At 42.6% G+C, this 63,208-nt stretch overlaps 1 long non-coding RNA gene across 1 annotated transcript; it reads right to left on the reverse strand.

Moving 5' to 3' along the window:
• Positions 1-15,813: 15,813 nt before the first annotated feature.
• Positions 15,814-24,110, reverse strand: LOC115296735. Its single transcript, XR_003911022.1, has 3 exons — positions 23,967-24,110; positions 16,183-16,274; positions 15,814-15,917 (listed from the first exon to the last, which is right to left on the reverse strand). It is a non-coding gene; the product is annotated as an uncharacterized LOC115296735 (long non-coding RNA).
• Positions 24,111-63,208: the final 39,098 nt, after the last annotated feature.

The following is a 63,208-nucleotide window of genomic DNA, read 5'->3' on the forward strand; positions in this document are numbered from 1 at the left end:
CGGCGCCCCGGGGGGCGGCCCTCGAGGCCTTCGCGGGGTCCCAGTCGGGCCTCGGGGAGACGCGGCCGCGCGGGGCGCAGCCCGTCTACGGTCGCCGGGAGCCCGGAGATCGGTCCCAGACCTAAACCGTTTCTGGAAAAGTCTTACTCTCCGGGCTTTCGCGGAGCAGTCATTACTTGGAGTCTAAATCCGGAGGGAGACGTGTATCCATTTCAGGGGAGAAAGACAAATGTGAAAAGTAGACCGGTTCTGGGAAGTCTGGGTGATGGGTTGGACCTGTGCCTGTCGCTGGTCCCTTCCCCTGAGCACACCCGAGACATTAGTTCATTAGGATAATGAAGCGCGGTGGGTGCTGTGGGCTAAGTCGTGCGGCACGTTTGGCCCGGACCACAAGGCGAACTTGAAAATGGATCCCATCCCTCAGGATCTTGAGTAATTTCTTTAAGGAAAACATGCATCAAATGAAAGTGACCCACTGTCGGCCCAGGCCCGGTTATTCCGGTGGCGCGTGGCACCTACCTGCGTTTCAGTACCCACCGCCCTGGATTGAAAGTACGTGTTCACTTGCCTGTCTCCCCAGAGGGTGAAGATTCCAGAGCCTGGAGACCAAGCCTGGTGCTTTGTGTCTGTCCTGACACTTCAGAGACAGTAGTGTTTGAATAAATGTTTGTCTGAAAAAGAGCATACTGGAGACAATAGCAAAATGCTGCGCGACACAGAGGAAAGACACTTAATTTTGGCGAAGGGGTCCAGAGAAGGTTTCTGGAAGAGCAGACATTTGGGCTAGACTCTGAAGACCAACCAAGGATGACAGGCCGTTCCAGATTGGGACAACTTGAGTGAAGGAGAGAATGTGCAGTGGGTGAAAATGTGGTGGGTGTGAGCAGGGGGGAGGTGGGGCCATAGAAAAGGAAGCAAGAGCGGCGTCGGGTGGCTCAGTTGGTTGAGGTCCGACTCTTGATTTGGGCTCAGGTCATGATCCCAGGGTTGTGGGATGGAGTTTTGTGTTGGGCTCCAGGCTGAGCATGGAGCCTACTTAAGATGCTCGCTCTCTCTCTCTCTCTCTCTCTCTCTCTCTCTCTCTCTCTCCCCCCCCTCCCCCCTTCCCCCTTCTGCCTGCCCCTTTCCTCCTACCCCCTGCTCACTCTCTTTCTAAAATTGAAACAAAGAGGGGAGCCTGAGTGGCTCAGTTGGTTGAGCCTCCGACTACGGCTCAGGTCAGGATCTCACTGCTTGTGAGTTCGAGCCCCACATCAGGCTCTGTACTGACAAATCAGAGCCTGGAGCCTGCTTTGAATTCTGTGTCCCTTCCTTGCTCATGCTCTCTCTCTGTCTCTCTCTCTCAAGAATAGATAAAACATTTAAAAAATTAATAATAAAATTTTTTTTAAAAAACAAAGAAAAAAGAAAAGGAATCAAGGAGGTTGAAGCTGAAAGGCAGTGAATGTCTTGCCCGGAAAATCACAAAAGATCTCACTTAATGCTTCTAGGATATGGACATTCAAATATAAAATACAATAAAGATATACTTTTTATAAAAGAAGAAAAGAATGAGAAAAGTCAAAAGAAGAAAATAAGAACATTTTATAGGGAGATTTCAGAAAAATTATATGAAACCAAAAAGAAATGCCTTGGAAAATCCTCACTTGAGACTCTGGGAAATAAAACAATAGCAGTTAAGGGATGGTCTGCATGGAAGAGGGAGGGAAGAAAGGTAATAATGGACCATTACGTTGTCTCTTACTGGCAAAGGCATGTATTGTTTAGAAAAAAGAAGAAGAAGGTATTAGACATCACTATTTAAGAAAGAAATGGAACTCGAAAAAAGAGAACAGCAATACATTGAAAACAAGATAAATGTTCATCATTAAGGAATTCTAACTAAATTGTGGCACAGTCAATAGACTATTATACAGTCATTAAAAATGAAATGTATTTTGGGGCACCTGAGTGGCTCAGTAGGTTAAGTATCCAACTTCAATTCAGGTCATGATCTCACAGTTTGTGAGTCAGATCCCTGCATCAGGCTCTGTGCTGACAGCTCAGAGCCTGGAACTTGCTCCAGATTCTGTGTCTTCTTCTCTCTCTGCCCCATCCCTGCTCACACTCTGTCTCTCTCTCAAAAATAAATAAAAACATTAAAAAAAAATTTTAATGAAAAGAGATTTTTTTTAATATTGGAGAGAGATTCACAATATATTCTTATGTGAAGACGCAAAGTTACAAGTTAGAATGTGTGGAAAGACCTATGATACTAGCAGTGGCTCTCTCTAAATGTTTTCATTATTAGTCATTTTTCACTTTCTCCTTCAAACCTATATTGTCTGAATTTTAACAATGAGAAGTTGTTACCTTTTAATTAGAAAATAAGCACATGGGGCACCTGGGTGACTCCTTCAGTTAGGCATCTGACTCTTGATTTCGGCACAGGTCATGATATCCTGGTTTGTGGGGTCGAGCCCTGCATGGGGCTCCTTGCAGAGCCTACTTGGGATTCTCTTTTCCTCTCTGTCTGCCCCTCCCCTGCTAATGTGCTCTTTCTCTCTCTCTCAAGATAAATAAATAATCATTAAGAAATTTTTAATAAGAGGAAAATAAAATAAACACATGAGTAAACAAAGTTTTCATTTTTTTCAGCTGTATGTAGTTCTTTCTTATGGAACTGAAGTGATGTGTGTGGCATTGGAAATCCATGTCAAGTGGAAAAAAGACAAATACGGGGTCAGGCTGACCTGAGAGCTGTACGGGGTGCCGTTTTGTTCATCCCTGTGCTGTGTGGCTGCAGGTACTTCAAGGCCTGTCCGGATGCAGCAACTTCGCCTGTGAAATGAAGATAGTAATAGTACTTTCCTAACAGGTTGTTGTGAGCGCCGGATATAATATCTGTAAAAGGCTTAGCATTGTGTGCGCCTGACTCCTGAGAGGTGGTCTGCAAGTGGACACTTCCATGGACGAGAAAGAGCACAGGTGTTAGAAAACACCTTTTTATCAGATCCTGCCTCTGCTGCTGCGGCAGCCATCAGAGCTGCCTGCAAATGTACCCTCTCCACCTCTCAGGTGGTGCAATGGTGCTTCCTCGCCTACCTGAAGTTAGCAGTGGCCACGTGACAGGCCCTGGCCAACAAAATGAACAGAAGGAACCTGTGTTGCCAGTAAGCATTTTGCCGTGTTCTCTTTACCCATCTGCCATGACAACCAGCAATTTCCAGGCAGTGGCTCCTCTCTTCCCAAACCCCACACTGAGGAGAAGCAGAAAGTGGTGCCTCTCTGAAACATGTGGCATGAATGAGGAATAGACCTCTTCTGTTGTAAGCAGCGATGATTTGGGGGCTGCTTGTCACAAAGCCTGATGTAACTCATGCTGACTGACAGAGCCGCTTCCTCCTTTTGTGGCCTTGGCAAACTCTCCAAGTTTCCATTGCTTGCCCTGTGAAATGTAGATGTGACTAGTCCCATTCCATGGGTTGGGGGAAGAAACAAATTAGTGTCTAAAGTGCTCAGCCTTGCACGTGGTGCCTGGTGGGTACGTGTGAGACAATAGGAACTATTATAGTCTCACCATAGGGGCTTTTCCTATGTCAGATGGGAGCGGGCGTCTGCACTGATGGGGTCGGCCGATGCTGGCAACCTGGCTTCCTACCATTGGATATGCTTTTATAGCAACCAGATGAAGATACTTACACATGAAAAAGAGATGGCGGAGTCAACGTAGGTAAGAAAACTCCCTCAACTATTATTGATCATCTCCTTTTCGTCCTTGAAGAAATGCCAAATGACTAGTAGAGTCAGCAGTCTTATGGCCAGTAGGTCACATCTCTACCATGACAGCCAAGGTGCGGGGAGGGGCTTAGAATACAGGCAAATTCCAGTGATCCTCGGGGTCGAGACAGAGTCATTCGCGTGAGTGTGATTTAGAGAGTTGGCTATAAGGACAGTGACCACCAATTTCTTCTAGTATAAAACCAGTGTTTTGTCATCTCAGACTCTTACATATAAACACAGTGGTCTGTAACAAAAGAGAGAGAAAGAGTTGCGTGTCCAGCTTGTTCTGATGTTCTGTGTGCTTCCCTCCTTAGACTGTGGAGTGAAGAGATCACGTGGCCATTAAAAAAATCTGATTTTCGGGGCATAGAAAGGCTTTGTTTCTGTTGCTACACAATCAGGAAGTCTCACGGTTCTGACAGAAAATGAGCAGTCCTCTGAGGACGTTTGGGCATGAGGCCAGACACCTCAAAGGATCCAGAAGGAGTGTGAAAAGTGGCTCTTCTCCCCAGTGGGGCTCAGCAGGAGGTATCACAGCACCCTCCCAATTTGAGAAGGGAGGTAAACCCAACAAAATTCTCAGGCGACACACAGTGCAGCCTCTATTACCTGGGTTTCAGTTACTCAAGTCTAATGTTAAATGAGGCACTCAGCAAAACCTCTTCACGAGCTCTAAGAAAGAGTAGCACGCGACAATAAGCATAACGAGCAATGAGGAGTCATATCTTTACATCTGCGGGGCGCTTTGCAGTTAGCCAAGTGTTTTCCCATACATTTAGCCATTTCATCCTTACAATGAAAGGATCAGCCAAGCAATAGAAAGATGTTGCTCCTATTGTGCCTCTACTTGACTGAAAAGGATAGTCGTTCAAGACCAAGTATTCCGCCAATACAGAAAGCAGCCGCAGAAGTGGAGGAAAGGCAGAAAGTTAGTTCTGGAACTTGACAGCCCACCTGAAATAAATATCATCAAGCAGCCGTCCCACAAGTTAACCATAATATAGGCAAGCGATTTCTATTTCCATCACAGCCAACAAGAAGCCACCTCTCCATTTCCAACGCCACTCCACTGAGCCGCGCCCTAATGACCACATCCTTGGATGGCTTCCTACCTCCTGACTCTGCATGCGCCCTCCCATCTTCCATATTGACACCAACTAATCTTCCTAAGCGTCACTTTCATGTCACTTGTTCATGCAAAAATCTCGTGTGCCTACATACACGTTCCAAGGCCCATGGAGCAGGTCCACTGTGGGCTGGCTGGTCTACCGCCTCTTCGTCAGTTGTCCATTACCAAGTTGTTTCCACCTTGGCTGGAAGGCCCCTCCTTCCCTTTGCCACAAATCAAAATTCCACATCCGAGGCCAACAGATGTCAGAGCCTCCGTAAAGATGTCACGACACCTCCAGGTGACAAAACGTTTCCACATCCCTGGATTACAGTAGGTTTTCTACCCTTTAGGACAATCTTCTTCAAATCAGATACACCTGCTCCTCTAGGGATTACTAACTCTTTCCAGAAGGATACACTGTCAAGGATATTTGGAGGGATAGCAACATACAGATCTTCAAATTTGGTACCTGCCTTTTATTGCACACTCCTTGGCCCCTTCCCCACAGCTCTTCCCTCACTTTACAAAAGAAAGGTGTCCCTCCCTATTCCCAAGCCTACTGGGGTGCATTGCTCTGGGGTTTCAGAAACCCTCCTGGGCACCAAGTCAAGGAAAAATGGAAAATATCGGTGTAGGTGGTGAGGACGTGAATGGCTGTAAGGACTGTGTGTTAGTTTGCTAAGGCTACAAGTATGAAGGACCATGAACACATAGCTTCAAAAAAGTGATTTATTGCTTCACAGTTGTTTCCAAGTTGTTTCTACTCCAAGGTCAAAGTAGGAACAGAGTTGGTTCCTCCTCAGAGGAACAACATCCTTGGCTTGTAGATGGCCATCACCTTGCTGTGTCTTTACATCCTCTTCTCTCTGTGCCTATCTATCTGTGTGTCTAAATTTTCCCTTTTTATAAAGACACAAGTCATAGTGAACTAGAGCCCACCCTAATGACTCATTGTAACTAATTATATCTGCAACAACACTGTCAACTAAGATCACATCTGGAGGCATTAAGGGGTAGGACTTCAACATATAAATTTGGGAGGGACACAGCTGGACCCATCACGGACTGGGTAAAACCAAGCCTTTGCAAGCCAAGTGGTTTTCTTTCACACCTTGCTTTCAACAAAATGGAAGGAGAAAATAGCGAGATTGTCAGCTGGCAGATCATTGAAACTAATATTTGACCGTGGGTTACCATGTGATTTGGGACAAATAAGTCAGAAGGCATTCCAAACATTTAAGGATGTTTTTGTAAAACAAAATTCTTTCAACTCCCACCTCCTTATTTATAAGAACAAGGGTTTTTCATCTGTAAAAAATGAAAACTAGACATAGAATGAATGCTAAACACTGTCATTCTAGCAATAAAGTAAGACATATCCAGAATACATATAATATTTGAAAACATTATATTCTATCTTATTAGGAAATGCAAATTTCCAATAAAACTTTGCTTCCAGTGTTAACATTTATCAAAATGTTCTACTCATTTAGGCTGTTTTGATCAATTGTGTAATACTAATAATTATAATGATAACTCAATCCAGAAAATACTTAGAGCCTATGGTCACAGGAATTTAAAGGCATATAAATTTTAATTTTTATACATATGTTTGATAGATAGCAATATGATGGAGACTCAGTAAAAGATGTTCAATCATAAATATATTAGTATAAAATTCTGAAGAGAAAGTAAAATGTAAATAAAATTTCAAAGAGAAACAATATGCAATATTTACTTGCTAAAGATGAGCTTCTTTGTGTACTTCTTAAAAGCATGATGACCAGTAACAAATATTTATAATATTCTAGAAATGATATTCTTTACAACTACTTAAATTTAAAATAAAATTATGAGTATCAGTTAAACATTTTTAAATGTTTATTTATTTTTGAGAGAGAGAGAGAGACAGAGCATGAGCAGGGGAGGGGCAGAGAGAGAGGGAGACACAGAATCTGAAGCAGGCTCCAGGCTCTGAGCTGTCAGCACAGACCCCAATGCAGCGCTCAAATTTACGGACCACAGGATCATGACCTGAGCCTAAGTCAGACACTGAACTGACTGAGCCGCCCAGGTATCCCTATAAATACCTATTTGCAAATGTGCAAAGAAAAGCCTAGTTTTCTAAACTGTTTTAGGGTCCTTGAGCAAAGTCTTTGAAGATTGATTCCATTTACAGTGCCAAATTTTGAATTGCCTTTTAGGTGTCTGAGTGTCTTAGGGAATATACAGAGTATGGTCTTTGGTAGCTCATTGTCAATCCAAGGAGATTAGCTGAACTTAGGTCTTGACCTGGCGTTGTCATAATTTCCACCCACAAATGGAAAGGCAGAATCGGATGCATGCTGCCAATCTTTGTTTCCTTTCTGAAAGACAGCATGGTGGCATGAAAAGTAAGTGGTCTTAAACCGCAATGAGATACCACATCACATCCATTAGGATGGCCATTATCGGAAAGAGAAGGAAGGAGAAAGAGAAAGACAAGAAGAGGAGTAGGACACAAGGAAGAAAGCAAAGTGTTGGTGAGGATGTGGAGCCTTTGTGTGCTGCTGGTGGGAACGTAAATTGCTGCAGACACTGGAAAACAGTATGGCGTTCCTCAAAAAATTAAACATAGAATTACTGTATGATCCAGCAATTCTACTTCTGGGTATATACGCAAAAGAACTGAAAGCAGGGATTCAAACAGATATTTGTACGGCAGCGTTCATCGCATTATTCACAAGAGCCAAAGGGGAGAAGCAAGCCATACACGCATCAACAGAAGAACAAACAAAACAGAGCACATACACAAAATGGAGTTTTATTCAGCCTTTACAAAGAAGGAAACTCCGTGACCTATTACAACATGGATGAAACTCGAGGACACTATGCTAAGTAAAATAAGTCAGGCACAAAAAGACAATATTGTATGATTCCACTTATATAAGGTACCTAGAGTTATCAAATTCATAGAGACAGAAAGTAAAAGGATTGTTTCTAGGGCCTGGAGGGAGAGAGGGCTGGGGAGTTAGTGTTTAATATTAATATTATTGTTATATTATTGTTTACTGGCTACAGAGTTTCAGTTTTGAAGATCAAAGAAGCCTAGAGATGGATGGTGGTGATGGATGGCCAACAGTGTGAATGGACTTGATGTTGGTAAGTTACAATGATGAACTGTGCGGTGTGCATCTTTCATCAGTTTTTTTCAATACCTGATCTTTCAACTCAGAGAGACTAAGTTCAAATCCAGTACCTGTGAAACACATGACCTTCAACACACTGTTCTCTGAGTCTTAGAAAGGAAATAAGAATATTTAAGATAGGGGAGCCTGGGTGGTTCAGTTGGTTGGGCGTCCAGGTCATGATCTCACACAGTTTGTGAGTTTGAGCCCCACGTGGGGCTCTGTGCTAACATCTCAGAGACCGGAGCCTGCTTCCAATTCTATGTCTCCCTCTTACTCTGCCCCTTTCCTGCTCACACTGTGTGTGTGTGTGTCTCCGTCTCAAAAATAAACATTAAAAAAAAAAGAGGGGTGCCTGGGTGGCTCAGTGGGTTTAGCATCTGACTTCGGCTCAGGTCTTGATCTCACGGCTCGTGGGATGGAGCCCCCGGGTAGGGCTCTGTGCTGACAGCTCAGAACCTGGAGCTTGTTTCGGATTCTGGGTCTCCCTCTTTCTCTGCCCTTCCCCCACTTGTGCTCTGTATGTCTCTCTCTCAAAAATAAATAAACGTTAAAAAAATTTTTTTAAATGCTTAGCTTGGAGGCATGTTGAGAGAATTAAAACATGACAGATCCATAGAGGGTACTGGGGGTATGCCACCCAGATATGCTCTTGGGGACTGAGGTGCCCTTGCTCCAGCATCTGGGGTGTCGGCTGATGGTAGCCCCTAGCGGCAAACCTCTTGGGTGTCAGCCCCCAGGGGGAGCTGCCTTGTCCAGATTTGTAACCCCTGTCAGGAAACATCGACTGGTTGAGGCCAGCGTACAAGGTCCAGCCCTTTGCCTCAGTTTGGGAAAACTCTGACGGGCCATCCCAACCTTAGGGCCTCCGGCAGGTCAGCTGAGATCCTTACAGTCTCACCAGTCCTGCTTCTCCCACATGCTCACAGCCAGGACAGACTGCGTCCTGTGTCGGGTCCGTATCTCAGAGTCCATTTCCAGAGAACTCTCCCCTGTTCCCAGTTTACGGAGAGTTTCCCATTGTCCTCAGAATGAAACCTGAAATGCTGATCATGTCCCTCGAGGCCCTACGGGGCTTACACTCGCCCGTGTCTCCTGTTGTTTCTGTCCCCTCCTCCCCCGCCCTCCCCAACCAGGCCGGGCCTTGAGCACCCCACACTCATCTCACCCTTGCCATTCTCCCTGCCTGGGGGACACTCATCCACTGGGTGTGCATACCTGGCTCCTCGCTCCATCCTTCTAGAGGGGCCTGCTCTGAGATGTCCCCTACTGGGGCCTCCGGCTGGCTCAGTCGGTAGGGCATGTGACTCTTCATCTTGGGCTTATAAGTTTGAGACCCACGTTTACGGTAGAGACTATTTAGAAATAAAATTTTGGGGCGCCTGGGGGGCTCAGTCGGTTAGGCCTCTGACTTTGGCTCAGGTCAGATCTCACGTTCGTGGGTTCCAGCCCTGCGTCAGGCTCTGTGCTGACAGCTAGCTCAGAGCCTGGAGCCTGCTTCTGGTTCTGTGTCTCCTTCTCTCTCTGCACCTTCCCCTCTCATGCTCTGTCCCTCTCTGTATCAAAAATAAATTAAAAAACATTAAAAAGAAAAAAAGAAATAAAATTTTAAGGAGGAAACTGGGTGGCTCAGTTGACTGTCTGACTTAGGCTCCAGTCTTGATCTTAAGGGTCAAGCCCCGCCTCAGGCTCTCTGCTGTCAGCCCAGAGCCTGCTTCAGATCCTCTGTCTCCCTCTCTCTCCGCCCCTCCTTACCCCTCTCTTTCAAAAATAAATATAACTTTTTAAAAAATATTTAAAAAAATAAGATGTCCCCCAGAATCCTGCTCTTTACCCTGCTCTGCTTTTCTTCCTAACACTTACCATTACCTGAAATGATATTATGTACGCACCAACTTATAACCACTAGAATGTAGTTCCCCAAAGACGGAGACTTCCTCTCCCTGGTGACCTGTGGTATTGCCAGCATCTAGAAAGCCTGGCATGCAGTAGGCACTCAAGAAACACGTGTGGAAAGAATCCATGAGTTAGAGATAATGTATACTGAGGGTATAACTCCGTGCATAGCACAAGTCAGAAGCTCAACAGATGGTAGCTGTTGTTTTTTTAATCATATTTCATATCTGTCCAGTTCAGACAGTGAATGTCATATGCCTTTTTATAGTACAAGGCTCCAAATCACTCAATAAATAAATACTTTTTAACTGGACTTGATTCGTTCTAAAGCCCATGGCGAGGGAGAACTGAGACGATTTTTGTCCAAGCTCTACTTCATTTGAATGGGCAAGGTTCTATTGCGTCATGATAGGTCTCTATTAAAATTAATTATGATCAGACTCCATCTATCACTTCCCTGGGAGAGAAGACAGAAGCTTCCGGCAAAAAGTCATCATGGCCCCTCTTGGAGACAGGGCTTCTCGGAGGCCCTATGTGACATTTCCTCACTGTAATCACCAAATATTGCTAATATTATTCAATAATCTTTTAGAACCTATAAAAAGGGAGGTAATAGATGTGAACTCTGCCCCCAAATCATTTAAAATCCCAACTTGTCAGAGCAGAAGAGAGAGGAGAGGTCCCATGATTATTTTTCTCCTGTTCCTCCACCTCCGGCAAACCCTTCTTTCTCCTGAGCTCTGTTCCCTCAGGGTCTGACGGGAGCGCACCGCTGGGCATCCCTATCTGACATCCCACTTTCTTGGCTGCACAGTGACAGTGCATTTTATGAATTATGTGGCACACAGTATTTCCTGCTTTGCCATATTCAGGGGGTTGCGAATACATATGTGCGATTTAAATGTTGTTTCCTACTCTACAGTCACCGTGAAATCAGCCTTCAGAATGCGGTGTAGAACTTGCTAGTAATTCTTACCTCTTCTCTTCTTTTGCAGATTCAAGGAGCCCTAAGAAAGGAAGTCCTGTCCTCACTGTGAGGAACACACACTAAGGCAGAGGCAAGGGCCACAGCCAGGCACCGGTCCCGCGCTCAGGAAATTCATGTGCATTTTGTCATTCCATCCCTACCACAGCACTATGAGGTGGGGATTCTGATCCTCAGTTTACAGGTGCAGTAAGAGGTAAGAATGATTAAGTAATATATGTTGGGTCACCCCAATGGCAAGTAATAAGTTGAGTTTTGAATTAAGCTTTCTCTGATCTCAAAGCCTCTTCTAAGACTTTGCTACATTGCCATGCACTCTAAGGCTGATGCCTTACTTTGGTTTCCTCCCAAACTTGGGTTTCCTCCTTAAGAGCACCTACTCTAGGGGCACCTGGGTGGCTCAGTTGGTTAAGCGTCAGACTCTTGGTTTCGGCCCAGGTCATGATCTCACAGTTCATGGGTTCAAGCTCTGCATCAGTGCAGAGCCTGGTTGGGATCCTCTCTCTCCCTCTCTCTGCCCTTCCCCTCCTCTCTCTCTCTCTCTCTCTCTCTCTCAAAATAAATAATGAATAAACTATAAGAAGAAAAAAGCTCCCACTCTACACTGGATCCTATTTGAAAAACCAACAAACCTATAAAAAAAAAAAGTTGTACTACCAGATTAAAAATTTTGCAAAGCCACAATAATTAAAACAGCGTGGCAAGCAGTATAACAGTAGAGTTCAGAAATACTCAGGTATATGATAAATAGGGAGCATTTCAAATCATTTCAAAAGGAAGAAAAAAAGGATTTATTCTAAAATGGTCCTGAGAAATTGGTTAGGAAAACAATCATTAAGGGCCTGATTAAGCGTCGGTAACAACCAATGTACATTGTACAATTAGATGCGACATGTGACATGTGCTGTCCAGCCCTCTCAGGGACTGCTGAGAAAAGAGATTCAGAATAACTTCTTGAGGTCTGGGCTTTTAAAATCTCTGGTCTACACAGCACTCTGTTCTTAATTCCTCACACAATCTCCAACAACACTTTGAATTTACAAAGTGTTTTCGCTACCCTGTTAGTACAGGACAGGTGTTATCATTCCCACTTTCTATATAAGGACTCTGAGAGGCCAAGTTCACAGCTGGCACCGTGTGTAAAACGCAAGCACCCGGCTTCCTGATTCCTGTGTAGCGGGCTGGCTGTCCCACTCTGTTCAAGTCTCTCCCCAGGCTGCCCTCGCTTCCACACTCACAGGAGTTAAACAGTGGAAAACAAATAGCATCACGACATTAACATTAACACAATAACTATGTTAATTTCTCGGCATTCCTGTTCAGTCTTTGTCCATAGCACACATATTTTTACATAATTGCAACCATAGTTTAATTATAACTTAGTGGCCCCTTTTTCCACTTAACATTGTACCCGAAGTCCCCAGTGCTATTTACAGTTTTGCAGCGAATGACTGAAGTTCATCTTCACTGTCTCTTATTTGCTCCTCTTCTTTAAAGTCATCCATGTAAATCCCCATCTCTAATCCAATTGCTCTTAAATGAATTTCTTTCACATGAGTGAGTGCAGGCCATTGTGTTCCTCTTTTCAGGCATCCATTTATCTCCTTTCCCTCAATGAGAAGTCCTGTTTCTTTTCCCAAGCTATGGGTAACTTCACATATTGTGCTTGGAATCGCCTGCTTTCACCGTGGGTGAGCACCATGGAGCTCTTGCGGGGGTGGGGGGAGCAGAAGGGGGCGTCTGTTGCCTTCTGGGAGTTTATGACCATTGCATTCCTGTTAAGGATTCACTCCACACTCCTTTTTTTAACCTGTGGCTTCTCAATTTAGCTTCCTTAGGACAGTCATCACTAAAAGTATGATTCACCCCTATGGTTTCCTCCCTGGCCAGGGAGAAATTTCAAACTGAACATTTTCATCACCGTTATGCATACAGTATGATTCATGGAGAACAGACTCTGCTTAGAGTATTAAATAAGTCATTGTTTTCAATCATCTACACCGTGTGTTAAAAAAGAGAGACATTTTGCATATGTAATGTTCTATTTCCCTCCATTTCAGCAGATAAAAATGGCCTCATGGAAACATTCCCTGACTTGACTGGGCTCTGTTTGGAAACAAGCAGACACAGGAAAGACATGGAAATACAAAGAGAGACATGGAAAAGATACATTTTGGGTCAGTGTCTGTCCTAAGTGCTTCATAAGGTCAAGTTCAATCTACTTAAAATAAAAGTATTATGAGACCTTAAGAAGGCAGTGCCCTTGTTGGGATGAGTACTGGGTGTTGTATGTAAGCAAATTTGACAATAAATTATGTTAAAAAAAAAAAAGAAGAAGAAGAAGAAGGCATTGGCCAAGAAGCTTGTCAATAAACACCTACCGGGAGCACCTGGGTGGCTCAGTTGGTTAAGCGTCTGACTCTTAGTTTCAGTTCAGGCTTGATCTCACAGTTCGAGAGTTCGAGCCCCAAGTTGGGCTCCATGCTGACAGTGTAGAGCCTGTTTAGGATTCTTTCTCTCCCTCTCTCTCTGCCCCACCCCTGCTTGTGCTCTTAGTCTCTCTCTTTCAAAATAAATAAACTTAAGTTTTTTTTAAATAAAAAAATAAAGAAACACCTTCTGAACGTCTACATCTCTATTAGCTCTCTGAAGGAAGTTCACCGTCCCCGCTCTTAAGAAATTGATTCTCTACACTGAGTTGTCTGGATATTAAACACACTGGCAAACTCTGCCCAAAGAGAGTGATATAATAAGAGGACTGTAATGTTTTCTCAGAAGGTTGGTTTTGATCAGGCTTCTAACTGAGAAGTACTTTTACTTAATTAAAATGGAGATAATAAAGCTACAGAACAATAGTAACGTCAATGATAATACCAGAGAGATGTTCTGATGGTTCGGTTTTGCTTTCAGACATCTAATTGTAAATTTGTGCAAGGGGAAGAATGGGAATGAGTTTGTTTCTAGGAACAATCGCAACTGTTTTCCTTTGGGGCCATTAAGGAGTCTTTCCTAGGGAAAGAGGTCCTAATTCCATTTGGGGAGGGAAAAGGGGAATTTATGATTTAGTACATCCCAGATTGACTGTAACTTTTCCTGCCTGGGCTAAGATGGGCTGGGAATGGCCAAACAGGTTTGGCTGTTATGCCTTAGTGAGGCCTGGGCATTGCCAATAGCTGATAGTTATGGGAGCTGTGATTCAGTAGGAGAATGGCAGCCGCGACCTGAGAAAAATGTAGTACTGTAGTAACAAGCCAAATTGCTGGCATTGTCAGGAGCTGTGATTTCACTTTATTGATTGTCTCCTGTGAAACATGAGGCTCTTTATTTGAATCATTTGTATAGGTGTCATATTGGGTTAATTGCAAAGCAATTGGATTTAATAATAATATAACAGTGTACCCATGTACATCGATTCCTAGAACTGTGAGATGTGAATTGCACTTGATCATGAGGGTGTGCTTCCCAGTGCTACGATGAGCAAGTCCCAGGCTAATCGTGTGAATTTTAGCTGCCCAGGGTGAGCTTTAACATATATGCCAGTCGAGATTGTAATTGCAAATACTTTCCAGGGCCAGAACATGATTGGATGCCCTTGAACCTGACTTGTTTTAAAAGGCACAGCTTTATGTTGAGTTAACAGCGTGCCGTTAAGATCAGTACCAATGTAAACACAGAGAATGAAGGCTTTCTGTTGGCTGCGCTTTCCTGCAGATTTTCATAGTTGCTGAAATTATTTTGCTCTTAGCTAAGCTGTTTTGTCTTTGTTGGCCCTTTCAGTAAGGAATGCAAGAAAGACGGTTCTCAAAGAAATTCCAAAAAAAAAGCAAGGACACATACAAAATAAAGCAACAACCAAGTCCATTATTTCCTAACAACTAAGGAAACAACATAGTCATATATTTGCATAATTGTTTTTACATTTAAAATTCGTGGATATTTTTCAATGCTCCAGTTGAAGAATGTTCCTTTCCCAGAGGGAGGAAGCAGGGGGAAAATAGATTTTCTGGGAAAATTTCACAGCCATAGGATGAAGAGAAACTGAAGAAAAAATAATTCAAGTCCAATCTGAGTAGGAAAACTTCAGAGGTGTCAGGGAAAGGAGGAAAAGGAGGAAGAGGAAGTGTTATCAAATGAGAAAGCTAACTCAGAACATGGAGTCCGGCATACCATAGGCACTCAATAAACGTCTCTGAATCAATAACTCGATTAGCCAAACTTTAGAAGTTGAGCAGTTAGTAATGAATCAAAATGTATTGCCCAGATTGCAGTCTTTCATGCAGCTAAAAAGGAATAACCTTCTTTATTAAGCCTTTCACTTGACTACGTGAATGCACACGAACTTGTTGTCTTCCTCAGTTAGATTTACGTTGTGCACCATGTTCACTAGCACCGTTGCTACAACACCTTCTTAGTATCATTTGACGCCATGGTCAAAGTGGAGAGGTCACTGGCAGAATCGCTGACTTCTGCTGTTCATCCAAACCCGGCATGTAAAATCACTCACCTACACGCAAATTCTTCCCATTTCCCTTCCATCTGAAGAAGCTGACTGTCTCACCAATTCAAAGACAATTTCGGAGGGTGTGGAATCAGAAACAAAACTAGATACATTTAATAAGCGTATTTCTCTATGAAGATATTGGCTATGTTTATGGGTCCCCTACAGGGTGGTCTTTTGATGAACACAGAGCAAGGCTACAAGGTGGTTTTTGACTGTTTCAGAAATGTGTTTGAATGATGCGCTAACGGCTGAGACTGAGGCGCTGTCTAAACGCTGAGGAATCACATGACCGCGTGTGGAGCTGCTCTGGGGCGCAGTTGACAACTGAATCAACGGAAAGGAGCCGCGGGAAAAGGAGACAAGAAGAGAAGCTGTCTTCATCTTGCACAGATCTTTATTTTATTTGAGTGTGGATGTAGGAGAATATTGCAGACTTAGAAGGCATACAGGAACCCAGGAAATCCTAAGTGAGATGAGACACTACCACGAAGAAAACTTCATTGGTTTTTTATTAAGGTTTATTTTTATTTTTGAAAGAGAGCAGGAACTGGGGAGGGACAGAGAGAGAGGGGGACGGAGGATCTGGCAGACTCCAGGCTGACAGCAGAGACCCCAATGCGGGGCTCAGATTTACGAACTGTGAGATCATTACCTGAGCTGAAGTCGGGTGCTCAACCGACTGAGCCACTCAGGCGCCCCGAAAACTCCCTGTTTCTGACAAGAGTTAAGTACACGGCATTTCCCAGTATGAAAAGGTAACAGGAAACAGTCTCCCTGCTGGGCCTACAGTCCCGTCTCCTGGGACTTCTGGTTTCACCACGTAGATGTCAGATTTTCTTAATTACAAGACTCCTATTAAGTAAAAAGAAAAGAATGAAGAGACTTGAGTAAGAATCAGCCAAAGAAGGAAAACAGCATTAAAGCAATGAATCATTGGGCTCCTGAGTGGCTCAGTCGGCTGAGCATCCAACTTCAGCTCAGGTCATGATCTTGCCTCATAAGTTTGAGCCCAGCATCGGGCTCTGTGCTGACAGCTCAGAGCTTTGAGCCTGCTTTGGATTCTGTGTCTCCCTCTCTCTCTCTCTCTCTCTCTCTCTCTCTCTCTCTCTCTCTCTCTGCCCCACCCTCACTAGCGCTCTCTCGCTCTCTCTCAAAAACAAACATTAAAAATTTTTTTGAAAAAAACAATGAATCTTGCCTCACTATTCCATTTTTATGGATTTTCTCAATACTCCGCTTTTATAAAAAGTACAGCAGTTTTTCACTCTTAGGATGCAACATGGACCAAAGCCCAAGAAAAGTTAAAAAACGATGAAGTGCTCTTGTTCTATGAGATTCTTCCTCTGAATGAACCAATTTTATTTACACTTTATGTATTCTATGGGCACTTTTTTCTTTGTTCATAAGCGTTTTACTCATAGCCTGGAAAACACAAAAATTAAAAATCCGATTTGCTTTCAGCTCTATCTACTCTGAGTCCCAACCTCCCTTTTCTACCTTATTTCTAAGGCTTCTCCATTATATTAGCAAAGAGAAACCAGAAGCCTACCGTATTTGAGCAAACTCCCACCAAAATGCTCCACCCTCCAACCCCTGTGCCCTGTGCCCCAAGGACAAATACCTACTGAAAAATAGACCTGGGGAGGGGAGGGAGCGGGGGAGGGAAGGAAACGGGGGGGGGGGGGCAGTAGGGTTGCAAAATGTAACCTGGTGGTACACTGCGGGAAACACGCGCTCAGGATCTCTCTTCAGCTTGAGTTTCTATCTTATGAAAGATTTGCAGTCTTTATCCTGACACAGAACAAACAGAACCGTAACTATTGTTTCACAATCTATGCAGCCAATTGCAGGGACTGGTTGCCTGTGTCTTATTCTATCACATTTCCAACATTGCAAATATTTCTCCCGTGGGATAGTCAGGATGTCACCTTGGTTTATTATGGGGGGCGGGCATTAGAACTGGAGAGACCCAGTGATTGGATCTTGAGAGACGAGCAGACCCGATGCTCCACCCACCCTCCTCCCTGCTCTGACTGAGCAGTGATCACCTGACTCATTGCTTCACCAACTCCCACTTCTCTTCCACGCGCTGGTTCGTGTCCACACTGACCATATCACGATCCCCAAAGCAGGGCCTCCGCTCTAGCATTTGTGACCATACTTGCGGGACTATCATTATATTTGAAATCAAACTGTCTCAGAAGATCTAGAATACGAGGTGGTCATATTCACTGTATTTTTTCCTGTCCATCCATCTATACCAATCTATCCCATTTTTGTAGGAACTTCTCTAAATGCTCCCCCTTCAAGAAAACTCTTTTAACTATTCCACCATGCGAGTCTCTTTCTGAATTAATAGTTTAAAAAATGTTGTCAACATTTAGTATGTTGATTTACATCTATTGAACATATTATTACAATGTTATATTACAATCTCATCCATACTATTGTCTTTTACGGTGTGAAATAAGCCCTGCGCCTGTTACTTTCATAAAATATAGGGGCGTCTAAGTGGCTCAGTCAGTTAAGTGTCTGACTTCAGCTTAGGTCATGATTTCACAGTTCATGAGTTCAAGCCCTGCATCAGGCTCTGAGCTGTTGGCCTGCTTCAGATACTAGGCTTTCATTCTGCCCCTCTCCGGCTCATGCTCTTTCTCTCTCTCTCTCTCTCTCTCTCTCTCTCAAAAATTCATAAATGTTTAAAAAATGTTTTTAAATGCCGAAGAGGGGAGTTTTTTCTTGTCAAGTGTACTACATGTATATTTTGGAGTCCTTTCACTGCATATATGTGTTAGAGATTTTCGTTTTCTTTTTTTTTTTAATGTTTTATTTATTTTTGATACAGAGAGAGACAGAGCATGAGAGGGGGAGGGGCAAAGAGAGAAGGAGACACAGAACTAGAAGCAGGCTCCAGGCTCTGAGCTGGCTGTCAGCACAGAGCCTGATGCGGGGCTCGAACCCACGAATGTGAGATCTGACCTGAGCCGAAGTCGGAGGCTTCACCAACTGAGCCCCCCGGGCGCCCCAGAGATTTCCGTTTTCTAAGGCTGTGTATGTTTAAAAACTATTCTGCCAGCTCCCTCGATCTTCTAAAAGAGCCACATATATAACCAATTTATTTAAGCAACTATAGATGAGGGCACAGACTGGGGATGATCTACCCAAAGATCCTTCGTGACAAGCCTTAAAAGTCTCCAGCCAAGATAGGAACAGCCATGTGGCACCTGTGCCTTTCGGTGGTGCCAGTCTAGAAACCAGTGATGTCACCTCATGGTTATGCCTTGTATTTTCTTGTTTCCTTGTTTACTATCTCTGTTTTTAAATAGAATGTTAGACAGAACTATTGGAGTTTGAAGGGCTCACATATATGCCCCTCCTCCACCACCGCTCCTACTTAGAATGTCTAGTGACACTTTCTATACCTGGTCATCCACTCTTTGCTTGAACAAATATAACAAACATAACATTTCTTCTTTTTTGCTTAATGTTTATTTTTTAAATATATATTTTATTATCCACAGGAGAATCAAGGGCATCAGCCAACTAATGTTTATTTATTTTTAAGAAACAGAGAGAGGCAGAGTGTGAGAGGGGGAGAGGCAGAGAGAGAAGGTGACACAGAATCCCAAGCAGGCTCCAGGGTCTGAGCTGTCAGCACAGAGCACCATGCGGGGCTTGAACCCATGAAGCACAAGATCATGACCTGAGCTGAAGTTGGATGCTCAACTGACTGAGCCACCCAGGCGCCTCTGAACATAACATTTCTAATATTGATGTTCACATTATCAAGAAGTTGATTCTTACAGTGAACTGCAATTTGATTCATTACCTATAATTTCTAAACTTTGGTCCTAGATATGCTCTCTGAAGGAATAAAGATAAATCTACCCACTTTTCCTAAGGAGCCTTCTTTTTGTGTATAATGTTGGAGCTTATTCCACATGAGGATTCTCTTCTCTAAACCAAGTCTACTCCATTCTTCCCATGGTCCTTCTAGGCATTCACCTTCCTTCTTCTTCATTCACTCATTCACTTTGACTGAAGATCTACTAAGTTTAAAGTGTTATGCTGCAGGGGTGCCTGGGTGGCTCAGTCAGTTAAGCGTCCAGCTTCAGCTCAGGTCATGATCTCATGGTTTGTGGGTTTGAGCCCTGCTCAGTTCATGGGTTTGAGCCCTGCGTCAGGCTCTGTGCTGACAGCTAGCTCAGAGCCTGGAGCCTGCTTCAGATTCTGTGTCTCCCTCTCCCTCTGATCCTCCCCTGCTCACACTGTCTCTCTCTGCCTCTCAAAAATAAGTAAAAAGCATTAAAGAAAATTTAAAAAAATAAAGTGTTGTGTTGCCTACTGTCTACAGGATGATGAGCAAAAGCAGACGTTGTTCTTGTCCTCATGGAACTCAGAGTCAAGGCAGAGAAGACAGACATTCATCACCCAGTCATACTAATGGATTGATAAGTAGAAGCTCCGATGCATGCAAAGCTTCCATGCAAGCACGTGACAACACAACCTGTTCTAGTCAGGGGATCCAGGGAAGGTGTCTTTGAGAAAGTGGTGGTTGAGCTGAGATGTCACAAAATAGTGGGAGAAAGGGTAGAGAGAAGGACAGACAAAATGATAGATGGAGGGACCAGCATGTTCGGGGATCCTGAAGGAGAGAGTACATGGTCAAAGAAGGAAAGAAGAGCATGGGTGAGTACAGAGAACGAGGGATAAAGAGGTGACTGTTAAAACTAGGAGTCCCAGGACAGAGAACACCACCAGGAGCCTTGCAGGCCTGGTAAAGGTCTGGGACTTCATCCTCAAAACAACAGGAAGTCACTGAAGAGTGTGGTGAATTGTGGTAACTTACTGGTTGCTAAATATTCTGGCTTTACTGCCTCCCGTGTTCCACGCTGTGGGAAGACTACGCATCCCTTCCTACTGAACTAAGAGGAGACTTTGCATTCTGCTTTGGCCAGTGAAGTGTGAGCAGAAGTGGTGCGTGTCCCTTCTACAAGGAAGCGTTAAGAGCCAGCATATGGATCATACTTTTCCTTCAGTTGTGTCATTGCTACCATGACCAGCAGTGTTCCATATAGAGGCTGCTCCATGAGTGTGGATTCCAAAGTGAAATGTTCATGGAGCAAATTCACAGATGTGCTGTGAACAAGCAGTAACCTGCTGCTGTTGAAAGCTAATGAGATTTCCGGGGCTGTTTGTTACGAAAGTATGCCCTAACTTATTCTGACAGATACAAAGGATTTTATGGGGCATGACCAAATTTGTGTTTTGAAAAGATGAGTAACTCCTATTAAGAAAGTAGACTGGAGGGAAACCCAAGTAGATTCTGGAAAACAAGTTATGCCATTATTACCTTGATCCAAGTAAAGGATGACAATAAAGTACACAATGGTAAACACAGAAATACAAAGATGTAGGTATAGCCAACGCTATTTAGGAGATTAAATTTTCAGAGCTTACTGATAGAGACTTAGATCTTTGGTGGGAGACAGGGATGTAGAAAGAGAGGTATCAGAGATGATGTCTCAATTTCTGGCTAGGTTTCAGAAAGACACTGATGGCTTGTAAAGAAATGGGTTAAAGTTGAGGAGAACAATGCCTAAAAGATCTTGAGCTTAGTTTAGAACACACTGAGCCTGAAGTACCTTTGAGGTAGCCAAGTGATGTTCAGTGGGCTGCTGGTCACTGGTCTAGAGTCCAAGGTCAGGTTAGAGAGACAAACTTAGGATTCTCTGGTATATAGATGGTAACCATGAGCTGCAGTGAGTCTGCTAGGTATAGAGTAAATAGTAAAAAATATTTTTATATATACACACATTGATTTTAGGATTTTTTAAAGTTTATTTGTTTATTTTGAGAGAGAGAGAAAGTAGGGAAAGGGCAGAGAGAGAAGGAGAGACTCCCAAGCAGGTTCTGCACTGTCAGCACAGAGCCTTAATCAGAGCATGATTTCACAAACCATGAGATCATGCCCTGAGCTGAAATCAAGAGCTGGAGGCTCAACCAACTGAGCTACCCAGGTGTACCTAACTTGATTTTATTGTGTTTTATTTAAGTAGGCTCTACACCCAGCAAGGAGCCCAATTGGGGGTTGAACTCATGACCCTGAGATCAAGACCTGAGCTGAGATCAAGAGTCAGATGCTTAACTTAGTAAGCCACCCCAGGGGCCCCTGGGGTTAAATGTTTAGAAGCTGCAAAATTTAACCTCTGGGGACAAACGGACTGGTATTAAGAAGAATTGGCCAGAGAGGAGGAGGGAGAAGCAGGAGAAGATGATGTCTCCAAAGCCATAAGAAAAGCCTTTTCCAAAAAGGATAAGTGAGCAAGTGTCAAGGCTGCTCAGAACTCAAGAAAATCACCATTGGATTGGGGCGCCCGGGTGGCTCAGTCGGCTGAGCATCTGACTTCGGCTCAGGTCATGATCTCATGTCTCATGGGTTCGAGTGCCACACTGGGCTCTGTGCTGACAGCTGGGAGCCTGGAGTCTGATTCGGATTCTGTGTCTCCCTCTCTCTCTCTGCCCTTCCCCTGCTTGTGCTCTCTCTCTCTCTTTCTCTCTCTCTCTCTTTCTCTGTCAAAAATAAACATTAAAACAAATTTAAAAAAAAGAAAAGAAAATCACCATTGGGTTTAGCAACATGAAGGTCACCAGAGGCCTTTGCCAAAGCCAGTCATTACCAGAATGATGAGCCGGAAGTCTGGCCGGTGTGGGGCCACACACAGCTCTCCGTGTCCTTGTAAGCTGTAGCACAAGGACAAGAGTGACACGAGGTCTGGGTGCTCCATGCAAGACACGCACCCAGAGGATCAATCTCTTATATGCAATCCTTTGGCCAGGAGCTCAGCGACACCCATGAACACGCTCCCTGTGTCCACACAGTAGCACGTGCTCCCACCTCCTCCACCCTTTGCAGAGGTTAAGCAAAAAATTATAGCTCTGAACCCTAATAAAACCATTATTTAACATCACTTTGTGGGTATTTAGGAAAACAGAATTAACTACAGATGCCTCAATATTCAGTTATAAAACTAAACAGACTCTCAAAAAAAGTTTATGCACATTAATTTAATCTAATTAAGAGAAAGTACGGAAAACCAGTCAAAACATACACACACACACACACACACACACACACACACAACTTTCTATGAGTATTATATATTTCTATATTTATGTATATTCTTTTAAATTAGAGTGGGTTTTGGGGGTGAGGGGAAGGTAGGAATGAAGAAGACTCTCTCTTATTTTTCTTCATTTCTGGTTCAGATTTCTCTTACAAATACTTTGACTATGTATTTCTAGCTTATTCACTTCTAAAATAATCTGATTCTTCTGTCTTTTCACAAAATTCTTTGCCGAAATGAATCCCTCTTTTGAACTATCCCACAACTGACTGGCCTTTTCTTACCCACCCACTTCTTTGCCCCTCTCCGATTTCTTTTGCATAAGCACCTGCCTGACAGAATCTTATTTCTAACTTTCTGTTTTAATCATTTCTTTGCCCTTTCAAGAACTTGCAATGGCTCCCTACTTCCCATCACATGAAATGTAGAGTTCTCTCCTTAGAACACAACACTTGCCATGATCCAGCCCTATTTGACTTACCCAGGTGTTTTCACTACTGCCCAAAGTACAGCTTCTGCTTCCCTTCGGCTAAGTCAGCACCAGCTCCCACACCCCGTTTTGCATTGTCTCTATGCTTTGGTGGTACCCGCCTCTCTGACATGCTCTCTGGTCACATAACCAAACTCACATAACCATGGTTCACCCATCTTTGAAGGGCCTGTAGGAAAAATCTACGTGCGGAAATTGCTTACCTTCTATAACAAATATGCCAATAAAAAGCTAATTCCCTGGGGTGCCTGGGTGGCTTAGTTGGTTGAGTATCTGACTCTTGATTTCAGCTCAAGTCATGATCCCAGGGGCATGGGATGGGGCCCTGTGTCTGTGTGGAGCCTGCTTGAGATTCTCTCTCCCCTTCTCCCCTGCTTGCATGCACTCTCTCTTTAAAAAAAAATACTGATTCTCTGGAGATTTTACTATGTCACCCTCTTTTTTTAATTAAAAATTTTTTAACTTTGCCTATTTATTTTGGGAGAGATAAAGACAGCACAAGTGGGGGAGGGGCAGAGGGAGGGAGACAAAGAATCCCAAGCGGGCTCTGCACCATCGAGGCAGAGGAGCCTGACTCAGGGCTCGAACCGAGAAAACTGTGAGGTCATGACCTGAGCCAAAACTAGGAGTCCCACGCTTCATAACCGACTGAGCCACCCAGGTGCCCCTAACCCACACTCTTTACATGAATTATCTCATCAAATACTCAGAATAGCCCTTGGAGGTAGGCAACATCTTGAAGATGATCAAAGGAAGGATTAAGTCCACCTGTGGAAAGCACCTAGCTTCCCCGTAATTAAGGATTCGATAAACATTGACTATAAGTATGTCAAGTACAGAGATGTAGTAACTCCCCCAGGTCACACAGCTGGCAAGGGAAAAGGGCTCAAATAAAACTTCGGCTTCGGAGCCCCCCCCACCCCTTACCTTGCCAAGAGCAGCAACGCTGTGACCTTGCCAAGCTTTCTCAACGATGACAGTCAGCTATCTGTGATTTCTGCGATCTGAACTCGTTAGCAGCCGAAGGGTCTGTACTACTCTGTTTTACACTTGATGGCTATCCTAGTTAGACTCCCTTTCTCTTCAGTATATATGTCTTATCTCAAGCTGCCCAAGAGTAAAGACTACTGGGGTGCTGGGCAATGTTTAACAGCGAGCTCCCAAGGAGGAGAGGGGACTGGTTCACAGTGTTCATCCACAGCGTTTGCTGACTTCCGTTGTATAAATACTCCTCCCATGATCTCTTTCAAGATACCAAAGCAGAGTCACCAACCCATAAAATTCCTAAAATTTTTACAGTCGCTCTTGCGAGTCCATGCAAGCTGGCGGCAGTCCAGCCTGGGGCTGAGAATTAGATGTCACACCGCACTCTCTCGTCTTTGGTAGTGCCAAGCTTACTGAGCAAATAGGATACATGACCACGTATCTGGAACTTCTGGTTCAAGGTTGCAAGTTACATAAAAACATTTACTTAGCCTCCTTCCCAAAATCCCATTGAAATGATGATACACAAAAACTAATGCTCCCATAATAAATGCTTAAACAAGAAAAGGTGCCAACAGCCAATTAGAAAACTTTAAAAATTCATTAAAGACAAGAAAGCAGATGGACTCCTATTGATGGATAAGCCAAAGGAAACCACAAATTGAAACCAGCACTGGTGACTCTAAGTCTTCCCAAGCAGACTCTAAGCGCAGCAGGTATGGAGAGCTTACGCGGACAGTGGAGCAAATAATCAGGGTAATTAATTAAAGGCCAAAAATTAGCTGAGCCAGTTTGCCTCCTCCCTCTCCTATGTGTTTTGAGCATCGTGTCCCCGGCTACAGGCCTCAGAATTGCTTTCCAGACCAAGTACAACATTCCTCTGGGAAGGAACCCCAGTGTATATTTGAGGCTGGAGAAACAGAGCAGAGTCTAGGCTATCTGAACTTCACATGGACTTGGAGGGGAAAAGCAGGTAGAACGTTGGTAGCGCCACTAAAGTCAAATCTCTTCCCCAACTCGGGCACTCAGTATCTGTTCGGTGGATGGATGGATGAATGCATCTTCTAGCTGTAGACAGATGACTGACTCCTTAGGCCACACAACAGCCTAAGTAAATGCATACACATTCTGCATTTAAAACCAATAAAAATGTGTTTTAGCAGCCACGTTGGAGAAGAGGGGGAACAGAATCTCTAAGGAACACAAATGGAGAGAAACATCGAAGGCATTTTATGTATAAGCTGCACAGTCCACCTCCCCGCCCTCTGGGAGACCACGTGATACAGTTCTCACCAACAGGATGTAAGCAGGAGCGGGCTAGGGATTTCTGGGAAAGTTTGTATTTCCTGATCTGCAGATCATCCCGTTCTCATTGCTTCTTCTCCGTTGTCCTACCTGGATCATGGCTGCGGGGCTGGGAATGGAGTAGCCAACTTGCCACCAAGAAATAAGCAGAAGTAGAAAGCAACCTCTCGAGGATGGTGGGACCTGAAGATACAGAGAGCTTGAGGGAAAAACACGGCTGAAAGTATTTCTTCCACAGCTTCGCTAACTACTTCCAACCGTCCTACTAGTTAGAAAAATAAAACTCCCCCCAGTTAGGCAGCTATAGCAAGGTTTGGTTGCATCCATAAATGACATATTGTATGTCTGGAAACTTGAATGGATAAAAAAACAGCTTTGAAAAATGGAAATTCTGGGCCTAAGATAAATGTGTGTAGGGGGTCTCAATGTATATTCCTTCCTTGGCCCAGGAATCATAAATTGGGAAATTAAATTAAATAAAAATTAAAATTAGGGTGGGGCACCTGGGTGGCTCAATCAGTTAAGCGTCTGACTTTAGCTCAGGTCATGATCTCACAAGCCCCGCATCATGCTCTGTGTCTCCCTCTCTCTTTGCTCCTCCCCCACTCACACTCTGTCTCTCTCTCTCTCTCTCTCTCTCTCTCTCTCTCTCTCTCTAAAATGAATAAACATTAAAAGTATTTAAAAAGAAAAAAAGAAGACAGATTTGAGGAAACTTCTCAGAATGTAGTACAGAGAGACTATTAAGTTGTAGCTAAGAGCCATTGAAAACAGATCAAGAAGTTGCAAATAGAAATGCCAGACAGAACAAAGGGCAGAAGAAAGAGAAAAGATGATATTTAAGAATATAACACCTGAGAGTTTGCCAGAATTAAGTAAAACATAAATGAGTCTTCAAATTTCAGAAGCATACAAACACCTTACCACTACAATTTTTTAAATTCACAATTTAATATGCCATGGTGAGGCTTCAGAATGTCAATGATAAGAAAGAAAATCATTAGAAGGCTAACGCTCTAATTATTCAATTAGACCATCATGATTTTTGTCATTGGTCACCACAGATCTGTGGGAACTGAACTGCAACCTGCTGCTGCACAGGGTCAATAATTCTAATACTAAAATTCTATACCCAGCTAAACTTTTATTCCAGGCTGAGAATAAAATAGACATTTAAAACCAACAAAGTTTGAGACTTTACCACGCAATTACCATAAATGAAAGACTCTTTTTTAAAACTATCTATTATAGGGTGGGGCGCCTGGGTGGCTCAATTGGTTAAGCACCTGACTTCGGCTCAGGTCATGATCTCATGATTTGCGGGTTCGACCCCGCTTCGGGCTCTGTGCTGACAGTTCAGAGCCTGGAGCCTGCTTCAGATTCTGTGTTTCCCACTCTCTGCTCCTCCCCTATTCATGCTCTGTCTCTCTCTGTCTCTCAAAAATAAATAAAAACATTTTAAAACAGTAAAAAAAAAATTTTAACTATCTACTATAGGGTTTACTTCAGTAACAAAAACAATTGAATCTGGAAGGAAGACATTGAGGACCAAACATAAGGGTGAACTTAAAAAATTGGTAAACATATTGTCAAAATTAAATACTGACTTACTGTAAATAAAAAATACTGATGATTAATTTGATAGGACTTTAAAAATATACTGGTGGGGCACCTGGGTAGTTCAGTTGGTTAAGCATCAAATGCTTGGTTTCACTTCAGGTCATGATCCCACAGTTTGTGAGATCGAGTCCCACATCAGGCTCTGTCTGCCCTGACAGCATGGAGCCTGCTTTGGATTCTCTCTCTGGGTCCCTTCTTTGCTCACACATATGAGTACATTCTCTCTCTCTAAAAATAAATAAACATTAAAAAAAGAGAGAGAAGTTGACAATCCAATAAAAAGCAGGAAAGGAGGGAGAGGATGGGGGTGAAAAACCCCAGAAATAAAAATGTAAATAAATTCTAAACAGAAAATGTAAAAATGTAATGTTGAGTAAACATATATACATTATATTAGTATAAATATATTTTTAAAACATGAATCAATATAAAATATTAATGGACAGATATATGAACAAAAATATGAAAACAAGCATAGGAAAGATAGTTACCAATTTCAGAATAATGGTTATCTCCAGAGGGGATGGAGATTGGAACTGAAAACAGGTATTAAGGGACTTCAACATATCTTCATGTGGCATTTTTTTCCCTATCCTGTGAAAGGAACCAAAAAAGAAAGAAACAAAAGAAGGAAAAAAGGAAGGAAGGAAGGAAGAAAAATGAAGCTATTCGATGTAAGAATAATTGTACACAAACAAGCAGCACAAGAAAGTGCCCCCTTGGGGCGCCCAGCGGGCTCAGTCAGAAGAGCATGTGACTCTTGATATTGGGGTCTTGAGTTTGAGCCCCACATTGGGTGTAGAGATTACTTAAATAAATACAAAAATTTAAAAAAATTGCCTCCTCAAGAAATTAACAAGCGGCGTGGAACAGACACGGCACAACTAAGCAGGAAATAGGCGTGTGGATAACACGTCTGTATTGGATAACAGTGTGTGCTCTGTGACTACCATTGGTGTTAGCATTCCACCTGCAGAAATCTGCGGGGAGACAAAACGGGCTTAGCTTGTGCTGGAAAAGACTGATAGGAGGTGAAGGAGGGTGAATCTAAGGATTTTTTAAATATTTGATGGAGGTTAATATGCAGATTTTAGAAGATCCTGTTTCCTCCCAACATTTACAAATAAGGATAATCTGACCAATGAAATCTCTTTCCGAAGGCAAAACGGTCCACTATACCACGAGTTCTCCAACATGTTGGTTGCAAACATCCAGGTGAAAAACTGCAAATAGTACAAAGCCCCTTGGCATGGTTCCAGTTCAGAAAATCTCAAGTTCAGAAGGCTCCTCCACTCACTGCTCTTTGCTTTAACTCTGGGGGCTGGGGGGTCAGAGAAAGAAGAAGGGGGAGATGAGATGTAAGCCTGTGCAAACCACCTGTTTACTTGACCTCCATATTCCGTTCCTCGGGAAGGTGATGAATCGGATGCAAAGAGAACTGGAATGTTTCAGATGTGAGAGCATTTTACGTTTCCTCTCCCCACAATTTTCCGGATAGATGGCCACCCTCACCCGGGCCAGCCAACAAGGGAAAGTGGAATATAATGATCTCTGTCTCAATGCAAGCTGACCCCGGGGACAGTATCAGCAGGAAAAGTTGCTCATAGGTTGTGTTGTTAGGTTTATGGCAGCTAAAAACACAGCCCTTGTCCTTTTTCAAAGAGATGACAAAGATTTTCACCCAGACACCAAGGCCACGGGACATGCCGTCTTGGGCCAGTCCAGCACTTACCCCATGAAGATCACATGAACTTCAAGGACTACCAGACACTAGGATCTCTGCCAGTCCAGTCACAAGAGGGATTCTGAAATGCCACTTCCCCCCAATTCTCTTTTGTTATTGAGGTGTATTTTACACATTATTTAAAAAAAGCGTGCTTTGCATATACGATTCTAAATATACAATTATAACAATACAAATGTTAATATACAACTTTAGATACACAAAATACACAAATCATTCTGGTGGAACTATACATCCATCCCAATCATGGTACAATATAAAGTGGTCCTTTAAGGAAATTTATTGTCTGAATAGATCCAATAGCAATGAAACATGATAGCTTTTGTTTCCAAATATCTTGCATTTGCAATCTTAGAACTAGCATCCGAGACGTGAAGATAATGAGATGCGGGGTAGTAAATAGTAAATTTTACCCCATCTATAAGAATAGTTCCACTTTCCATAGTCATTTAGATAAGAAACAGAAAATGCTATAAATCACTGTAAAGTGATTTGTACTTTAAAGCACAAACCTTAACAATTTGTGTGGTGAAAAGTGATTAATCATACTTTATTTTCTTATCAAATCTTCTTATACTGCCTCATGAATAAGCCAATACACCTTATCTTGTGTCCTATCCGAAAACTCCAGATGAACAGCCATGGCCAAACTCCACTGTGCCAACAGGGGTACGAGAGCCACAAATAAGTCTCTTGAAGTCAAAGGAGAATAACACCTTACTCTGAAGTTCCTTTATTTTGGTTTAAACCTCTCTTAACAGGCTCTTTTCAAGCCTTTGGAGCATTATTAAACGATCCCACTATTGATTTTTCCGCGCTCAGTACTGGTGAGATGGAGTGACTTGAAGACTAATGACTGAAGTCCACTCACTGTCTCCAGGACCAGTACAAAGGCAGGCGGACTTGGAGCTCATTCCTCCAACATCCTCACCGCTTCGACTTCCGCGCCTGGAAATAGGACAGGTGGGAAATAGGCCACGGAACTCAACTCCTCTCTCACTTAAATATAGCCCTGCTTCTATTTCTGTGACTCATCTTGGGAAATTTCATAAGTATTGGTATATTTTGCTATTCAGCATGAAGCCGTACGCTTCATTTCTACCTCTGAAATCCAAATTTCCAAGTAATCGCTTTTAGGAGAGCATTTCTCTATGTGCAGCTTCATTCTCCATGGGCCATTTATTTGTGATGCTAAGGCACTGAGTAACTAGAGGTTACAGAAAGAATTTGTCATGCCACATTCCATCTTAAAAAGAAAAGCTTTTAAGACAAACAAACCAATTTTTTAAATGAGTAAAAGAAATGAACAGGCATTTCACATGGGGGGGAGAATGGTCTCATAAGTTCAACCTCATAAATAATCAGGAAAATGCACATGAAAACCACAATAGGACACCATTTCACACCCCATCAGATTAGCAAAAATCTGTAGTCTTACAATGCCAAGTGTCGATGAGGATGTAAACGTACATACAAATTGGTACGGGGCGGGGAGGTGTCTTGAGGGGCGGTACGTCAGGGTGCCTACAACGTTAAAATGGTTCAGCCAAAAAAAAAAATGTGGGGAGGGAGAAGGAAAAAGCAAATATGCTAAAATGTGTTTTCGAAAGTAGGGGGCAGGCTCTAGGGGGAGAGTCTACAAATTTGAATCATAGTTCTGCTGCTCATTAATGGTAATCTGGTTAATTTATTTAAGCTCTCTTTATGTCAGTTGAATTATCTGTGAAATGGGAGTAATGGCCAAATGTATTTGATACACCTGCGATAAATGTGGCAATTTACAGAAAGGACTTAGAGGAGTCTCTGCATCATCATAACCCTCCCATAAATGTTAGTTGTTACCTCAGTTGGCTCCATTTTGCAGATGATGTAAGTTGAGACAACAGGGTGAAGTAACTTGTCCGGTCACATCACTGGTTATCGGTGGTTGGGGCTAGAAAAGCGGGGGCTATCGGGGAGCTGCCCCCCGAATCAGCAGAGACACCCACACAGCAGCTCCTGAACTACAAGCACTGGGGACAGCACAACGCCCAGCCAGTGTAGACTGGACCACCGAATATTGCTTTGTTCCCATCCCAGAACGCTATACAGCAGGGAAAGGAAAAAGATGGCTTCACATGCAGAGCATCCAAAAAACTTAAAATACATTGAAGGCTTTTATTTTATCCTTAAGATTTTAGCTGGTGCAGCAACAAAAGGACTGATTGAGCCACTAAAACTACCATAAAAGATGAATCAAAAAATATTTCGGTGTGCAACCACTTTGTATTCCATCAGAGCGCTTTCTGTTAAGAGCCAGAAAGTATTCGCTAACTGGTTAGGAGGTGAGGGGCGCCCAGGTGGCTCGGTTGGTTAAGCATCTGACTCGGTTTCCGGTCAGCTCATGATCCCGCAGTTTGTGAGATCAAGTCTGACATCGGGCTTTGTGCTTGACAGGGCAGAGCCTGCTTGGGTTTCTGTCTCTTCCTCTCTCTCTGCCCCTTCCCCCTCTCAAGATAAATACATAAACTGAAAAAGTAAAGAAACATTTAACAGGCATATAGTTATATAAACCAAAGAATTCCTCCTACAATGAACTAATGCACAGCCTCTAAAATCATCTTTTTAGAAGACTATTTAGTGACATGGAGAAATGCTCACTATATAAACTTTAAAAATACAGGGTTCCCAAACTTTAAATATATATGTAAACATATATATTTGCACACATACATGCATATATACACACACACACATATAAGGTATTTGTGTATATACATATATTATATTTAAATAATATACATCACAGAATAAACCTGAAAGCTATACATCAAAAAATCTTTTTCTTGTTTAAAGATTTTATTATTTTTAGGTAGGCTCCACACTCAAAATGGGGATCAAACTCACAGCTCTGAGGATCAAGAGTCACACATGCTACCAACTGAACCAGCCAGGCGCTCCTTGAAAATATTATTTTAAAGTAACCTCTAGGGGCGCCTGGGTGGCTCTGTCAGTTAAGTGTCCAACTTCTGCTCAGGTCATGATCTCGCAGTCAGTGGGTTCGAGCCCCACATCGGGCTCGGTGCTGACAGCTCAGCGCCTGGAGCCTGCTTCAGATTCCGTGTCTCCCTCTCTCTCTGCCCTTATCCCACTTGCACTCTGTCTCTCTCTCCCAAAAATAAATAAACATTAAAAAAAAATTTTTTAAATAATAAAGTAATCTCTATACCCAAGTGGGGCTTGAATTCACAACTCCAAGATCAAGAGTTGTATGCTCTACCCATTCAGTCAGTCTGGCACCCCCAAAAACACCTTTTTTAAAAGTTAAAAGTGGTTTTCTTTGGAGGGAGAGTTGGAAAATGATTTTTCCTTTTTTTTCTTATCTCTAATCTATTTTCTACAGTGAAAACGTAAAACTGGTGATGCTGGAGAGCAATTAGGCAGCATGTAATAAAGGTGTGGATTGCACACTTAGAATCCTGAAACATTTCCACTCCTGAGTGAGTTTTCACCTGTGCTCACATTTACAGGAAGGTTCGTAGCAATGTTCTTTATGACAGAGAAACAGCTGAAAAAACCTACACCCAGCAAAGAAGCACAGACGTCTATTAGACGTATATCTAGGCAGCAGTTAAAAGGAAGGAACAAAGCTACTGCAATCGAGGTGGGTATATCACAAAAATATACTGTGGAGTGATATATATCAAAATGGCATAAATGTAGGCGGAATATGATACTGTTTATACAAAGATTAAAGACAAGCAAAACAAAACTATATATGCATACTATGTCTTGTTTACGTGTATATGCATATGTAGGAAAAATATTTTCAATGCGTGGGAATGACAAACACCAAATGCGAGGCAAGGGTTATCTGTGGAAGGTGAAGAAGGGAAATGAGATGGGGGGGCGGTTGGAGCAGAAGCACACGGATGGGGGGCATGGATACCTGTAATGCGACATCTCTTGGACTAGTAGTAGAGTACAGGTGTTGCTATATAATTCTCTGTGTGTGTGTGTGTGTGTGTGTGTGTGTGTGTGTGCGCCTGCAAGGTCTCACAATATAATAGTACTCCTATAATGAAAGAAAACTTTTAAATTAAGTTTACCTCTAGACACGCAATTAATTGGGGGTGCCTGTGTGGCTTAGTCGGATGTTAAGCATCCGACTCTTGATTTCAGCTTAGCTCATGATCTCACAGTTGGTGAGATCGAGCCCCATGTCTGGGGCTGACCACACAGAGCCTGCTTGGAATTGTCTCCCTCTCTCTCTGCCCCCCGCTCTCTCTCTCAAAAATAAACAAACATGTTTTTAAAAGAAATGTAATTGGAGGTGCAATCATGGACATTTGGACTGATTATGTGGGGGGTCACTGATCTTAGTGAGGGGTGGGGTGTCTACTGGACTAATTTTTAAAAATATTTTTACATCTTTATTTTGGCAAAAACAAGATTTCCAAACCAGAACATTTAATTCCTACAAAAACAGAAACGATTTTCAATGAGAATATTTGATTATAATTATTACCCAATTTTGTTTAAAACCCAAACTATCTCTACTGGGAGAAAACTTAAAACCTAGGCACACACACCCCCTCCCTGAAACATCCATATTTAAAAGAAGGGGGGAAAGAAAGACTGCATCTAGAAGAAGTTGCAGTCATTTTATTCTTTCAGCATATTCCGGATTTAGGGGAAACTCTGTGGCTCAGAGCAGGCCCTGGATGACCACGTCCCGTTTCCAGCCTAGCTGAGGCCGATCATGCAAACCCTGGCCCACTTTGTCACAGGGCAGAATGACACATTTGCTCATGGCTAAACAGTTTCGTCAGTGAAATAGATTTCAACTCGCTTTAAAAGAAGGAAAAGAAAACATTCAGTGCATTCCACATTTCCCCTAAAGTATCCTGTACCTTCCAGTTTTGCTGCATTCTGCATGCCTCAGAGCTCCAAAGCACTATTTAAATGGTGCACATAAATCATTTCATCCCTGGTGAAATACAGCCGTCTCCCCGGGAGAAATGCGTGGTGACCTGTCCCAAGTGGCTACAACCTGGGGTGAGGACGCAGCTGGGCCAAAATCAAAAGGGAGGTAAATTCAAGGGACCCACATTCTTTCTGTCTTGAAGGCTGTAAGTCTGGGGAAGTTCTCATCGTTTCCCCCACAGTCTTTGGGTTAAAAGCTCTCGTTTTAAAAACCGGGAAATTCTTCCTCCTGACCACATGATCTCAGCAGTCCCAGCGTGTGGGAAATGGAAGGCTGAAGAAAGAAACTCAGGGAGAAGCTGGAAAAGGTTACACAACCCAGAAATGAACAGATATAAGTGGGGGTGGGTAAGCGTGTTCGCAGCAAAAAGACTTTCCTTCTACCAAAGAATCCATCGTGGGGTTCCTGTAACTCGCAGACGCGGCCTGATTGACAACAATTTTGTTTACACACCACACACCCTTAGGGAGAGCAGTCCTGCGTTCACAAGCCACTGCCTGCGTTCTAGACGCTTCCCGGGGAAGGGAGCTGGCCCACGCGAAGAGGGAGGGGCGGGGGTGCGGGGCCCGAGGAGGCCCTGCCCACGGCTGCACCTCCGCCCCGCCCACCCCGTCAGCGCTCTTGGCTGCCCGCGCGGGTGCAGGGGAGGAGCGAAACCGGTTCTCTGGTCAGGCCACCCCGCGCTCCGGTAGACGGGGGCCGGCCAATACTCGCGACCGGTGAGGACAGGCGGCCTCTGCCCCTCTCGTCCGCGGGCCTGCGCACGTGTGCACGCCTGCACCGCCAATCGGGACCTCGGAGCGGCCTAGGTGATTTCCAGACCCAGACCCCGCCCCGCCCAGCGCACGCGCGCGCACACACACACACACACACACACACACACACACACCCGGGTTTCTAAGAAATACACTCGCACCCTGGATTTCTAAGAAATGCACACATACACACATACTCGCACCCGGGGTCTGTAGGAATTGTGTATACACACACAAACACACTCTCACACCCCGGGTTTGTAGGAATCACACACACACACTTGCACCTCGGGTCTGTAGGAATTGCACACACACACACACACACACACACACACACACACACTCTCTCCCTCTCTCTCTCTCTCTCTCTCTCTCTCTCTCTCTCTCTCTCTCTCTCTCTCTTACCCTGGGCCTGTCGGAATTGTGCGCGCACACACACATTCTCGCACCCCAGGTCTGTAGGAATTGCACGCGGGAACACACACACACACACACACACACACACACACTTGCACTCCAGGTCTTTAGGTATTGCTAATAGGCGCCCCTTCTGTTGGTGAGCGTGCCCAGCAGCTGAACTGCAGGAAGGATGATCTGAAGGCAGTCTGTGCTCCAGGCCTGCCCCAGGGAGGAGAGAGAGAGAGAGAGGTCAGCCTCTAGAAAAGCCTGGAAGCTTAGACTTTCTTTTGGCAAAGGAGAGAAATCCACCACACCTGAGGCTAAGCCAAAAATCTCTCTTTCTCAGGGCCTGGCTTTCCCTGTAACTAAGCACTACGTCTGGCGTGAACTTTTTCTCAATTTCACTAAACTTTCTGCTGAATGGTGGTGGGATCTTGGTTTCACAATTAAATCCACCGCCTCCCGGCGCCGCGCCCCAGACTGGGCCCATCCACGGAGGGTGGCTCCTGCTGGGGCTGCTATCAATACCGGCCGGGAAGGCAGGAGAAAGGCCTTCCTAGGCCGTGCTGTGGCTGTGAAGTCACACAGCCCCGTCCCTTGCTGGGCCAGCTATTTAAACTCCCAGCTCGCAATACTAGGTCAATGGAAATGACTTCACCCTTGACTTCATTTTCTCTGCAGCCATTTCTCAGAAGCTATTTTCATTTCCTTCTTTCCCTACTTTCTCTCCCTCTTCCTTAGCTCCCTTCTCCACAGGGTCACTTCTTTCTAGACTCTGGGAAGTCTGTAGGGGAGGGAGGATTAAAGAGAAATGCAGGGGAGGGAGACGCTCTCCATCAGAAAAGGACGAGGGCAGAGCCGGGACTTAAGTCTCCTCCTGCCAAATTAATACGGTAAGAGAACCAGCTGGGTCGGGTCTGGACACGCTTTTCTGTTCTGCAACTCGAAGAAGGTTTTGTGTCTCCTCAGCGCCAGGGACCTCTGGTGCCCCTAAAGGCAAGGGGGACACCCGAATCATAAAGCTTCAGATGAGTTGAGTTCAAAGTTTTCTTTGTTACTTTTAAAGCCCACAATAAATTAGGGCAAAGGTAGTGGAGCCCGGCCTCCTACCCCGAGTTCCTCTGAGATGATTAAGGTTGGCCAAGCAACGTGCTCTTGAGAAATCAGGTGTAACGAGCCCTGGGTGCAGGGAACTGGGGGTTATTTGTGGAACTTTCTTCTCCTCTGAGGCATGTACCAGTCTTTCTGGAGCAGTCTTGCAAGTTTGCCACAAGAGCTGCGTGCTGTCGTCCTACCTTTGCTCCGAAAGTCACGAAACACAAGGCTTCCCAGCTGGGCGTCGGGCTGGCCCTTGAATAAGGAGGAGTGTGGTCACGGTGACTTGTGGGCTGCAGGCTTTGGCCACCTCTTCACTCCCTCTGCCACTCCACGTCCACCCCCAGCATCTTTAGAAGCCTAGCGAGCTGGTGCTCAAAGAGAAGTTCAAAGCTTCCGAGCTCTGTCCCCAACCAAACAGAGCCCTTAGGATTAAAGTGAGAGGAGATAGTCAAAACAAACATTCTGCACAGATCTAAGTTGATCCTAAAGAAAGCAATTAATTCTTACTGGTCTTGGTTTCCCTTATCTTGATGTGGAATCACATTGTGTCCCGAGTCTCTAATGTTTTTAACATTTCCAGAAAAATCGTTGTTTCTATAAAATTATAGTGTTGGGGACAGTCAGCAATTCCTGTCCCCACCCCCACCCCCGCCGAGCCTGTAGACTTGCAAGACCTGCAGATCTCCTGCCGGTGTAGCAACTAACATGCCCTTGGAAGCCAGCCGGAGAGGGGCCGTTGGTATGAGTTTTCCAGGTTGTGCTGGACCGTTTCCCCAGACCCCGGGCCTTGCATGTATGTAGAGGCAGGATGGGAACTCAGAGCAACAGAAGGATGGGGACTTCATCCCCCAGGGGAAGGTGGCTTCGTTCCAGAGCCCTGGGATGGCCCCACAATCACACCAAATCCTGTTCTGGAAGATCTGTCTGCCCACTCAAATCAGGTTCCCATCATAACAAAGACAGAACCGGAAGTATGCGCTGGTTCCCTGTGGAATGAGGTCATCAGGGGTTATTAATACCTGCCTTTTGAATAGATGGGGGCCTGGAAAGTCCAGGAAGAGAACCAAGGAGTAAGCGAACCACCAATCAAAGATAAAGGAAATCTTTTCCCCTCCGACTTGTATGGTAATCTAAATCTACTGGAAGTCAGGAGTGCTTGGGTGGCTCAGTCGGTTAAGCGTCTGAGTTTGGGTCAGGTCATGATTCAGGGTTTGTGAGTTCGAGCCCCACGTTGGGCTCTGTGCTGACAACTCAGGGCCTGGAGCCTGCTTCAGATTCTGTGTCTGTGCGTCTCTCTTTCTCTCTCTCTCTCTCTCTCTCTCTCTCTCTCTCTCTCTCTCTCTCTCTCAAAAGTCAATAAATGTTAAAAAAAAAAAAATTTAAATCTACTGGAAGTCAGACCCAGAAGACAGACAAGCCCAAATTGATGAGCACATCAGGCCATCAGCTCCATGCAGTTTGCAAACGGCTGAGAAATGACTCCGTCCCTCATGACTGTCCAAGACATTGTCCAGTGGGCTTCCTGGTCACATTCATGGCTTCTCCCCATTACTTACTGGAGGGTGTTCTGTAAAGAGGAAAGCACCTTTTTTTTTTTTACTTTATTCCACAATTGTGGTCACTTTTATATCTCAGTGGTCCCCAAAGCACTTCACAGAGGAATCTAAATTCATCTATCATTTTGGGAAAAATACAGAATTTCAGGGAACTAAAATGAGAAAATCCTTTGACTGAAATTATTTATTTTTTCATAAAGTCTCTCAGTAACAAAGAACCCATCTGGGTGGTGAGTAGATTCAAAACCATGGGGAAATGACCCAAAGATTGCATTTTGTTTTTACTCTTTTGTGAATGCTCCCTGGGTCAATGAGACAAATGAGAAAAGTCAATGATATTCAGAGTAGGGTAGTCTTTCACTTAGGACTTGGAAAACTATTTTTCTGGAAATATAAGAACATGAGGGGGGCACCTGGGTGGCTCAGTCGGTGAGCGTCTGGCTTTGACTCAGGTCATGATCTCGCGGGTCGTGGATTTGAGCCCTATGTCAGGCTCTGTACTGACAGCTCAGATCCTGGAGCCTGCCTTGGGATTCTGTGTGACCCCACTCTCTCTGCCCCTCCCTGCTCACAATGTCTCTCTCTTTCTCTCTCTCTCAAGAAATTAAAACATTAAAAAAATTGAAAAAACATGAGAGAATTGGGACCCAATGTGATTCCACATTAAGATAAGGGAAACCGAGACCTGTGAGAATTCATTGCTCTCCTTAAGATCAGCTTAGATCTGTGCAGAAAGTGTCTTGATCACTTTAATCTTATGGGCACCCTTACAAATCAACATTGACATGTGCCCTTCAAAAGTAATGGGTAACCAACTCTTAATTACCCAAACCATAGTGCAGAAAGAATTTTTTAGAGCCAGCAGACCAAGTGACCATTCACAGAAGGACAGCTGGATGAACTGGACGGGGGGATGGGCAGGGGGCTACTCTAAGTTCCTGATTGTTCCTTTTCTCAACATTCGTTTTGGCGAAGATTTACTTGCACCAAATAGCTATCAATTTTATGATGGTAAGACTATCAAACTTGTTTCATAAACATTCTCTCTTCTCCTATAGGTACCTCAACAGGATTTTCCCATTTAGCACCCAATCGATCCAGAGTTCTGATTGTACCATAAGTTCGAAGATCCCTTGTATCAAATATCAATATTTGTATAGTTGTTAAAGTAGTTAATGATGTGTACGTGGACTCTAAAATATAGCATGTCATTTATAATCTTTTCTAAAACTAAGGGGCTCCTGAGTGGCTCAGTCAATTAAGCGTCCGAATTCAGCTCAGGTCATGATCTCGCAGTCTGTTTGTTCGAGCCCCACGTCAGAACAGAGCCTGGAGCCTGCTTCAGATTCCATGCCTCCCTCTCTCTCCGCCCCTCCCCTGCTCGCTCTCTGTCTCTGTCTCTCAAAATAAAATAATAAAGACCAAAAAATTTTAAAAAAACTATACATGAAAAATTATTTTCTCACCTTCAGTTTTTGCTGGTAACCTATATTTTAAGTGGTATGTGTAATTGAGAAACACTTTGTTTTAGAGAGAGAGAAAGAGAGAGCACAAGCGAGGCAGAGAGACTGAGGGAGAGAGAGAGAGGTTTTTTTTAATGTTTTTTATTTATTTTTGAGAGACAGACAGAGACAGCACGAGCAAGGGAGGGTCAGAGAGAAAGGGAGACACAGAATCTGAAACAGGCTCCAGGCTCTGAGCTAGCTGTCAGCACAGAGCCTGATGCGGGGCTCGAACCCACAAACCGTGAGATCATGACCTGAGCCGAAGCCGGACGCTTAACCGACTGAGCCCCCCAGGCGTCCTGAGAGAGAGATCGGAAGCGGGCTCCACACTCGGTGTAGAGTCTGACATGGAGCTCGATTCCAGGACCCTGGGATCATGACCTGAGCTGAAATCGAGAGTCAGCTGCTCAGCCGACTGAACCACCACAGTGCTCCATGAAACGCTTAAAGTACAGCTTAAGCAAAATCTTTTACATTGTATAGTATGGCGGTTTTCAGATGATGTTTTATCTAAGTACTTTTTTCCAAACCAAATAGTAAGTAGAAGACAAATACATAAAACAGAGAAAAACAGAAGTGTTGAGGGGGGCAATGGGGGAACAAGGTTTAGGCCTTTCAACTGTCTTAAGGGCCACAGAAGCACCTCTGAGAAACAGTAGGCGTGAGGGAGTGTGAGAGCCAGTGTAGTGTTGTAAGGCTCGTTAAAAAGAAAATAAATAAAAGCCCTGTTTGAGATGACACAACCCTTCCTTGCACCTGTGCACAAGAATGTGTGCGTTTGTGTGCGGGCGTGCTTGTGACTTGTCAGTCAGCTGAGATCGGGTGCCCGTCTTTATCATTCATACTCTTCAACTGCAACTTCTGTGGCATTTGATGGGAGGGAAATGGATTCTGTGTCTGTGAGTGTCGCGTTCTGAGTTTCTTTATCCCAGCAGTTCAGAAAAAGAAGGCGTGTTAGGCCACAATACACATATTTCTCTTTTGTAAAATAGCAGTAGCATCTCAAGACATGAATGTCAGGTTATGATTAGAACTTCAAAGGTTATTTCACCCCACACTGGTGATTTGTCTTCAGTTGAGAAGACTGAGGTCCCGGAAATTGAGGGAGATCACCAAGGTTACAGGGCTGCATTCCAGGCCCCAGCCCAAGTCTCTCGGCCCCAAGTCACGTGCTTTCCCCACTACCCTGCGTAAGGCACTGTATGAGCTAATACGAAACGCTTACAACTTGAAAATGCCAAAATTAACTATTGACAGAAATCGGTTATTTGTACATTTGTTGAGACTAATCCCGTCTGGTTCACGATGTAAGGCCTTGTCAAGAAGCGCAGCTCATGTTCAATCGCAGATCGTGAAGACGTCCTTGAGCAACTCGTGTCGCAAGAGAAAGGATTTCAGGAGGTCACGTGGGGATACAACACCAAGGTTCCCAAGCACGCACCCCTTCTCTGGAAAGTGGGGGTTTGCAGGACCTACACTGAAATCAGCAAATGTGAGGCTGACACGGGAAGCTGAAACTTCGGTGTAAATGAGCCCGACACTCCTCACATCGAGAAACTCCTTGAGCAGCAAGTGGGAGAGACCGTTCCAGAGGCGGACCTTCTCAGACAGCTGTTTTCTCTGCATGCAAAGGACGCCTCCTTTGGCCTGTGTCGCATACCGATGGCCCAAATAAGAGCGCTTCATGTGGTTTTTAACTAGCCTAAGCGTATTTGTGCATATGCCACATACACTTTCAAATTACATAATTGGATATTTTATTTATAAGGCGCATTTCTTAAACATGCTATTCTCTGCTTCAGGCAAAGTTGGGTTTGTTTGTTTTAGTTCTTTCAGAGCTTTAAAGAGAAGGGTTTGCTCTGAACCAAATCAAGACGCTAGTTTCCATTTTTGGTTTTTTGGCAGCTTTTGCTACTGCCGGGGAATATTAGCTCCTGTAATGTCAGTCGTTATGTGCCTAATTGCATATACAATTATGTTACATGCATTTCAATATTTGTAAATGCAAATGCTTCAGAGGGAGCAAACCCCGCAGGCTTCAGGGAGGCGGCGGGACAGGGAGGCGGGGCAAGTCTGTTCAGTGATGAGTCTCCAGGCGGGTCTTCCCTGTTGGTCAGTGTAGTTGGACAAATGAAAGAAACTTGTCTTTGTAAAAGCATCTGGGCTCCTTGAGGCAACGATCATGGGCGGCTATCTGGTTTATTTAGATTATGTTATATTCAGGATGGAAATTATATCTAATTCATATAAATTGTATCTAATTGATACAGGATTTGAGGTTTTGTCAGAACAAAGCGTAAAGGAAAAAGAGAAGTGCTTATTGTAGGTCGGATAATACTTGCTCACCGTGCCTCACAGGATTGGTGCGAAGAGGAAATAAATTTGAAAATTATAAGAGACGTTGCAAACTGTGAGGAACTCTTCCCGTTTATCGGTACAGATATGTATTTGTGTTACATTTCTGCGTGGAAGCAAGGATGAAAAATTCAGACGGCCGCTTCTGTATGAAAACACAGGACACTTCCTGGTTTTTTCTTTAATAGCTTTATTGAAGTATAATTTACATGTTATAAAATTCCATCACTGTAAGTACACATGGATTGTTTTTTGAGTAAAGGTATATAGTCCTGCAACCATCACTAGAATCCGCTTTTAGAGCATTTCCATGACCCCAGGAAGTCCTGTAGGCCCCTTTTACAGCTAATCCCTTTTCCCACACCAACCCCACACAAAAATCACTGGCATGTGTACCATCTCTGTAGATTTGCCTTTTCTGGACCTTTCATGGAGGTGGGGTCTTACGCATCTGGCATCTTTCATTTAGCACGTTTTTGAAATTCGTCAACGTACACTGTATCAGTACTTGGTTCCTTGTTATTGCTGAGTAGTATTCCGTTGTGTGGGTACCACATTTTGTTCATCAGCTGGAAGACATTTGGGTTGTTTCGAGTGTCTGGCTGTAATGAAAACTGCTGTCATGAACATTCTAGTATGTGCCTTTGCTTGGACATATTTTTTCATTTCTCTTGGGTAGATTCCTAGGAGTGAATTGTTGGGTTTTATGGAAAGTTTATGTTAAACTTTTTAAGAAACTGCCAATCTGTTACCCAAAGTGGCTGCATCATTTTATATTTCCATCAGCATGGGGGGGAGGCGATTTATCCACATCCTTGCCAACACTTGATGGTGTCTCTCTTTTTGACGATAGCCATCCTGGTGGGTGTGTAGGGGTCTGGCAGTTTGGATTTACGTTTCTCTAATGACTAATCATGTCATCATGTCACAGCTTATTTGTCATTAGTGTATCTTATTTTTTTTAAATCTCTTGTCAAGGGGCACCTGGGTGGCTTAGTCAGTTAAGCATCTACTTGGGCTCAGGTCCTGATGTCACGGTTCGTGAATTGGAGCCCCATGTCAGGGTCTGTGCTGTCAGCTCAGAGCCTGGATCCTGCTTTGGAATGTGTGTCTCCCTCTCTCTCTGCCCCTCCCCCCCCTTGTACTCTGCCTCTGTCTCTCAAAAATAAATTAATGTAAACAAAATGAAATCTTTTGCCTATTTTTAAAAACTCAGTTGATTGCTTGTCATTGAGCTTGACCTTACTTGTTTCTCGCCATTAATTACCACTTCACCTTCTGCTGACATGCCATTCCTCCTCTGCTACCTTCCAAAGTTCCTATACTTTGCTGCTATCGGATTTTCAAGACAAACACATTTTTTTCCTCCAAATTTGATTTTTAAACTTTCTCAAGAAGAACACTTTCACCTTGTTTAGTTTTTGATAAGCCAGACCTAGTAAAAATATTCTGAAAATAGTACATCCTCAATGAATATGTGTCATATAAATGATAGAAAGCTCATCATCTGTATGTAAATATCGTCAGCACACCTGGTATTATAATTTAGTAAGTTGCATTTAAGTTTCTTGCATTATTATTTTGTTTTAAAACCATTTTTGTTTTTAAATTTAAAAAAAATTTAATTTATTTTTGAGAGAGAGAAAGAGACAGAGACAGAGCATAGGTGGGGGAGGGGCAGAGAGCAAGTGAGACACAGAGTCCAAAACAGCCTCCAGGATCTGAGCTGTCAGCACAGAGCCCAACATGGGGCTCGAAGCCACGAACCGGGAGATCATGACCTGAGTCAGACCAACCCTGCTGCCCCTCAAAACCATTTTTGAAAGGAAAGAGTACTTCAGACAGTAAAGATACATTTAATTATCAGAGAAAAATGAAAAGAGATTCTGAGGAAACATTAGTATTTCGCAGTAGTTAACATGTTAAAATAAATTCCAATTTTTAGGTATTATTTTTTTCCTGCAAATGTCTCTGAGTGCCCTAGCAAAAATAGCACAAAACGTAATTATCAAAATAGGCAACTCGCTCAAGTGTGCTCATGAGTAAGTTGAAAGCAAACCAGATGCTTCACTTACCACTGTACCCTGGATCCCAAAGAAAAGATTTCTAATTACAAATATAAACTTACTTATATATATGCCTGAATATAAAACAAAAACAACTTTCCCTATAACTAGTAAATAACAGGGGAAAAAAAACTTTTGAGTCTTGCCTGGAAGGATGCCAAAGATACACACTTGAGAATATTTTAAGGTAATTAGCATTTTTGTCTCTGTGTCAGTAAAAATAGGCTTTTGCCTGCTACTAATTTTCTTTGGGTTAGTGAGACCATTGTGTGAGTGAAGGACTGTTAAAGGCCATTTATATTGTACAAACAGAGGCGCAAATTAGAGAGGGCATGTTAATAAGGAGAGGGGTTTATGAGTGCTCAATTATGAGCCCAGAACCTGCTTCTATTTTCGGGGGATAGAAAACACATCAATCTTGCTTTTAGAATATTTTCAATTAAAATGAACAGCACATGGCACGCGAACCCAGCAAAGGCTGCGGCTATGTGGATTTTGAAGGATTCTTCCATACCATCTCAGTATCAAAACGGATATACGTATAATGGGCCGAAATATAAGTTGAGATCCCAGAAGACCCAGGTCCCTGCGCTGCATATGAAATTCTAAAGGAAAAGAAATACAAAACCGGACCATCTGTTTCACTTTTCCGCATGCAACCTTTAGCGTAGACTGTTTGGAGGAGGATGCTGTTTAAACCTGAATAGGGATGAAATATAGTACATAAACTCACAACATATCATTAACTTCCTCTCTCCTAAGCACAATCAATAGCGTCTGCAAGCCGGGTTCTGCATGTTAAAAACAAAGCTCAGGGTTGCCTGCACAGTGTTAGCTTCCCCCTCCCTGGAACAATAGGGAGCTGATCACTCTCCGGCCTAGGCAGTGCCTCCCGGCTAATTGGGGTGAGCGAATGGGGGCCCCCACTCCACCCAGGCCTGCGTTTGGGGAATTTAATTATAGTCTGCATCTGCATCTATATGCATATAAGCCCGGTTTGCACTTTCTTGAGCCACTACTGTCGATGGCTTCATAGCATGGTTTTTTTTTTACATATATTTAGGAAAACATTTCAAGATGTCATCCCCAAAGTTACCTTTCCCCTTATGCAAGATACGTATTTTAGAATGATAGCTAAGCAGGCAGTCAGTGTTCACATAATGCTCATAGAGTAGAAAAGCACTGAATAAAGCCACGAAGGGTGGCAAGAATGAGTGCCTTCCATCTCAAGGTAGAGAAATCACTACCCCCAACGCTATTCAATAAGCCCAATGCCCAACTTCTGCAAACAATGATTGTATTGGATTTTTGGCCTTTCTTTTTCAGGTGGCGCTAGACCTCTCTCTTGAAACCTTTGTAACTATGAAGGCTGAAGTGCCATTTAAAGAAAAAGGAAGGCAAAGAAATGAGCTATGGGAAGCCATGGTGAGTCATTTGTCAGTGAATCCTTTCCTGAGCTCGTTGGGGAAGAGGGGTTCAGGGTGATGGGGTCATAGGCTTTACTTTGAATTTGTCTGTTATAACCTTAAAGCTCTCTTCAAGGGAGCTACACGGGGTTCACATCTGGTACACAGGGTGCTATGAAAAGGTTTGTACATAACCACATCACAGTGTTCTGTTTGAGCAGGGAGACCCGAATATCAGTTCATCTCTTTTTTTTGTTTTTACATTTATTTATTTTTGAGAGACAGAAACAGAGTGTGAACAGAGGAGGAACAGAGAGGGAGGGAGACACAGAATCCCAAGCAGGCTTCAGGCTCTGAGCTAGCTGTCAGCACAGAGCCCGACGTGGGTCTTGAGCCAATGAACCGTGAGATCATGACCTGAGCCAAAGCCCGACGCTTAACCGACTGAGCCACCCAGGCGTCCCTGTTCATCTCTTTTAAAAAAACTGTGTTTAATGGGCCAAAACAAAACTGTACAGCACATACTTCTGACATTAGGCAACATTTTTAAAAGGCTTTTCTACATTGTATGTATTGAGAAGCTGTTATGCATTTGAAGATGCATAGTAGCCTCTTACTACGGAATTCGTTAATAACGTTATAGATGTCAATTACTCACGGTTTATTACCTAAGCTCCTCTGATACTTCTGCCTCTAAATTCATTTCTGTGTTGCATTGCTGAGTCCTACCTGAATGTCTACCGTCGGCTCCACAGGACAGCTATCGTTTTGGCCTATTACCTAGTACTGCGCTCTTGGCGAAGAGTTTGAAGACAAGAAGGTAGTAATACTATGAACACTTGCTGTTCATGAGCCCTCTGTTCAAAATGGAAAGGCGAAGCCTGCCTCACATTCAAATTTTGGCTTTCCTGGGGTGCTTGGGTGGCTCAGTTGGGTTGAGCATCTGACTCTTGACTTCAGCTCATTCAGGATCCCAGAGTCATGGGATCAAGCCCCTCATCTGGCTCTGCACTGTGTGGAGCCTGCTTAAGATTCTCTCTCTCTCTCTCTCTCTCTCTCTCAAAAAAAAAGTGGGATGGGCTTTCCTGGAAAATGCAACAATCACTCAAACACAGTCTAAATATTTTCAGCTTTCACACTTTTCTTTGTATTGATTATTGCAAAGTATTGTTTGTTTCCTTTTAAAACAGTAATGCAGGGGTGCCTGGCTAGCTTGGTTTGAAGAGCATATAATCCTTGATCTTAGGGTTGCAAGTTTGAGCCCCACATTGAGTTTAGAGATCACCTAAGTATTTTTTCTACAAGCAGTAATGTATTATATGGTGCTAATGCCTGCATTTGTGGGAAAACATGTCGGTCCCAGCCTGGACCCTCAGGTCAGGCTGCCAGTGTGGGAGTTCTGAAATTCCATTTGTACCTGTATAGACTTGGGCAAGCTTCTTAGCCTTTCTGTGCCTGTTTCCACATCTGTAAGACTGGAATAATGATAGCATCTATTTCTTAGGGCTGCAGTTGGGGATTAAGTGAGTTCTGATAAAGCACTGCCTGGCACATAGTAGGTATGCACTCATTGGCTTATTACATATTGCCAGTATTGATCATCCTACAATGTTTGATCTTGCCTTTTTATATGAAAAATGGAGCCTTTCCCTTAACTCAGAAGCATTTAAAAGGGTAGAATTTGGGGCATTGTGGCAGGATGTTTGAAATATATGTGGGATTGGGGGACTTTCCTGTGCCCCACAAATATCACCAAGAACATAATTGACAGTTTTCCTGTAACTGTAGGGAAAATTTGGCCTTTCGATCTATAGTAACAATGATTCCCTTTTTACCCATTGTCCTGCTGAAAGCTCTTTTTTGGCTTTAGTTAATGCAAATGTTAAAGCAGTTTATCTAGATGTCTGTGTGTTACTTAAATTGTTTGCATCAATGCTTCATTAACAATCCTTTCCACAATTAAATGTAGAAAGAGGTTTAAAATAATTTTGATGATTTACTCATTTTAGGCAAAGCTTTGCCAGTATCCCGAGTAGAAGAAAGGTAGACATATAGAAAAAGACTGGGCGCTCACTTTGCACATATGCAAACTAATGCCTGAAGTTTAGCTCAGACCTAGAATTGATTGTTATACTTGGCATTTATTCACAACCAGCAGAACCCCTATCAACAGACCTGTTTTCTTTACTCAGCACATAGCTTGGTATGGTCAGGTTAATCTGACTATAATTGAATGGAATTTTTTGTTCTTGAAATGGTTTTTTTTTTTCACATGTCATTTATACACTATCTCTAGTGAGGTCAAATTCCCCTGTAAATATTATCTGATTTATTCTCATAACACCTCTAAGAGGTAGGGTGCATTTGTCTATATTATTAACATCTGGTGTTAGAAGATCCACATTTACTTTGTTGGGAAATCACCGAAAATAAATCTCATGCAGACGCTAATGGAAAATATAATAGGAGATAAATACAGGTATGTCTGCAAATGAAGATATTTTCCCACCTTTGAAATCTGTTGACTAAAAAGATAAAAAGTAGAACAACTTATGATGATTGAATAGTAATAAAAAGCAGCATTTAATCTAAATCTCTCCTTCCTGTGATTACAGCATACTAAATATTACTCAATACTAGCGAGTCGCTGATGAGCTATGTAAATGTTTTCCAATAAAATTAAATAGATTAGATTTGGAGAATGTTAATGTTTCTAAGGCTTTTAAAGAGTCCTCTTTATTTATTTATTTTGTGAAGAGCCTTCTTTAAAAACTTTTCTGAAATATACAGTTTCAGACCCTGTCGCGGTGTTCTGAGTCCTCGGCAGGCAGAGCGCCATCATTTCCATGTGGACAGAACGGACCCAGGCAGCCATGATGTGTGAGAAGTTCTTGTCATCTGTGATCCTTTATTGTTAATTCTCTTCATGTATCTTGCCTGCTGCTTTGTTTTGGTTGTCAGAGTCTGTTACTGAGACAAGAGTGAGATCATCCTGTTCTGACAGTTGCAGATTGAGTTGGCAGGACGCACCGTGAGGTGAGTCTAATTGCTGTTAATATCGGGAGGATGAATAATCCTATTAAAAAGAAGAACAATTATAACAAAATAAATAAGTGGAGGCAAGTCTAGATTACATGAAAGAAGGACAGCTTGATGAGGGGAACCCCATTAACCCGAATGGAAGCAATTCTTTGCTTCCAATTTAGCAGTTGTGGGCAAGACTGCATTCATACTAAGTCAAAATGGAATCCATTTTTCTGAGTCATTTATAGACATAAATATTAGGTTTTCATATATGTGGAAAGGGAGACCCTACTGTGATTCTTAATTGTTAATAGAATATCAAAATGCCATGTTGGGTAGGTTTCTAGGGAAACTTCATCTTGTTCCTTAGGAATTATGCACGAGTCCAACGAGGGAACTTTCTATTAGGTGGAGAGAACAATACTCTAAACCAGGACTTCTCAGACTCGAATGTCCATACGCCTCCTCCTCCTGGGGTCTCTATGAATTGTGGGTTCTGACTTGGTAGCTCCTGGGTCAGGCCTGAGATGCTGCATTGGAGAGGCCCCCAGGAGACTGCCAGCCACTGACTCGGGACCCCTCTTGGAGAAGACAGGCTGCGGGTAACTAGTTTACAAAGAAATCCATACAATTATGGTGTAACTTGCTTTGTCACCCTTCGGGGAGTTGAATGGCATTGGGATCACAAAAACAAACCACATGCTTTGCAAATGGAAGTGGAGAGAATGAGTCCATTTTAAGCTTTCAGGATTCCTGGGGTGCCTAGGTGGCTCACTCGGTTAAGCGTCCGGCTTCGACTCAGGTCAAGATCTCACGGTTCGTGGGTTCGAGCCCCACATCGGGCTCTGTGCTGACAGCTAGCTCAGAGCCTGGAGCCTGCTTCGGATTCTATGTCTGCCTCTCTCTCTGACCCTCCCCTGCTCACGCTGTCTCTGTCTCTCAAAAATAAAATAAAAACCATTAAAAAAAATTTAAGCTTTCAGGATTCCTTTATGATTAAAAAAAATTCTTAATGTTTATTAATTATTTTTTGAGAGAGAGAGAGAGCATGAGCAGTGGAGGGGCAGAGAGAGAGGGAGGGAGACACAGATTCCAAAGCTGACTCCTGCTCTGAGTTGTCAGCACAGAGCCCAACATGGGGGCTCAAACTCACGAATCATGAGATCATGACCTGACCTGAAATTGGATGCTTAATGAGTGAGCCACACAGGCACCCCCCTTTATGATTCTTTAAAAGTAATCCCCACACCTAATGGGAGGCTCGAACTTATGACCCTGAGATCAAAAGTTGCATGCTCTACCAACTGAGCCAGCCAGGTGCCCCAGGGACACCTGGAAGGACACCTTGGCTTACTGTTCAGGTTAAAGCTGTATGGAGCAGGCAGAACGGAAGAAAGTCTCCTGGTTCCTTTTGGAGCTTCATGCCTAGCCTCCTTCGATACCGCCCGTCCTTGTGGCCATAGTTGTTGTATGTCTACAGGAAACATGGACACATTCTGTTCACACAATAGACTTCACACTTGAATTCATGATGCCTTAGTAAGAGAGAGCATTGTGCTTCTCCTTCCTCCTCCCACAAACCAAGCTGTGAAGAGAACCCTTAACACTGCAAGCATCTCACAGCGTGCACATCTCACCCATTCAGCCTCTGCCCAGGACATGCTGTTTATCGGTGGTTACACGGCGGTAAGATCATCTGACATCCCTCGGCATAAAGTCTGGTGTTGCGGGCTCCTGAATGCGATCATCTTAATCCAGCCTCAGATGGCTGAAAAAGAGGGAGAACTTTGAATAATTAAGAAGACATTGGCATCACAAGAGCTTTAAATGGGGGAAATGGGTTTCAGAAACTTGACTGCATGTTAAATATTCTGAATTTTGGGTAATCACAAACTGCCATTTATTACGTATCTGGTTAGTGTGTAGGGACAGCATACAGAGATGGTAGGAAAGTGAATCCCAACTACACAGACAGTATGTGGATATGTTAGTCTGCTCGGGCTGCCGTAACAAAATACCATGCGGGTGGCTTAGGCGACAGACATTGATTTCTCAGTTCCGGAGGGTGGGAAATCCGAGACCCAGGGGCCAGCCAATTCAGCTCCTGGTAAGGAAGGGCCTTCTCCCTGGTTTGCAGATAACCCTCCCATGTGCCTTCAAGTGGCTGAGAGAGAGGAAAAAAGCGATCTCTCTGTCTTCCTCTTCTTAGAAAGCTACTGATTTGATTCTGAGAATCATAACCTCACGATGCCCATATGCCTCATTACGGTGTATCTTCCAAACGCCCCATCTCCAAATACCATCACATTGGGATAGGGCTTCAAATTCAATGTGAATTTGGGGGCCACAATTAAGTTTATAGTAGTGCAATGAAGTCAGATGAGATAGTGGTGACTTTGTAATTATAATACAAGCACAAAGATGAATACTGTTTTCTTGCTTTTCAACTTATTATATGCTTTTTACATTTGTTGTCTCTAAAACCAAAAGTGTATGTGCACATCACACTGATGTCAAGTCTAGAAATAAGGTCCCTGATGATAGTCATCATGTTATCGAAGGCTGCTCATCCTGAAATTAATTTATTCTCCTACCCACAATATAAGCTTTTAAAAAATTGTTGTCGTGAATTTATTGACTAACTCACATAATCTTACTCTACGAAGACAAATTTAGTCCTACTTCACAAAGACAAATTTACTTCTGGCATGTTAGAAAATATATCTACACTTTCTAGTACCCACGAGAAAGCCAACATGGCAGACAAATGTGACGTAGATTCGCTTGCTGGGGTCCCTGGGTGGCTCGGTCGGTTAAACATCTGACTCTTGGTTTCGGCTCAGGTCATGACCTCAAGGGTTCATGAGTTCGAGCCCTATGTCGGGCTCTGCACTGGCAGCTTGGAGGCTGCTTGGGATTCTCCCTCTGCCCTTCCCCCACTCGCACTGTGTCTATCTCTCTCAAATGAACTTAAAAATTTTTTTTAAAAGAGAAAGAGTCACTTACTACTACAAATCCATGGAAGTGATGGGTAAAATGGAACAATAAACTGTCCAGCTGTCATATGTCATAAACAAAGCAAGAAACCAAAGTTAAAGCAAAAAGGACAAGACGTGTGGGGTTGTGGCCCCCGGTAAAGGCCCTGGGGGAGGAGGATAGACAGGGAGGAGGAAGAACGAGGGGCAGGAGATGAGGCCTTAGACCCACTGGGCAGGGAGCACGGAGCCAGCCCCTGCAGAAAATTTAGTGACTCAGCAGAGCTGGTAGAACTCCACTCATCAGCCTGTGGAATGAGCAAGAAGTTTGCTGTTATTGAGCCCGAGAGCGGGCATAGGCCAGGGAAGGGACCTCATCTGAGAGAAACTGATACCAGCCCTGGGCCCCTTCCTAAGAGGTCTGAATTCTACTGTTTGCTTAGAAAGCTAACTGCAAGTCCATTTCCTTAGAATGCACTCTCTCGGCCCATCAATTAACCTAAAAATACATCCAGAGCCCTGAAACCCCTAGGAATCTGACAGGAGCAGAGTATTCTATGAGATCCCTTTCACAACCTCTGGGTCAGAAGCTGGTGAGTCCCCCAGGGCTGCCCTAACAAAGTGCCACAGACTGGGCCCTTTAAGCAACAGAATTTCCTTCCATTCTTGGAGGCTGGAAGTCTTGTTAGCAGATTTGCTTTCTCCTAAGGCCTCTCTGCTTGGCTCACAGACAGCTGTCTTCCTACCGTGTCGTCACGTGGCCTTTCCTCTGTGTGCACACATCCTTGGTGCCTCACCCACTTCTCCTGAGGCATCATTAGTCATATGGGATTACCCTTATGACCTTATTTAATTAATCACCTCTTTAAAGGTCATATGTCTAAACACAGTCACATGGAGGTTAGGGCTACAATGTATGAATTTGGGGTGGTGGACACAGTTCAGTCCCTAACAGAAGCCTCTCTCAAAAAAATAACCGAACCCCACCTAAGATGAATTCACAGGCACCACAACAAAATGTTACAAAGTACACAAGGACTGCTACCTTCTAGGAGAGTTATCAGAGAGTCATCAAGAGATGTAGCATCAAAACAACTACAGATGGTGGAACAAAAATCTGACACTCTAAAATAAATAGAATGAGCAAAGAGATCTCAAAAAAGAATGGAAAACATAGTGACACAACAAGATGCCCGAAGGATAGGCAAATTTGGAAAGAAACAAATGGAATGTGTAGCAATGGAAATTAACACTCATTACAATTTCTTCGGTAAGGCAAATTAACATATTAGACACATCTAAAGAGAAAATTAGCCAATTGGAAGACATATTTGAGGGAACTGCTTGGAGTGAAAGAGATGGAGGAGATGATGGAGTGGTTCCGTATGTGCAGGACAAAACGAGATGGTCCAACATACACCTACTATGTCTCAGGGAGACACAGGGAAAGAGTAGGAAAGGGGAGACAAACAAATTTCAAACAGAAAGTTAATGAACGTTTTCTATAATGGAATATTAGAATCTAAGAATTGAAGAAATAGACTGAGTCCCAAGTAGGAAAATAAAAAACAAGTGTATATCTAGTTTGAGAAAAATCCAACAATTCCAATGTTTCCCACATAAGAAATCTCAATAAATAGCAAAAAAACTGGTTTCATATAGAACATATTCTTTGATCATAAGGCAGTAAAATTATAAATTAACCAATCGTAGCTGCTAGAAAAATGAAAATGACCATAATACCAATAAAAAGGGTCTGAATGGCACAAGCTATATCAACATATGCACTGATTGTTTTTAAATTATAACAATATATAATCAAGAAAATGAATCTTTATGGTAATGGTGTATAGTTGTAGCTCATTATTTATAATTCCGATTTCATAAACACATCGTTTTCCTTTGCTCATGGCTGTTCCGGAGACTGTTTGTTAGCAGTGTCTGGCTGTGATACTGGAGAACCATATTTTGTTGGTAATTTACAAAGAACTTTCACATACATTCTGTCATCATCTAATTTCTCCCTCTTGGTGATATAAATCAGAGAGGCATTTGCAACATCCTTGACTAGCGTGCAAATCTCTTACCAATATGTGAAAGATAGTACTGCTGGAGTCAGAAATTTCTTGCCAATGGATTTTACTTTCTTCCACGACATATAGAGACTTCATTGCATTCCCAGTGAGCACAGCCTTGCGGAGGAGAGTTACTGATATTAAGGATCCAGGAACTTCACGGCACTATTCTCTCAGCAGTCTTAAGTATTAGATATATGTTTTAATAGATTTGTTGTTTAAATGACTAAGAAGAGAACGGTGTGAATAGCCCTGAAATATGTGATGATGGAGCAGAGACTGCATAGGTAGAAAAACTTATTTTTCCCTTAAAATCTGACTATAAAAATTAAATAGACTTTTAAGAATTTATAATGTGTTTTGCAAAAGAAAGAAATGTCTCCATTGACTTAAGAAACATGATAATGTTGTCTTTAGGCTTCCTTAAGACTAAAAATTCTGTGGAGGATTACGTGCATGTAGATTCTTTAATAAACCACCCATAGAGGCCTGCTTTGAAAAGATTTAATCCCCGAATGTGTTTCTAGAGAATTCTGGTTGCTGTTCCAGTTAGGGCAGGCTTCCAGAACTGTGCCTTGAGAAGGGGGGCATGGGCCCAGTAGCACCTGAGGCACAACCAAATGGCAAAGCATTTGGCATATAATTCTTCCTTTTTTTATTTTTACTTTTTGGTATATGTTACTGAGGTGTCTCTCCTCCTTTTCATTTCTATTGCTTTGATTTTACCTGGAGTTGATCTTGACATCATCTCTATTCACTGGCTTCCACAAGAAATCAGTCCAGGGGCCCTTGGGTGGCTCAGTGAGATGAGTGTCTAACTCTTGATTTCAGCTCAGGTCATGATCTCATGGTTCATGGGATCAAGCCCTGAGTTGGGCTCTGGGCTGACAGCACAGAGCCTGCTTGGGATTCTCTCTCTCCCTCTCTCTCTGCCTCTCCTCTCTCTCTAAGTAAATAAACATTTAAAAAGAAAGAGAGAAAAAGAAATACAACCGGTCCAAAATCCTTAAAGAAGACTTGTGGTGGCATCATAAAAGGTAGTATCCCATATTATGCAAAGTTCCACCCACAATCCCACTGAACATCTCTTACCCCAGCCCTGCTCCCCAGGCCCCAGCTATCGGGGGTCACCTGTAAGGATGCTCTCTGTGACACAGCCTCAGCTGGGGACTCCATTGATGCACGTTTCCCCAGGATTTTCCCTAAAGTAATCCTGTTTGCCACCCACCTTGTTTAAGCAAAGCAATTCAGTCCCAAGTCCAAGTTCCCTAGCCTATGCCAGCAGCCGGTACCCTGGCGGTGCTCCGGCTGCAGGGATTTATCCTCAGAGAGCAAAGCAAGTTACAACCAATAATAATTCTGTTACGGATAAAAGGAAATGTTTCATTAAACTAGCAGTACTGATATTTTTTCCCCAAAACCACCTTTGTCTTATGAATAAATTAAAATGTCAGGGCGCCTGGGTGGCTCAGTTGGGTGCGTGTCCAACTCTTGATTTCAGCTCAGGTCACCATCTCACAGTTCATGAATTTAAGCCTCGAGTTGAGCTCTGTGCTAACAGTGCTGAGCATGACTGGGATTCTCTCTCCCTCTCTCTCTCCACCCCTGCTCATGCTGTGTCTCTCAAAAAAAAATTAATGAACTTAAAAATAATTTTTTTAAAGTTAGCTTCCAGCATATTGTTTTCTGTACCTCCATTTAATTTTATCAGATTTTAATTTAGTCACTTCATTACGATGCTTGCAATTGAACAGACTGTTTTGTCCAAGGAATCATTTATTTCTTAAAATGAGTCAGTTGACTGAAAACCAGTTGAGCATCAAAGAGTATTGGGAACATGAAACAATGGTTTGTACACATAGGTAAATTGTTATCTCCGTATAAAATCCTAGAATCATCAGGTTGTAGAAATTAGGGGTCCAATCATTCAATGATATGATTCTCAGAAATTGAGAAAAATTAAAGAATTTCATTTTACATAACTTAGGCTTTAGTATTTAGACTATTTCGTCCAGTATCATTATACCAAAATTTCTAGAGATAACGCTTTGATGAGAGTTAGTTAAGTCAAGTAAGGTGAAAACACAGCTACTGAATGACTGCATGTCTGGTTTTCCTCGTCTTAGCCAAAGACCTTCTGGTAAGATTGTGTATGGAATCTAACAGTGATTGTATATATATATAAAATGTGTATATATGTGTGTATATATATTATATTATGTGAATATATTAACATATACATTTATGTATATATGTGTGTCTACATATATATACATATGTGTGTATATAAGTATGTATATGTATTATTAAGTTTATTTATTTTGAGAGAGCACACATGTATACATGTGCAAGAGCAGGGGAAAGGCAGAGAGAGAAAGAATCCCAAGTAGGACTGTGAGATGTCAGGTCACCATCTCAGCTCAGGTCAATATATTAAAGTTCAACTGAGCTGAAATCAAGTCAAGTGTTTAACCGCCTGAGCCATGCAGGTGCCCCTATATATATATATATATAATGTTTATTTAGAGAGGGGGAGGGGAGGGGCAAAAAGACGGGGGGGTGGGGTGGGGACAGAGGATCCAAAGTACGTTCTGTGCTGACAGCAGAGAGCTGGATGTGGGGCTCAAACTCATGAACTGTGAGATCATGACCTGAGCCAAAGTTAGATATTCAATGGATTGAGGCACCCAGCTTCCCCCCTAACAGTGATTAATTTTTATGTCAAGTCTTATTTACCCCCCAAAATATAAAATTCATGAGGACATGTGTGATAATTTGGGAAGGGAGGAGGCACAGATAAAGAGGGATTCTGGAATACATCCTCCAAAGGGAATTGCAATAGAAAGGATACAGAAAAACTTAGGCAAAGTAATTAAGGGTTCCCAGAAAGGCCTGAAATCCTCATGAATGTTTTATGCCTTATATTCTTTTTTTTTATGTTTTTAATTTATTTTTGAGAGACAGAGAGAGCGCGAGCAGGGGAGGGTCAGAGAGAGAGGGAGACACAGAATCTGAAGCAGGCTCCAGGCTCTGAGCTGTCAGCACAGAGCCCGACGCGGGCTCGAACCCACAAACGGTGAGATCATGACCTGAGCTGAAGCTGGAAGCTTAACCGACTGAGCTACCCAGGTGCCCCTCTTTTTGTTTTTTGAATGTTTGTTTCATTTTTGAGAGCGTGCAGTGGGGGGAGGGGCAGAGAGAGCAGGACAGAGGATCTGAAGCCAGTTCTGTGCTGACAGCTGTGAGCCCGATTTGGGGCTTGAACTCATGAACCATGAGATCATGACATGAGCCGAAGTCAGATACTCAACTGACTGAGCCACCCAGGCACACCTGTGCCTTCTATTCTTAATTCCTTTTCTCTAAAGATTTCATGAGACATGAAGATGATCATCTTTATTCTTTGATTTTCCATTGTTCTTTCCTAATTTTTGCTTCTTCCTGAAACATAAATCATCTTTGAGGTAATAACTATGTATTAAGGTTATATTGAACAACTATTTTAAGATTAAATCAAATAGGAGAATGCACTTTGGAAAAACTGATTAAATCCAGGTTCCCTAGTGAGAGAGTTAAACAGAAATAATGTTAAATCAAATTCACCCTGGGTGAGGGATCTGCTTGTAAATCATGGAATATCCTTTTAAAGTAGAATGTTTATGGGGTGCCTGGGTGGCTCAGTCAGTTAAGTGTCCAACTTTGGCTCAGGTCATGATCTCACAGTTTGTGGGTTTGATCCCTGCGTCGGGCTCTGTGCTGACAGCTCGGAGCCTGGAGCCTTGCTTCAGATTCTGTCTCCCTCTCTCTCTGCCCCTCCCCTGCTTACAGTCTGTCTCTCTCTCAAAAAATAAATAAAAAATTAGAAAAATTTAAGTGCAATGTTTATTACACAGTCTTGGGAAAACATTTTAGTACATTTGATAAGGTGTTAATTTCCTTAATGTTCAATGTTCTTATATATTGATACAAAGGTAAACAAGTCAATTTAAAAACAAAGAACAGTTTATTGTTATTGTTATTGATATTGATAAATATATACAAAGTTCAAGCTCAGTTATGATTGAAGAAATAAAAACTTCTAAAACTGAGAAGTGAGTTGTTTTTCTTTCCTTTTGCCGGAGAGGAAAGTACTTGTTTTGGGAAATTTGTACTCCCAGGTACCATCAGGAGGAGTGGAAATTGAACCTTTTTGGAAAGTGATTTGTCAGGATGTATTAAAATTTAACGTGTGAATTGTAACCTTTTTTAAATGTTTATGTTTTTCATTTTGAGAGAAAGAGAGAGAGAATCCCAGGCATGACCTGAGCCTATGGATCCGGGCCCTCAACGGGACGAGCCACCCACACACCACTTTTAAATGTAAATAACATAACTTTTGATCTTCCAATTCCATTTAGACATTTATAGTGTTTTACACATGAGCCAGAGTAAACATTGCCATATTATTTGTAAATAGCCAAAAGCCTGTTGAAGAGCCATCCATAAGAATCTGGGTTTTTTTATACTTTAGGGCACAATTTGTGCTCACGTGCAAATGTTCATAGGAAGGAAACAGCTTATAGACTACTGGAAAGAAGTCCAAGATAAACTGTTTTGTGCAAAAAAAGCAAGTTAGAGAACATCTATAGCATAATCCCATTTGTCTAAAATAAATAAATATTTTATGTGTATGCTCTGGAAAAACCACAGGGAAGTGGCAGAGTAGGTACACTTTTGTTCATGTGTTCATCTGTCCCATACCATTTCTTGGCTTTTCTTTCTTTCTCTTTGGTTTAGGTTTTGCTCAGTTTTGTTTATTCTTTTGTTGGGTTTGTTGTTGCCATGAGCATTTATTATTTATATAAATACATATAGCTGGGGCACCTGAGTGGCTCAGTCAGTTAAGCATCCGACTTTGGCTCAGGTCATGATCTCACACTTGTAAGATCGAGCCCCGCATCGGGCTCTCTGCTGACAGCTCAGAGTCTGGAGCCTGCTTTGGATTCTGTGTCTCCCTCTCTCTCTACCCCTCCCCCACTTGCTTGCGCTCTCTCTTTCTCTCTCTCTCTCTCAAAATAAACATAATAAAAATATATAGCTAATGGTGAAAATAATTTTTTTACTTTTTATTTTTGAGAGAGAGACAGACAGAGCATGAGTGGGGGAGGGGCAGAGAGAGAGGGAGACACAGAATCCAAAACAGGCTCCAGGCTCTGAGCTGTCAGCACAGAGCCCGACACGGGGCTCGAATTTGTGTACCGTGAGATCATGACCTGAGCCAAAGTCAGATGCTTAACCGACAGAGCCCCAAGCTGAAAATAATTTTTACTTTCATTAAATATTCTGTTTCAATATTCCTAAATTCTCTGGGAACCACAGCAGATGGGATTTTTTCTAAGAACAGGAACAAGATTAGGACTACAGTCCCTTTTTCTCTCTTCTCCCTCATGGCATTCCTGGTTCCTGAGACTCTTCCTTCATAGTTGACCAGATAGACGCGGTGCTCTGACGTTAGAAGAAGGTGCTTAGGGACATGGGCACACCCGACCGAGGGGTAAGTGGGCTTTCGAGACAGAAGTTAAATGTGTTTTCCATGCGGCAGATTTTCTTCTTCTCTCGTATTGTTTCTTTTAGCTGCTGTTAATTAAGACTAAGGGAAAGTGGACAGGAATGAAAGGCACGAGATGAAGCAAATGTTTTGAGGCTCTCTTGTGTAGGATGGATCCGATTCTAAATCGCTCTTCCAGTTGTAAAGAGCAGGACAACAAGAACCAGATGTATTTTGCTTCACATCATGTAGATGTCAGTTACATGATGAGAAAAAAATTAAATATTCATGCTACAGGAGAGTGGCTTTCGCAGACTGGGGAGCAACTGGGATGTGCTCGGCAATGCTTATTTCAGGGAGATTTCCTGCTGTCGGAGTCAAAGCACTGAAAGAAAAAAAGAAAAACAGAAGAGAAATAGGTTGTCCTAAAGGCTGTCTTATTTAGTCCTCTTATATTCCTGTCAAATTTTCTTACAAACTCCCTTGGAGGTTAAAGTTTATTTTAGGAGGCAGTACCTTGGTCAAAGCTGCTTTTCAGTAAGGAGGAGGCTGAATTCAACTGCCCTCCTCCTAATTGCTTTGCAAAGCTTTCCCTTCTCCCTAATCTCACTGTAGTTTCTTAAGAAATGAGGCACTTACATATCCCAAGGGGTTAAACGGAGATTTCTGCTGCAGGGGATAAAGTAGGGAGTTTGCTGCATTAATCATCAAATAACATCAATCACACATCCACTTGGGCAGTTAAATTTCTGTTGAACGAAGTGCAGAAATACCTGGGGGATGTCCCCCTCTTCGTTTGTGGTGTTATTAGACAGCTGTCATGAAGGCCTTGTAGAAATAGATGTTGGGATGCAAACAAAGTCATATTAATGCCAACACAGTGCTAGGCACATGGTGAGTAATACTCTATAAAAACTAGTGAGTATATAAGTGAAATTCCCAGATAAATTATTGCACCAGTTCCCTTAACAGTCTAATAATCACAACCTCACTGCACACTCGTGTGTTCCTTGCAGCAAGTTTTATCGTTTTTAGGCACCATTCTGATTTTTCAGACCCATTTTCAGAAACCATAATAAGTCAAAATTTTGTCCGACATCAGCTCGGGTCATGATGTTACCATTTATGAGTTCGAGCCCCACATCAGGCTCTGTGCTGACAGCTCAGAGCCTGGAGCCTGCTTCAGATTCTGTGTCACCTCTCTCTCTCTGCCCATCCCTGCTCACACTAGTCTCTTTTTCTCTCTCTCTCAAAATAAACATTAAAAATTTTTAAATAAATTTTTTTGCTCTTATAAAATCCATATTGCTGATCCATGTTGAAAGGTTTTCTAACAATTGGGCCCTTCTCCCTAATTTTCCTTTTTAAAAGTTATTGCACATGCATATTATCTTTGCTCGCCTAGAACACATGTGAATCAGCCTCATAATCTGCCTTGCCCGTCCAAATCCTACTCCTGCCATCTGCAATGCCTTTCACCCTCTGCTTTACCCACTGTTCCAGATCGGCCTCACTCTGCTCTTACTGTCGTTTGTTACTCTAGCCAGCCTTGCATGGTCTACGTACAGAGCAGTGCATTTATAATAATAAAGTTATGGAGAGTATGTTTTACAGGACTTTGTGTCAAGTCAATGCAATCTTAATGATCTTTAGAGGAATATTAGCACACTGGAGGTAAAGGCTGCTTTTATGATTTTCTTACTCTCACCAAAATGTTGAACACATACAGAAGCCTTCATGACCTAGTTAATTTCAAGGGTCTGGCAACCCCTCAGAAAAAGATTTTTTAATTTTCCTTTGAAAATTAAAAAAATGTCATAGGGATTGGTCATATCAATATCATATTGATGAGTCAATAGTGAAAAAGGGTCAAATATTTGCAAATTAATCTAAAACTATAATGAAAATCAAATATAAGTCCCAATTTTAGCATATTTGTTTTTTGTTGTTTCATTGGAACATTAAAAAAAGCGTAGGGTTGCCTGGCTGGCTTAGTCGAAGAGTATGGGACTCTTGACCTCGGGGACTGAGTTCAAGCCCCACGTTGGGTGTAGAGATTAATTTTTTAAAAATTTTAAGGTGTAAAATTCACTTTGAGAATTTTTAAAAAATGGATTAGGGAGGATATACCATATCAATTATTATGCAAATAGTTAAAAGCTAGAATAATTAAAGTTATGGCACTGGTAAAAAAAAAAAAGATATAACAGTATAACTGAAAGTTCAAAAGTGACCCTTGTATGTAAGGAGAATTTAATTTTTCTTAGAAATGGCATTTGGTATCGGGATAAAGGATGACTTATTCAACAAAGTTTGAAATATTTGGTTGATCACTTGGGAAAATAAAAATTTAGATACCTACAACATAACAAAACAAATACCAGATGGATTAACAAATCCTAAGTAAGTCAAATAAAAATAAATAATACATAAAAGTCTTAGTGGATATCATAATTATTTCGATAGTAAGAAGAGAGAACTTTCTTTTTTTAATTTTTTAATGTTTATTTATTATTGAGAGACAGAGAGAGATAGAGCATGAGCAGGGGAAGGGTAGAGAGAGGCGGAGACACAGAATCCAAAGCAGGCTCCAGGCTCTGAGCCTGACACCAGGCTGGAACTCGCAAACCATGAGATCATGACCTGAGCCAAAATCAGAGGCTTAATTGACTGAGCCCGCCCAGGTACCCCAGAAGAAAGAACTTTCTAAAACTGATACCAAAGACATAAAATAAAAAGGAAGGGAAGTCTTGATAAACCTTAAAAACTCTACATAAAAACATCATAATCAATGTTTAACAACAATGAACTGACTGAAAAAAATATTTATAGTACGTAAGACAAAGGGTTAAATACTCAATATATAGTCTTCTAAAATCACTCGGAAAAAAGAATGTCCTGATAGAAAAATGAGTAAGAAACTTTAAAAAGCGATATATAAAAGAATAAACACAAATGGCAAGCAACTTAATGTTCAACTATCCTAGTACTCCAAAAAGTGCAATCATGTTTTGGCCCATTTGGAAATGAGTGAAATTGGCAATACATCCGAAAAGCCTTTAAAAAGATGTATGCCATGACTTATACATTCCATTAGTAGACGTAGGGAAATATATGCATAAAGGAATGCTTATAGCCGCTGATCATTAGAGCAAAATATTTGGGAAAACGTGGTATTCAGGCAAATCCCAAAAGCTTAAATACATTAGAAATGTACTTTCTGGCCACGTAAATGAAATCTTGAGATAAGCAATCCGTAGCTGATATCGCAACTCCGTGATTATCAGTGTTGCGGGTCCATTCTGTCTCATGCCTACAATCTCATTAATGTGAGGATTCCACCTCGTGGTTCAAGATCTCCAAGCATCTCATCCATATACGCAGGCAGTAGTGTATGAAGATACTGTTGGGAGATAGGAAGGAAGAAAGGCACGGGTCTTCTCTTTAAGGATACATCCCGGAAGTTGAACATACAGCTACACCAACTGCAAAGCAAACCGGAAATAAGCCTTAATTCCAGACAGCACCTGCCAGCTAAAAACTGGTGTCTTGTTACTAAGGAAGAAGAGAAAATGGGGCCTTGGGGGACGATCTACAATCTCTGCCACGTAACCAAACTGTTGACTTATAAATGGTTCAACAACAAATACGTTCAGGTTCATTCAGCCAATGAAATACTACGCCATTGTTAAAATGATGTTATGGATCTATAGTTATTCACATGGAAAGAGATGCCCATTGTGTTATTAAATAACAAAAGCAGTTCAAGAAATCTTTTTTTTTAAGTTTATTTATATTTTGAGAGAGGGAGAGAGAGCTTGACCTGAGCTGGGTTGGGGGGGGGGGGAGGGAGGGAGAGAAAGAGATTGAATCCCAGGCAGACTCCATGGCATCATGGTAGAGCCTGACAGAGGACTTGAACCCACCAACTGCGAGATCATGACCGAACCAAAACTAAGAACCACTGAGCCACCCAGGCGTCCCATGAAACTGTTTTTATAGTATCATCTCTTATCTAGTTGCCTTTTCCTCTATTTTGTCTATTGACTGATCAATCTATCTTAAAGTGCTTTTTAGTTTTTAAAATGATAGAATTTCTAAATTACTTTGTTCCTTTTTAAATTTCTCACTGTGATGTATTGTGATATGAAATGTGCTGTGTATGAAATGAATACTTTGTATTTATTGTGGCTGGATTGTGTCACTCTCTAGTAATTATCTGTTTTCCCTAATTATTGGGAGCAGGATTCTGTATATGTCCATTAGACCAAGCTTATTAATTGTGTTATTCAAGACACTTTATATTTCCTAATTATTTGTAAGCTTTCTATATCAGTTTCTGAGAGATGTGTGTTAAAAATACCTACCATAATGGAGGGATTTAATAGTTTATTTAATATATCATTATTTACCTTTCTATATATTTTAAGGCTATATTTTTGAGTGCATGCAAGTTTAGGATTATTACAGGTTTTTGGTAATTATTTTTATTGTTGTTAAATGATAGCCCTTTTTTTAAGTAGGCTCCACTCCTAAAGTGGGACTTGAACTCACGATCCTGAGATCAAGAGTCATATGCTCTACCGACTGAGCCAATCAGATGCCCGTACTGCCTTAAGCTCTATTTTGCCTGATTAATAGTGCTTTTCAACCTGTATTTGGTACTTACCTGGCATGTTTTTCCCATAATTTTACTTCAGGTCTGGAGGGTCGTTGTCTTTTATGCTTGCAAAAGGCATACAGATAGATTTTGTGTTTCAATTCAGCTAATTTCTGCTATTTAATAGGTGAATTTAATGTTTATATTTA

Source organism: Suricata suricatta, chromosome 7 (assembly GCF_006229205.1).
Source record: "Suricata suricatta isolate VVHF042 chromosome 7, meerkat_22Aug2017_6uvM2_HiC, whole genome shotgun sequence".
NCBI classification, from domain to species: domain Eukaryota; kingdom Metazoa; phylum Chordata; class Mammalia; order Carnivora; family Herpestidae; genus Suricata; species Suricata suricatta.